The sequence below is a fragment of the Homalodisca vitripennis genome, chromosome 7 (genome assembly GCF_021130785.1).
Source record: "Homalodisca vitripennis isolate AUS2020 chromosome 7, UT_GWSS_2.1, whole genome shotgun sequence".
NCBI lineage: Eukaryota > Metazoa > Arthropoda > Insecta > Hemiptera > Cicadellidae > Homalodisca > Homalodisca vitripennis.
In genome coordinates, this window is record NC_060213.1 from 139,402,182 (window position 1) to 139,461,915 (window position 59,734).

General features: G+C 32.5%; 3 protein-coding genes across 4 annotated transcripts; 2 read left to right on the forward strand and 1 right to left on the reverse strand.

The window, feature by feature from the left end:
• Positions 1-5,241: 5,241 nt before the first annotated feature.
• On the reverse strand, positions 5,242-7,650 carry LOC124366418 (gamma-secretase subunit Aph-1-like). Its single transcript, XM_046822960.1, has one exon. It carries the CDS (start codon positions 7,349-7,351, stop codon positions 6,587-6,589), a length of 765 nt encoding a protein of 254 aa, XP_046678916.1. The 5' UTR covers positions 7,352-7,650; the 3' UTR covers positions 5,242-6,586.
• Positions 7,651-12,125: 4,475 nt separating this feature from the next.
• LOC124366419 (3-oxoacyl-[acyl-carrier-protein] reductase FabG-like) lies at positions 12,126-13,499 on the forward strand. The gene has a single exon (XM_046822962.1). It carries the CDS (start codon positions 12,387-12,389, stop codon positions 13,152-13,154), a length of 768 nt encoding a protein of 255 aa, XP_046678918.1. The 5' UTR covers positions 12,126-12,386; the 3' UTR covers positions 13,155-13,499.
• A 14,310-nt stretch (positions 13,500-27,809) lies between these two features.
• LOC124366420 (probable serine hydrolase) lies at positions 27,810-54,177 on the forward strand. 2 transcript variants are annotated; one of them, XM_046822964.1, is made up of 6 exons: positions 27,810-28,064; positions 32,995-33,077; positions 35,674-35,834; positions 40,309-40,541; positions 41,946-42,138; positions 47,175-54,177. In XM_046822964.1, exons 2-6 carry the CDS (start codon positions 33,008-33,010, stop codon positions 47,469-47,471), a joined length of 954 nt encoding a protein of 317 aa, XP_046678920.1. In that variant the 5' UTR covers positions 27,810-28,064; positions 32,995-33,007; the 3' UTR covers positions 47,472-54,177. The 2 variants fall into 2 exon arrangements, with proteins under 2 accessions (XP_046678920.1, XP_046678919.1); XM_046822963.1 differs by lacking the exon at positions 27,810-28,064 and adding an exon at positions 30,378-30,650.
• Positions 54,178-59,734: the final 5,557 nt, after the last annotated feature.

Below are 59,734 nucleotides of genomic sequence, written 5' to 3' on the forward strand. Positions count from 1 at the left end.
AGCGAAATAATGGAAACAAACTTATTAGTACATCATGTGTTGATTTATTGATACAAAATATTAGTTTCCTTTAATAAAAAATTACAATGTAGGCTGTATGAATACAATGAATTAATATTATTCTATTAACTATGTATACAACATAGCATTTCTCTATGTACAGAGAATATTATACTTTATCCTTCATTTAAAGGGTGAAATGAAAGACTTTCCCTTACATTATACAGTTAACTAAATTTGTTACAGTAGTAATTCCATAGCAATACTTAAAACAAAATCAACTACAGTACTTAGGAATTATAACAAATATTCTAATACAAATGCATCGTAGTTATCTTTGTCTCTAACAACTAATGAAGAACATTAAAATTGATAGTTTTATGGTTTATCATGGTTAGTATTATATTTTTACAAACCATTTATTTACTCAACACACATTAATATACTTCAACATAAGTAAAATTAAAAAAAAGCTAAGTATACAGATTAAAATCACTACATTTTTATTTTTAAATGATGTTAGTTCTAGTAAAATTGAATTTATTTGTTTAAAACCCTCATTAATTGTTACAATTAATTATTAATCAGTGTTTTTAAATAATTCTTCTTCTTGGTCATCGAATAACAAAGGATGACTACATGATAAGTTTACAATTTGTTTCCGCTTGAATATTTAAACATTTTATTTAGAACAAAAAAATGTTGCTTTTTAAAACAAAATTATTTGAACTACTGGTTTTTTTTCTGTTTAGAAATGCGGTGTGAGCAAACAAAATTGTTAAGGAACAAATATCTTTATTTGCCTTAATTAGTCTCTTTTTAGATTTAACCTAAAACTTAATACTTATAATCTCTCCAGAAATCGAACCTTTGACACCTCATGTAGCAGCTGCCTAAATTATTGAACTTTGAAGGCAGTCAGTCTTGAAGTTAAAGCAATCTGATAAATTAAATACAAGCTGAACGGGTACAATCACTCACAGAGTTCAATAAAACAGTCCAGTTCATCATGTCCTATGTCGTTATTAAAACAGTGCAAACTAAATGCTTAGAAAACCGCTTGAAGAAAGTTTTACAATAGATTCAACAATTCTTTTAATCCCTATGCATGCCTTGAACCTGTATTAACCTCTACAAAGCCTAATTGATAAAATCATTTTCATTTGTTTTTACTTCTTCTTATTGGTCTGTCACTGGTTTTATGACATGCTGTAAATTGCACGGTCATCAATATGTGATAAACAGGGTAAGAAGCTATAAAGGCCATTTTTTTAAACCTCCAATCTCATGTCATGATAGCCAGGCACGTGGCAGGTACGCAGTGTGTGCTGTATGTAGTCGATCATGCATATTCCCTGTTACAACATTTGTCCCTGCCGAGTTTAGGATAACATTCCTCAATTCACATTTGGCGGGACAATTAATAGAGGCGGCCAAATCTTTTCCAACTGCAGCTCAGGGCAAACTAGCTACTTGAACTCGGCAGTGACAAAAAATGTTGAAGCAGGGAATACGCACGATCAACTACATACAGCACACACCGCGTACCTGCCATGTGTCAGGTACCTTACAAAAACATGATCTATCTGAAATAATATAGTTGGCCAAAGGACTGAACAACATAATCTCACTTTAAAGTATAATGTGTTTAAAATAGCCTAATAATAAATTTTATTGCGTAGCATATACTATTCTGACCAAAAAATACCTGAAACCAATCAATGTAAAAATAACAATAAAACTGATCGGTTGCATTAGAAAGCTCTTGTAGAAGATATCCGTTTTAAAATTTTTTAAGGGGTTCTATATAAAACAGTACAATTTGAATAAAGCTGTTTTTACTATTTTAAAAGAGAAAAGGTCCAAACCTATTTTTAGATTTTGATTGTCTCCAAAATTGAACCTGTAAATACTCAGTTAGAGAACTGTAACTTTGCCTCTACGGTATGGTGAGAGTTCACAAAAAAAATCGCTACAGCTATGTATAAACTTCCAACCTGGTCACCTGTCTTGCTTATAGGAGAAAGAACAGTAAAATTGAGTGTTGTTAAAAGACAATTATCTTAATATAATCATTACTACCATATTTATTTAATTCTTTGTCAAACTAAAAACCATTTAAAATAATTAAACCTAGAGGCGATACATAAACATACTACTGGAAAAAGCCCATAATGACATGCCATCACATAGTTTGGTTTGAACTGTCATCAGCAAAGTAGATTGCATTCAATTTACTTAATAGCGTTGAGTTTCCTACGACTGAAGTCTTGGACAAAGAATTAGCAGAAACTTGCCACTATGCTTCAGAGATACACAAAGCTCTGACGTTAAATCTATGCGTGATACTCAGAAACAAGGTTAATTTAAAAATATTTATGTAAAATTTCACAAACTGCAGATTTTGATATGCCAAGATCTTCGGTTATCGTTGATTTCACACGAACACGTTTCATGTTCAAAAAATTTCTTGCTGTTCAAGATCTACCGCTCTTACTCAAACGCAACCATCTTTGAATACCCCAAACTACTCTTACTTGAGTATCATCCATAAACTCATCATCAGTCTTTTTGTATTATAGATTATCTCTGAAGTAGAACGGCCAAGTTTCATGTTAACTCAAGATGCCCAAATGTAGTGAAATACGGTGCAAGAACATATTAAAAAGGCGCTGTAATTCAATGACTGGGTGGGACGCTAAAAAAACCTGGGGACAGTATTGGAAGGCTCCTTCCTTTATCCCTATAACCGACTTAAGACAGTCAGTCGCATAATAACCTACCAGCAAAGGGAGTTCAGATACGGTTCATACAAACCTCATAAATTAGATCAGGCCAATAATTACCTATCCGTGTTACTTGTAATCTTATTATTTTAAGGAAATGACTGGATATTTTATTTATGACGTTTTGTCTACATACAATAGAATATTTGGTAAAAAATCAATGTTGTTATCACATAGTAAATATTAACTAAAATGGTAATGTTTCTTATCTTTTTATAGTGTAAACACAAATAATGACAAGCCTACAGTTAAGTAAATTGAATCATTTCAAAGTTTTAATAATACAAGTATATGTGTATAGAAAACATCTGATTCTAGTATGTAAAAAAAACAGAGTGCTGCCTGGACAATAATCATTTGCATGTTGTGTGTTTTCAATTATTCACAAAAATTAGCTACTTTCTCCACCATCGACTCAAACTTAGCCAATTACTAATAGTATAATAAATAATATGAGCGTGTTTAAACTTACTCTTCCATATTTCATAGTACATTACACAAATGACAAAACTCCAAATTAAATATTAAAGTTTGCAGTAATTTGAAGTGGTTTAGCAATATATTTAATTTAATTTACATTATTTCGACAATTAAATACAAAATAATGATCATACTGCACACTTCACAAGCTGCTATGCTTTCCTTCAAGCCTTCATCCATTATAGTCATCCTAGTTTTCCATTGTATTCATGATGGTTCCTTAAAAAATTAAAGATTCTGTACTTTTTATTTTGTCAGTATTTCAATTTAGTTCTGGTCCTTCATTAGACTCAAAGAGAACTTAACTATATGCTGTGGACAACATTAAATTTCTTTAAAGGTATTGCGTCCTTACCCTATGTGCAATTTTATCCACAAAATTGTCTAAATGTACACAGTTGACGTATAACCTGTATATAAATGTTATTCCGCAGATAAAACCAGTATGTCTTTGATATAATTTTAATGTAAATTTCAATGGCTTAAAGTTGTATTAAACACGGTGAAAAAAACTGTTACTAGTGGATAGGCCAAAGAAAATTTTCTAACAATTTTTATAAAATTACTGAACAAATTCGTAATCTAAACTATAAACTCCTATGTGTATTATTGAAAATGTCCTATCTTCTCAGAAGTCTTAAACTACCAAACTTTTACTAACAAAAATAAAACACTAACATACTTTCATCTAATGTCAAAAGTTATAAAACAAATCTTGTATTAGTGAGAAAATCTTGATTTAGGAATACCAGTAACCTATAACGCCTTAGTAATTAAATGACTTTATAGGTTTCTAAGAACTGACCGTGTACATAACTACAATACACACTTTTGAGTAGTAAAGCGTGTAAAAATACATATATGATTCCAGAAGATGTTTAAAGATCTGTTTCTTTCATCCTCCTCTGAGGTACTTTGATTGCTGGAGCAGATTGGATCTAGCTCCATTCTACAAGTGCAGTTTTGAAGCACAATAATAAGCAATTTGTTTGGCCTGCTTGTAGAATATCCGCAATAGGCCTATTTGAAATTGGATTTTGAAAACTGCCAGAAAATTAAAACCAAGCAAGGCTTCAACTAATATTTACAGTATGAATTTATACAAGTTAAAGATATTGAAAGTGTTATTATATGCTGTATGGATACTTTTGTATTACCTGGAGGTAACTATTTTTGTAACTTTTTTTCTTCTAGGGATCTAAAAAAACTAGATTATTAGAAAGAACAGAGTTTTAGGAAGTTATGTTGGCAATAAAGAGGCCACTCTGTCCCTTTCTACTATTTGTTATTAGGTTTAGATTAGGTTATCATAAATATGTTGCTAGTAGTACCAAAGTTAAAGGTAACCTTTACTAGTGATCTCGTGATCTAAGCTTGAATTTGGGTACTATCTTGAGAGGTGTTTTCTTTCTTCGCCAGAAGTACAGGGCCATCCAACTTTTCCAAATTATCACATTAGACAATCACGCACGTAATATACGGTCGGGAACGTACCAATCGGAAATGCAAATGCATCTGGACTGCACGTCTGGCGAAAAAAGAAAAACATCCCTCGAGATAGTACCTAAACTCAAGCTCAAATATCACAAGAACCCTTATTAACTTTTTTAATTTTCAATATGTGTATATGTATTAAAAATTAATAAAAATTATTGTACCTATTAATATATCCAAAAAACAAATAGTACATTATGACAGAGTGGCCTACCTCTCGCCGACATCGTCATGACTTGCAATTTTCACAGTAGATAAATTAAGGGTAGAGTACGATAAACAGATCCGGTTTTTTATCAATTGTATAATCATCGATACTTAATAGTGATATATCGAATACAAGTCTGTCAATCAAATCAACACATCTATAGTCATAATAACAATCATATTTGAAATTAAAATAATCAACATTTAACACACAGTGACAATCTCATAAATAATTAAAGGAGCTACAACGATAAAACAAACAATTAGAACTGGAAATAGGAAAACATCATAAATAATAACGGAATGATAAGAACATAACAAACATTTATAAAAGAAAATACAAAATTTGTGTAACTATTTTATAGTTTTTCCTGGATAGCAATGATTAACCAAGGCTGCTGTTAAAACGCACAACGCTTTCAAGGTGTTGTTGAAAGCATCCTCTATAGAAAAATCACACTTCTCTTCTGTACAAAATACTCATATAGATGATCTGCAAGCAGTTGAAATGCAACTTTTTAAACTTTGTTTAACGGTTATCGACTGTGTTATTGTCTATAAAAGACAATCCGTTTACTATATGAAAAAGTGTTTAAAGTTGTTACAAGTTAGTTATTGTTCAAAAATCAGTATCGGTTCATTATATCTATAGTTATAATTAAGTAATATCGTTATAAAAAACCGGGTCCGCTTATCGTACTCTACCCTCAAATAAAGCCTGTTCTTTCTAATAATGTAGTTTTTTTTAGGTCTCAGGCAAGAAAAATTTTTCCAAAATTAGTGGCTTCTGGATAATACTTAAGTAAGTTACTGCTGTATGTAAAAATACCTATTTATTTGTTAAAATAACTACACTAAGTTTTAGCAAAATTATAATTTTATACAGCAATGTGTGATTATCATGTTTACATCATTGTTGAGAAGTACTGGAGTATCGGTGTACTTTTTGAAAGAGCGAGAACAGGATAAATGAACAGACCGAATTACACAGTTAAAAACCCACCAGATGATATGGTGTACATTGTCTGTCAGTGGTCAATACAACTATATTAATAAATAATAAAAAGCAAGTTAACTTAGGAGTTCAAATGGACTGATCTTGATATAGCCTACTATTGTAGAACTAAGTCAATATTTTAGTCATTAGGGCCTAGGTTATATACATTAAGTTATTAATAAGAAACAAAAAACATAAATTGTATAAACCGCAATTTCAAAACATCTCTAAAAGTTACACATGCCTATGCCTAATTTATTTTACAATATATAGTTTCCAATTATTTCAATTTTTCATAGCCTATATTCAGGCAGCATGACGAATGAAGCTGGTGACTTGTACAATAACATTTAATTACTGAAATAATTAGCCAACCAGATTCATCCTGAGCTTCGAGAATAAGTTACACGTATTATATCAACCTAGCTTACAGATAAAGTCTTTAATAGTTAATAAAACTAGGCCTCTAGTTTTCAAAAACAATTTACAGAACTAGGCCTCTAAACAATTAATTATAAAACTACCAATGACTGAATGATAATTATTTTATTACATTAGCCAAAGTTCGGCAAGGAACATAATACAAAACAATTCAGTCCACATCTGTTTCACTTGGAAAAGATCAGGTACTTGATGTACTTGGTTCTAAATTTAATGTCCTCTGATTACCACAGCGGCACACTCTCTTACAATTGTTGCAGGATCCACCACTAACAACAAAAGCAATGTAACCACTAAATAACATAAGTACAAGTGCGGCTATTATTGGAAAGTAGAACATTGATTGGGTAAGCAAACTGAGGCAGGAGACCAAAACATGACTGACGATGACCCATGATATATGAAGATAGTTTTTCTTGTCAATTGCCGCAAAAAATATCACACCCCAAAATGTATGAAGCAGTATGAAGCACATTGACAGTATGGCTGATATTAGACAAAACGAGCTAGATCCACCTTTCAGACCCATTGTTGCTGGTCCCACTAAGTCCGCTAGAATGTTGATCAGGGAAAATGCTCCACTCATGATACCGAATCCCAAACCAGCAACATATGCCAGTATGTGTTTGTTGTTGGTGATTTCTGTATTTGTATTTGGGATGGTTACCTTCTTTAGGCCTGCCTCAGCTTTTCGCAGCAGAACATATATCAAATACCGGAAAAGTTCTTGAAAAAACACAGAACAAATTATGCCAAAAACCAGTAATGATTTGAAGGGAAATAAAAACCACACAACAGAAGATAACAGAAGAGCTACCAGCCAAAAGAATGCACTTGCTATCAGTATAATAATTCTAATTGGATCAGACATGATTGTGAAAACAAATAGTGCAAGCGGTGGTCCATAGGCGACCCCTGCACAGCCAACGAATTCCATCCAAGTCATGATTTTAGTCTAATCACTTATTTGTGGCACCAGGACGTATTTTCACCAAAAATGTGTAAGTTTTGTTGTGATGTAAGCAACGATCAGTCTACAAGAGGTTATCCATAACTGAAGTTCACTCACTGAAGTTGTAGAGTACAAGACACTTGGTCACAGATCACAAACTAGATATAAAAACAACTCATGGAATAAACATTGCACAAGGCTGGAAATTTTGAATAAATCACTATAAACAACTCAACGTGATTACAAATGATTCATCTTCCACCTAACCACCCATGACAGACGGTGACAGTAGTGGCAACGACGGACGAGAAGAAGCGAGAACCGAGAAGAGAAGAAATTAGTAACAGGCCAAAGGTACACTGGTGTGAGGGCAAATGTCGAAAAAATACTGTTATAATACCGACAGTTCATTTATCAAATCATTTTCATAGGGAACTAGTTTGAGAATTACATAATAAAGTTTATTCAACTGTATTTTCTTCTTGCATAAAAAATAGGAAAATAAAATAGTATTAACGATGAATTTATAAGAAATACTACAATCAGTATAACATAAGGAAACCGTAAGTAATAAAAAATAAAATATAGGAAATGTCTCACAGTACCGACAAACATGATAATCTCAAAGTGTCGAATTTTAGAACGTTTTACGGCAAAAACTCGTTCAGAGTAAGAATATTATTTTTTATGTTTTTTGTATAGTTTGAATTTTTGCGCTATCGAATTTTTAGTTTAGTGTGACAACAAGAACTAGAAAAATCTGTGTGTTCAACAGTGCCTATTAATGAATTGACTTTTTGAATTAATTTATTTTGTTTATACAGAGCCATTTCTTAATAATAATAAAACAGAAACAAAATAGCAGATGAGTTCTTTTTATTTATTCGCCAACGAACAATCCATTTATACAAAACAATTTAACATCAATTCAATGCGGTAGTCAGCATCCCCTACTAAAGCCTTATTCTATATCTAAAACTAAACAACAGAAATTATAGTAAGTATGAAGTTGACAAATTTGTCAACAATAACATGCAGTTAATTTTAAGTTTCAATGTGTTTTGTCTATTGAATAAGAATACGGGACATGCAAAATCGATTAAAAATTTTAATTTTAAAGGAATAATGACATTAATTCATCAGAAAAAGAACAATAAATACCAAAGGTCTGTAACTAATAATTAATAACTTTCAACACTTATAAAACTTCTCTCACTCCAACACTAGTTTACCCCCAAAAAAAAATCATGAAGATTCATGAACCTCCATCGGGAAAGGAGAAGACACCAATAAGATGCTTCTTGAAATCCGTTGGGGTAGAAGGAAAGAAATTCACATAAGGCGCCACTAGGTTTCCCAGACGTATGATTCGTTCCATTGTAGCGTTAACTTCATAATTTGTACACATGTGCCGCCGCTGAAAAATATATTTAGATATTGTTTTCAAAGAACAGTGGAATGAGATTTGGGATAGTAGTACAGGAGAATCAATATAATTGTTCAACAGTTTGAACAAGAAGAATACATCTTGAATGTCCCTCCGTGCGCTCAGAGGAAGAAGTGAAAGTTGTGCTGTAATTTTCTCTTTGGGAACTGCCGATTAGTCATAGCCAAACCTACAGCCAACAAGTCTCAGAAATTTATCCTGTATGGCATGAAGTGTTTCCCTCAGGTAAGACTCGTGAGGTGACCCGAGACTAGAGCAGTATTCCAGACTAGGGCAAACATAAGCACAATAAAGGATTTTCAGGCTACTAATACAAGCCATGTCTCTGGTAGCACCATATATATTAAGCCCAAGCTTTTAAATGCTTTGGCCCATATGTCTAGAATATGTTGTTCAGATCTAAGGTTATGGACCAGCAAATCTCCTAAATCACGTATAGCCGATGATCGACTTAAGTGCTGACCATGAAGAATGTAGTTATAAAATTTAAGTGGTGCAGATATCCTATGGAAAGTTACATTTGAGCACTTCCCTGAGTTGAGCTCCATATCATTTTCTTCACATCAACTTGCATCGGAATCATGAATGGCCTGCAGCGCAACACAATCTTCAATACTTAATATAGGATTATACAATTTCATGTCATCGGCGAAAAGTTAACACTGAACCGATATGTCTCTGACGACATCGTTAATAAATAAGTTAAAGAGGATTGGGCCAAGATGCGACCCCTGGGGTATACTAGATGGTGTCAAAAACAGAAGAAAGGTGTCCAGAGAACTTTACCCTGAGCCTACGGTCAAACAGATAGCTGTTGAACCATTCAATTAAAGAGCCAGTTTCCTATACCAAGAGATTCCAGTTTGGCATGGAGGCGATTATGACACACTCTGTCGAACGCCTAGGCTAAAGTCCAAGTACACCACATTAAATTAACCTGTTTACGGTCACTAAAAGATGATATGATCTGTTGAAGAGTTACAAGGTTGGTTTGTAGTCTATTAGAATCGAAACCATGCTGTAGGGGAGTAATAATATTCTTGCAAAAAGGGATAATTCCGCTCTCAACACCAGTCTCTTGAACTCGGCCAATACTGGTTGAATAACTATTGGTCGATAGTTTCTGACATCCTCTTGGGACCGTCTTTATAAATTGGTATGACAAAACCATGCTTCAAGATGTCAGGAAAGCTTCCATCTGTGATGGACTTATTAAAAAGAAAGGTCAGTTAACCAACATCTACAGTACAATGTTTAAGTACATTAGGGGGTATCATGTCAGGGCCAGCCCCTTTATAAATATTTAGTTTGCCCAGGATTTTTCCACCTCATCCTCAGAAAAAGTCATTCCAGAAAGAACGTCTGTAGGATGAAGCTGTGCAGAAAAAGCTCTGCTTGTGGAGATGCGAAGTACTCAGAAAACGAGATGCGAAGTACTCAGAAAACATACCACTAATACGAGAAGGGTCTGATGAAGAGGTTCCGTCCATGGAAAATAAGGAGGCATCGTACCATTCCTCTTTGTGACTCTGACATAGTTCCGAATTATTCTGGGATTAACATCCAGCACAAGGTGTAACATTATTTGAATAGTCTTCGGCAATCTTCTCTTGCTATAGAGAAAAGTAAATACTTAATAGGACACGTTGTATGTTTGTATTCTTTGTGAAGGATCTTCTTAAATATCACTATCTGTTTCAGTTCATTCGAAAACCAACTGGGGAACGTTGACGAGTTAATTTTCTTCGTAGGAGTGTGACGAATTACTATAAACTGTATAGTTAGATAAAAATGCTCAAATATATCATTAGTTGAGAGTGAGATGATTGATGGTAAGAGATAAGCCATTTGAAGGCCATGTAAGATCAGGTCCAAATTACATCTCGTGTCCAGGGTAGAGACTGTAGTTAGTGGCTTGGAGTAGGCAACGGACAGGGTGATGGCGATCAACTGGAATTAAAGGCAGAGAGTACTCTTGGACGCTAACATTAATTGAAGAAAATATTTAACCCAACAGTACTCCTCGGTTATTTGGTACATTGTTGTGTTGGCTGAGATTGTAGAAACAAATAGGCTTTCGGAGAAATTGCGCTGCTGATGTAAAGGCTGTACTTCTTCTAGAGGACCAGTCTTCTACTGGTACGTAAAATATCCAAGCAATAATATAACATATTTTTCAAGGACAATTCAATCCAACATAGTAACAATAAAACATACGGTAAGTGAGGTATCATAAAACAAAGTATTGTAAGGGATATATTATTGTAAGTCTGATAAATTGATTATAGTGGGGATAAATGTTACAAGTTATATACAGTTGCCATAATAATAATATATAGTTGAAATGTTTCCATTAGTATCAAAGAATTTTAGGTATTTAAATTCCTCCTCCTTCAAATTACAAATTTTGGAGTCGTCTGGTTGTTATAGGAGTTAAAAACTGTAAACATTTTCAATTGTCAATTCAATTTGCAAGTGCTTGAAGATTTTTGGATTGTTCGTCCCATAAGATTGAAATAAAAGGAAATACTCATAGTCGTAATCTCCGTAAAAAAGTCCTTAAATTATAAAATATTCATGTTTGACCATTTTTATGTTCCATACATATGTAGGCCTGTATGTGTATGTAGATAAGTTCACGATTTGTTAATTAAGAGTGACACTGAATTCTGCAATCTTCTATTTTGAAAACCACGTATAGCGTTATGGCAGTGTCAAAACGTCTCACTTACAACTAATTTCAATGTGGAAAATTAGCTACAATAATAGGGAAACGAGTTTTAGAGTAAATTGCTAGATAAGTAAAAGAGCTAAATATTACGCAATATTTGACAACTGAATACTGGATTAATCTTATACAGACAAACTTACATTCGTCATTGAGAATGGTATGCCTACTGAAAGAGTATTAAATGTCACAATAATTCAAGTACGTACATTTGAACCTCTCTTCAATTAAGTTTTAAAACCTCTTTCTGAACATGACACTCCAATTATTATAGATTGTCATGGGCAACACTAAGAGTTTTAAAATCAAGGTAAATAACATACATAATCTTGCCGACTATATCCTATGTTCTCCACAATCACTCAACCTGATGGAAGTTTCCTTTGTTAAATGCAATAATGAAAGAAGTAATAGTTTCATCCACTCACTATTTATACTACAAATCTACAATACATAATTAGTATCATTTACATTTGATTTGTGTTGATACTAATAAATTTACATCTCAGTATAGGGCGTTTTAATTTTGGTACATTACGGGAAATTTAAAATTCATTTGTGGGTAATTTTCAGTTGACTCGGGCAACACTGTAAGGTGTCAAAGTCAGCTACTTATCAGCAGACGAATAGACGATACAATTATGCAATGTCAAAATAGGGAGATTATTTTAAGAGGTTAGTCTTATCTTGTCAGTGGTTTTAAAATCTTAAGATGTGTCATTGAGTTCTTAGGGGGATATTGAAAACTCAACTCAGTTAAACAACAACTAAATAACATTGTTTCTGAATTTTGAACTGATATACAGACATTTTCAATCAACTTTAGAAGTCAGTCAGGAATTTATTTTCCAACAATGTTCACTGGTAAAGTGGTTCTGATAACTGGTGCAAGTTCTGGTATTGGTGCAGCAACAGCAGTTCATTTTGCCAAGAATGGTGCATTTTTATCTCTTACTGGGCGAAATCAAGAAAACTTACAGAAGGTAGCATCTGAATGTGAGAAGGTTTGTAAAACAAAGCCTTTCTTGGTTATTGGTGATCTCTCAAATGAATCTGACACTAAAAATATATTGGAATCAACAGTCAAACACTATGATAAACTAGATATACTGATCAATAACGCTGGAATCTTGGAATTAGGCTCAATTGAGAATACATCTTTAGACCAGTATGATCGCGTATTCAACACAAATGTAAAATCTATTTACCATTTAACTATGTTGGCCGTCCCTCATCTTATTAAAACTAAAGGAAACATCGTTAATGTATCTAGTGTAAATGGGGTTCGGTCTTTCCCTGGCCTTCTAGCCTATAATATGTCAAAATCTGCTGTTGATCAGTTTACTAAATGTGTGGCTTTAGAGTTAGCAAGCAAGCAAGTAAGAGTTAATAGTGTTAATCCAGGTGTCATCCTTACTGAACTACAAAAAAGAGGTGGAATTGATGAGGAATCGTATAAGAAATTTCTGGAGAGATCCAAAGAAACACATGCATTAGGTCGACCCGGCAATCCTGCAGAAGTTGCAGATGCGATTGCATTTTTGGCAAGTGAACACTCTAGCTTCATCACGGGAGTAAATCTGTGTGTTGATGGAGGACGACATGCTATGTGCCCAAGATAAATTCTTTGACGAATGGGAACTAAAACTTTATTTAAGTTATAAGTTTTTATCTTATCGCCCTACTTTAACTTAAAGCTTTATCATCGTTAACAATTATAATTTAATCTAAACCAACTGTAATCCTTTGTTAGTCGTAAAATGTTGAAGACAAAGGTAAATTTTACTTTAGGGGTTTTCAAGGATTTTCTACTTTTGAATTATTATTGTTATAGATTATAGATAGATGGTGATATAATGTGTGTTGTAAACCCACAAGACTTTATGCATTGGTGTACAATATACTGTTTTATATGAATATTGTTAAGATTAACTAATACTAAAATAAAATATATTTTTGTAAGCTAAGCTTGTGTTTTTTTTAAATAGATTTCCTCAATGTTTTATATGAATTATGTGTACAAAATAATTAATTTTAAATGAGAAATATGTTTATTTAGTAGGCCTATATTTTATTGTCCTTGAGGTTATTGAAATGTTATTTACAAGTTGTAAAACTGTGAGTGCTATGTATGTAGTTAAGTGGTTCGTATCTTATATTATCGCCGCCTTAGGAACCCAGGTTCATATCCAAATTTGGATATGGTGTTTTCAGACATGAAACTATTCTAAAGTTATGTATAAAACAGTTTAGTGCTAAAGCAGCTTCAGATTTTCGTATATAATTACATTATTACTATTAGGTATTGTTTAATACTTGCTATTATACATGCAATTAACACTTTAATTATATTGAACGCTGTGTGGTAATTATTAAGCTAGGCTATTTTAACTGCTTTCATAAATTATATTCTTCTTCTTCTTCATTTGAATTTTGTTTTGAAGATGGAATGATTCTGAAGAAAACAGGATTTTTCCGGACATTTTACATCATTTAGTGATACAAAAAATCAGTAACACTACGTTTTGAGAGCTACAATCTGATCTCTTCCTCAGGAAAATAACTAACCTAACGTATAAACTAGATTGTAGTTATGTGTTATGTTATTGATATTTTGTATCACTGAACAATGGCAAACGTCTGGAAAAATTCTGTTTCCTCAGTATTCTTCTAAAATTATTATTCTTATTAGTAATCTTTAATTTATATATCAATTTAGTTTAGACATAAAAAGTAACTTAACTCTCATATAATATTTTACTTATATTAACATTCATACATGCTAGCCGTATAACAATTAATACAATCTGTTAAGAGTATTGGAGAATCCTTTAAGAAATTGGAAAATTTGAAATCCAATGTAACTAATAATAATAGGACAGTTTCCAATATAAATTTCTATTTGTGCCTTTCAAAATGAAAGAATATATATTCAGGCAATAAACTGCAGGAAACAATAAAAAACCATACAGACAAATCTGTCATTTACAAAATAAACAATACATTATCATATACTCAAAAAAACCCAACAAAAGTTGATATGAATACAAGTCAGAAATTTACAAAATTATTGCAAAAAACTGTAATCAATTTTAAATTGGCCAAACTAATGGAAATGCCAAAACACAATTTAAAAAACATTTTGTACACATAAAATATGGAATAACAGATAAATCTCCTATTGCTAAGCATTGTATGTAATCTGGACATACAATATAATACAAAAATTTACAATGATGGAGAAGTTAGGAATACAATGTACTTAAAATGCTTGGAAATCACTTTAATTGTGAAACAAACATCAATAGAAACATATCAATAATTCTTTGTTTGAAGTTTGTTTTTGATGATGGAAAGACTGTGAAGGAAACAGGATTTTTTGCACATTTGCCATCGTTCAGTGATACAATAAAATCAGTTGCACTATGTTTCGAGATCTGCAATCTGATCTTCTTCAGGTAAATGACTAAACTAACGCACAATTAAAATCTAGGTTAAAGTAAACAAAACATACCAGAGCGTTGTGACATGCATAAGTCAGAAACAACAACAGCTTTGTTGTGTGTCTATTCCATACACACTAACTCTAAAACATGCACTTTCTAAAAATTAAACACTACTTATTTTAGGTTGCTGCGGATAAGAGGAAGGTAAACTGGAGCTAAAACTCAACTTTCGCATGTCATAAAAGGTGATGTATTTTCTCCTCTTGTTGTTGGAATAATATAAAATTGTAAATTGATAACAAATATAAACACTTAATTTTAATTTTGTATACAACTAAATGAAAATATTACAGAAAGATAGTTAGTACATCTTTTACATAAAAGATATAGAATGGTAGTATAGAGTTAATATAAATATATTGATATAATTACTTCAATTTTGGACCTAGAGACATTTTTCTATCAAAACAAAGGTCTTTTCAGGCTCCTTTTTTAATATATCATTTGATTAAAAACAGCTCTCGTATTGTTTTTGGAGTGCTTAGGTTAAAATAGAGAATGTCTCTGAGTCACACACACCCAATCTCTGTGTCTGTCCGTGAAGGACAGTTTGACAACGTATAAAATCTCTGGTTGGATGAGCCAAAATGACTGGAGTAGGAGCTACATGCTTAACAGTCTTCTTTGCAGCGCTATAATATAGTCTGGGCTTTCCTGTAGTTAAATGAACCAGAAACTGAAATCACATCGGATTAGTATAGAATCACAACCTGCAGTGGTGTAACTAAAGGGGGATTAGGGAAGGTAAAACACCTAAAAGCCCTAAAAATTTTGTAAAAATATATTTATGCCACCAAACCAACTTGTTTTAAATATGGTAGTAAAATGTTTTATTTTAAATAACACCTACCTTCCATTTTCAAAATTTAGATTTATTCCGTGCCTTCAGTATGGTGTACTCTTCAATCAGATCCATTCCCCAAAAGCCAAGTCCTAGTTACGCCACTGCTTACTAGTACTGAGGGTTACACTTTCACCAGATTACAATCCTCAAGTTTGGAAATTATCAAGCTAGTCTAGATGATTTCATTTATAAGCATATCGATTTGAAAATTCCATCCCTAAACCAAGATTTGAACCTCGGTCCACACGCTTCGAGTGATGGCTAAAACAGTAACCATTCAGATACCAGACATGACAGAGAGAGCTACTTGGTGGAGTGCGTAAACAGTGCAAACATCTATTGCTTAATGCATTTCAAACAGATCTCTGGTGATTAGACTTTCTCCCCTCGCATCTATAAAGAGTTAAATCAGAAAATAATAGTCTTCAGCTACTCAAAGTTCAGCATAATGTTATAAGTTCAACAAGTGGATCAGGTGGACTTTGTTACAGACTCAAAATACTCAGCTGATAGATTCACACCAAATAATTTTTTAGTTTCATTAAAAACTAAGTCATTTTAATGTTAGTACTTCTAAGCCATGTGAACAGATATTAAATGTTTAAATTCTAGTTATTCTAGAGTATTATCTTATACCAGTAAAAATCTTTAATTTGTAACTAAAGGCAAGGACATATATATTGGATGGTCAAATGGTAAAGAGCATAAACAAAACTGGTCCTAGGACAGAACTTTTTGGAGCACAACTTCTCATAGGCTGTCTCTGTTATGTTACTGTTCATGTTTGCCCATTTGTAGTTTTTAAATCCCACGAGTAGGCTTCAATTAGACAAATAGTTTGTAGTAAGACTACTCCCACAACATGAATGTACAAAACAAATGGAAGAGGTGGTGCACAGCTACATTAATAGAGGCATAGATTTCTATAGCCATTTGTATAAAGAACATGTTAAATAAAGGCTTTTATTTCATTATAATGACTTAAATTCTTATGAAATAGATCAAGTTCTTGATACAATCTTTGTATAGTTTTTACTTGAGTATTTCCGAGAAAACCAGGAATATTTTGCTTAGTAATCTCTCAATTTATACAGCATAAAAAGATTTTTCACAAATTGCATACTAGTTAGGAATTAACTAACATATTCTCATATTTACAATGAAATTACCTGATGATCTCTGTCATTAATTAATTTCTCAAACCACTTTCAAAAATTTAGAACTAAATATAATATTAACTGTTCATAAGTATATAGGACCTATTTTATAGATACAAGCATATATTTATTCCACTGAACTTTTGGAAAGTGGAAAAATATTTAATTCTACGGATTTGCCAGTTACAAATAACTTAATATACAAATACTTATGTAAAGTTTCATTATATCAGTCCAAAACAGATGATAATATCAATATTGTTTATAGATATATAATTATCATATATATAATTATTGGTTTATTATGAGTCTATTATAAGGTGTGTTCAAAAAGTATCTGAGCTCATTTTCTATTACTCAAGAAGGTGACTGAATAATACCGAATTAAACCTCAATCCCCCACCCCCCCCCCCCCCCACCCCCCCCCCCCCCCACCCCCCCCCCCCCCCACCCCCCCCCCCCCCCACCCCCCCCCCCCCCCACCCCCCCCCCCCCACTTACACATCAGACAAGAAGCATAACATACTAACGAGGAATATTTTTAGTGTATCATATAACATCCTCAAATAACAAACAATACATAATTATTCAATACATTGCGTTTACTTTTAACTACTAAATAAACGATGCAATACGCGTTCACTGTCATAACAATATGTATATACATTCCTATTATTTAATAAACTTCATAGTCTTTGAATCTACACGGTTTTCTTCTATCTCTTATGGATCTAAAAGGGCCTGGTCGCTCTTCTGCGGTTCCTGGGCTTGGTTCTCTCCTGTCTTGTTCTTCATTTTGTCCGGCTACTCTATTGAATGCCTCTTCATGGTCTTCGGTCTCTTCAATGATTTCTTCCTGTTCTTCTTCTTCTGCTACCTGAGCAGCTTTTGGATCATTTTGGCTACTTCCTTGTTCTTGCAACTTAAACTCGGTGACAGGTTTTACTCGATTCACATGTACAGTTACATTCTTCCTTTTAATTCGGAGTACGACATTCAAATCTGATATAACCTTGACAATTGTGTATGGACCTTTCCATGGTCTAGACAACTTCTTCACTCTTCCTTTTTTCACTTGGGGCACGTGAAGGTATACTCGTTGGCCCTCTTCAAATTTATTTAGCTTAGAATTCTTGTCGTATTGTCTCTTTTGCTGGGTTCTTGCATGGTCTTGGCATTGTTGAGACAAATTCCTTACGGCATTCAACTTCATCTTAAGATCTTCGACATAATCAGGGTAACCATCATCTTCTTCTGTGATCAATAGATCATCTTCTAAGGGAGTCTTCATCTCTCTTCCAAAGACTAGCTCAAAAGGAGAAAATCCTGTTGAATCATGCACTTGAGAGTTATAAGCCATATTTACCATTGGTAGGAGCTCGTCCCAGTCTGTTTGATTTCGGTTGACATAATGACTTAGCATCTTGGGTATGGATCTATGAACTCTTTCTGTTCTACCATTGCTCATGGGATGATATGCGGTGGTTTGAAGTTTCTTTATTCTTAGTAGAGCACACATGCTTTTCATTATTTCGGATGTGAAATTTGAGCCTTGATCAGTAATTAATTCACAGGGTACTCCCATCTTCGTAATGACTCTCTGCACAAGTGCTCGAGCTATTGTTTCTGCAGTTTGGTCTGGCAATGCAATAAACTCTCCGTACCTTGTAAAATGATCTATAACTGTCAGTATGTATTTGTTTTTGGAGCTTGTTAGGGGTAATGGGCCAACAATGTCACACGAAATCCGGTATCCAAATTCTGTACTTTCTTGAAATTTACCTAAAGGTGCTTTAGTTTTTCCGTAATCCATTCTTTTATTGCATGGATCACATGCTCTGATAAAGGAGACAACATCTAATTTCATTTTCGGCCAATAAAACTTTTCTTGGATTCTTAACATCGTCTTCTTGATACCTCCATGACCTGCTGTCGGGATATCATGGTGTAAAACGAATAACCTTCTCTCTTAACCGTCTTGGAAACGACTATCAGTTGTCTGTCCTGCCTCTTTATATAGATGACTCCTTGTGGACTTGTTTTGAACTGAGGGTTATTTTTTCAATCTCTGGCACTCTTCATCCTTACATTGATTTTCTTTAATGCTGTCCACATCCAATATAGGTAGACTTTCCACAGTATTCTTGCACACAATTCTGCTCAGACAATCAGCGTTTTGATTTTTTATCCCTGGTTTATGGAATACCTTGTAGTCATATTCAGCCAATTTCAGTGCCCATCTAGTGAGTCTACTCGAAGGATCTTTTAGCGACAGCAGCCATCTGATTGCGCTGTGATCAGTATACAAGGAGAATGATCGTCCGTACAGGTAGCATCGGAAATACTTTACTGCCCATACAACTGCTAAAAGTTCTTTTTCTGTTACTGTATAATTCTGCTCAGCAGAGTTTAACTGTCTTGACGCATAGGCGATAGGGTGTTCTATTCCATTAATCACTTGTCCTAATACTGCGCCAAGTGCAACATTACTTGCATCAGTGCTTAAGACGAATTCCTTGGAGAAATTTGGATACACTAATAAAGGTTCAGTTACAAGGATGGTCTTCAATTTTTCAAATGATGTTTCCGCTTCTTCGTTCCACTCAAACTTTTGGTCTTTTTTGGTTAATTTTGTCAGAGGTTTAGCGATGTCGGCAAATTTCGGTACATGCCTCCTATAGTAACTACATAGTCCTATAAATCCACGAAGTTCCTTTTCATTCTTGGGTCTTGGAAAATTTTTGACAGCTTCAATCTTATTCTGACATGGTTTGATTCCATCTCTCGATACAACATGGCCTAGGAAGTTAATTTCAGACTTTGCTATTTGGCATTTCTTCAACTGGATACTCAAATTTACCTCTTGAAATCTCTCTAGAACTTCACTAAGATCTTTAGCGTGCTGATCAATACTCGAACTGAAGATTAGGATATCATCCATGTAGGGCAAACATGCTTTTCCTTTCAGACCTGTGAGAGTAGTATCAACCAATCGTTGAAATACAGAAGGAGAATTGATCAATCCCATTGGCATGCGTGTATATTCATAATGACCATCAGGAGTACTGAAGGCCGTCTTCTCTTGACTTTCAGGGTGCATTTTTACCTGATAGAAACCTGAATTCAGATCCAGTGCCGAGAAGTACTGACTGCCTCCTAACATGTCTAAAGTTTCATGTATATCTGGAAGGGGATATATTTCCGGAACTGTAATTTTATTGAGTTCCCGATAGTCTACACATAGACGATAACTGATGGTACCATCAGAGCCTGCTTTCTTGGGGACAATGATTACCGGTGCTGACCATGGGGAAGTACTGGGTACAATTACACCTTTATCTAATTGTTCTTGTATCAAATTTTGTAGAGTACCTCTCTGTGATTGTGGCACTCTGTAAGGTTTCTTATTGATCGGAGGATGTTGGCTCGTGTTGATTTTGTGAGTAACTAAAGAAGTACACCCCAAATTCTCTATTCCTCCTAAGCTAAATAGACGCTTGTAGCGTTGGAGAACATTTTTTAATTTATTTTGGTCTTCAGTTGGGAGGTGCTTTAATTTTTCTTCAAGTTTTCCATTGAATTCCTCTGTCCTATTTTGTGTTAGATTTACTCGTTTCCATGCTCCTTTATTTGCTTCACTGTGTGGCTCTTCTATTTTGCAGAGCAGCGTATTCTTGTATATCACTAAATTTTCAGAGGTGATATTTATGATTTTGGTCCAACACATTCCTTTATTCACTTTTGAAAGGCTTCTAGCGACATTGATGCCATGAACTTTTACTAACGCTGGTTCTGTAATTACTGTTTTTCCTTCCATTTGTTCCATTTGATCCTTTTTGTTTTTGCTTAATTTTACTTGAATAAGCATTTCTGAACGGGCAGGCACGTTGATGTTTGTGCGACTATACGCTAAAATGTCAGGTATTTCTTCCTTCAGGATTTGTTTTGGTGGATTAAGGTTTGTTGAACTTGTTTCGTGGGAACATTGAACAATGCCAATGCCACTTCTCCTGCTTCGAGTTACAGGGGATTCTCTTTCATGGAAACTGCATGCTATCTTGTTTCCAATACTCAGAGACTTATTCTCAAGGTCAATCACAGCCTTTTTTCGTTTCAAAAACATCGTATCCTAGGATAGCAATATAATCTTCAGGGAGATCTGTTGCTACGAAGTCACATTTTTAAATCAAGTAACTCTAGTTGCAAGGTCTCTGTTACAGTGCCGTAAACGTTCATAACAGCACCAGTGATACCTCGTATTTGGATTTCAGTTGGAGTTAGCTTGTTCTGAGCCATTGTCCTATCGATCAGTGATACTTGTGCTCCTGTATCGATTACAATGAGACCGTTCACTCCTCCTATGCAACCCTTGTACAATTAATTCACTCACATTTTCTTGTGTCAAAGTGGCAACAGCTTTGAAATTCAACTTCGCCTGTCTGAGTCCCGTGTGGTTCAGATTTAATGATTTCTGAGGTTCCCAGCGGCGTGCCTGGGTCCCTCGTTGTGGTTTAACGTGTTCGAAGCTGATCCACGTCCTCCATGCTGATACCCTCTGCTCCTGAAGGTTCCTCCTCTAGCTGCGCCTCTTCCTAATGCTGTATTTCTCATACCCCAACAATTGTTTGCTGTGTGTCCAGGTTTTCGGCAATTTTCACAATAATAGGTAGTTGTTTCACTTTTACTTCTACAATCCCTCTCTTTGTGACCTTTCTTCTTACATGTATAACATACAATATCTACTCGCCTGGATTGGCATTCTCTGGCTTTATGGCCTGGTTTCCCACAAGTGTAACACGTAGTATCGGTGATCGTTCCAAAAACTCGCCTTGTCTTCTCCTCAAATTCGGATGGTCTTTTCTCTAAGTTGTTTAGAGCTATCGCCGTGGTTACAGCTTCTCTGAATGTTTTAGGGAACTTGATCCTGGTCTGCCGTCCTATTTCACCATTTTAATCCTCTTACAAAGGCATCCATGGCTCTTCTATCGGCCTCTTCTCTCAGAATTTGGTTTGCTTCAGCGTTGTTTGTAACTCTTAGAGTTTTATCACTGACCCTTTTTACTCGGTCAGAGAACTGCTCAATAGTTTCTCCTCTGTTTTGTCGTATGCTAGCCAATTGCTCGAAGTAGTAATGATCTGGTAGGCTATCGCCGAATCTTTCCATAAAAGCAGCTTTTATTTCTTCTAAAGTTGTTGAGTTTTTTACATTTTTCGTCTGACTTTGCAAAACTGTAGAGCACTGCCTGTTAGTTTAAGTTTTAAAACTTGAAGTTTTTGAGCTTCACTCCAATTGCTGAGCTCTCCAATTCCTTCGATGTCGTCAAAGAAGGGGGCGACTAGATCTGCTTTCTCTCCATCGTAATGGGCTATACTTGAGACAAGCTCAAATGACGGCTTGCTGTCTGCAAGGGTCATGTCCATCGGGTACGGAGATGTTTCAGTTTTGTTCACCGCGGAGGTAGAAGCGTTGGCTAACGTTTCATCTAGTGTTACTTGAAGCGACCTCACTTTATTCGATATGGCATCAAAGGCGTCTTGGACCTCAACGGTCTTCCCTTCTAGGTGTACAGTGCCCATCGTTAATAATTTAAAAAAAATTTGGTTTTCCTCTTTGGAATACAGTAGCTATACAATTCTCTAGGTTATCAGTGATATTCAATAGTTAAACTTAAACGCTCTAAATGAAATCCCTAAAAGACGTTGACAGCAACAATGTGAATAACTAGTTTCCCTATTTTTCAGTAAAATAACTTTCCCTTTTTTTTTTTTTCAATTTTCGATAATGGATCAATCAAACAATAAAGTTTTTCGATTTCCAAATGATACCAATCACTAATCGGTAGTATTGAGTTATCAATGGATCAATAGTCTAACAATGCCTCGATATACAAGTATATCAATACTGTAATGTGACTCAATACAGCTGCAATAATATTAAATAATCGTATTTGTTATATGATATACTATGTGCTATTACTTATATACTCTAATAGTTAATCACATTAACTGATATCACTTTGTTTTCAGTATAATTCGAAATTTACCCTTTTTATAAGTCAGCAACAAGTTACTTCCAACAATTATTGCTATTATACTCTTTTACACTTATATTAAAATTTCTACGGGTTTCTTTTTGTATACAGATATTAATGAATTATCAATCAAATTGAACAGTAAGCTAATATAGAATCATTGGCATATCCCTATTTCCAAGCAAATGATTTTAATCAACACGTTATTCTGCTTATATTTACGCTGAAAACATGATGGACTGAATGCCCTGGAGGTGACGACCTGACATGGAGGCTTTGGCAAAATAAAATACTAGGATGTTGTCCTTTTAATTTCTCTTATTTAAATAATTCTGAATCTGTTTGTCAATAAAGAAGTTTTAATGCTTAAAGCCTGGCCTCAATGCTGCATTCACCATTTATTTCCAAAGCATTTTGAACCATATTATTTAACCAACTATTTACTAATAATACGTAGTCTAATCTTAGGTTTCGCCAATGATTTAATTTAATTTAATTTAACAAAGTTCCCACTGCTCACCAAATAGTGACAGGGCTGCCATCTCGAAGGCTGTGGATGATCGTGACTGCGTTGACGGAGATGACAACATCTGCGTAGACAGTGGTCGGCAGTTGGTAGTTCCGGTCTGGATCACTGGATGTCCGGTGACGTATGCCCTCCTTGTTCCTTTCTATGTTCTATGATGACGTATGATGATGGCGTCCAACTTCCGCTTCATAGTGTAATGGCGTTGCACATGGTGTAATAAGCACACAGAACTAATCCAAGTCCATCTTCGTTCATATAAGTTGAATTTACTCGAAATTTAGAAATATAACATTGCAATTAATTTGTAAATGAATTTAGAATAGTAGTTATTTGGATAATGGAGTGTAAACTGAAATGTTCTAATAATTTTCTCAACCACGTGGTACACTTCTTTATTTCTTTTAGAGTTCTTTTAAAGTTTTGAAATCATTTTGAAATAATTTGCTGGTTTAATTATCGTATCCCACCGCTGGTCACCACTGTAAGCCCTCCGATATTAGCCAGAGAGGCTCATGGTTAATAAAAGGGATAGCGTTTTGCTGCCACCCACCCTAGCTCGTAGGGAAATTTAGAATAGTGGTTGAGAAGGGTCTTGAAATAATTACTCACGTTTCTCCTTTGTTTGAGTCCAATCTATATTCAAAATGCACTAAAACACTCGTAGGCGCACCCAAACTACTATATGTGTACCGGTGTGTTCGCATCTCACTCCACCAAAATAGACTTACTTCACGCACTCTACATTGCCAATCCCTCCGCCTACCTCCGAGCCCTCAACTCGACTGCCGACCCGTGCTGACGAGTGCTGACCCTTGCATTTCCTCAGCACGGCCAGTCACCTCACATCACGCGGTTAAAGGGACTTGGGTTAGTCCAGTTAATTTACACACTGTGTAATTACTAAAATACCATCTAAAAATTACTATATTAAAATAGTAGTGTGCGTGCGCGCTACAGTTATAGAGTTAGTGAAGTTGACAAACAACACGGTGGTTGTGATTCCTGACCTAGGCGTGCCACAACGCTTTGGTAAGATTTGTTTATTTTAACCTAGTTTGTAATTATGCATTAGGTTAGTTCTTTACCTGAAGAAGAGATCAGATTGCAGATCTCGAAACGTAGTGTTACTGATTTCTTGTTTCACTGAACAATGTCCGGAAAAATTCTGTTTCCTTCACATGACTACACTAAACACAAATTTTAAAAAATTTGTTTGAATTGGTGGGACTGCATCTGGTAAAGTGTCATATTATAATAAATATTAGAATCTGAGATAGCCAATTTATTCTTTATTTTATTTAGTTTCAGAAAATATATATTGGTATCCAGGTTCTATTGAAGAAAAATTAAATATATTGTAAAAACCACAAATAGTACACGAAAGGCTAAATTTGTTTGGTAACCAAACTGAACTGTCATTTTACAACTCAAGATAAAATATTTTCATAGCTATGAGCTATGGAAATATTCAACAAAATACCACTCAAACAAAAAATACAATATCAACATATATTCATTGTTGTGCCTACAATCTTCCCTTTTAGTTACTTAGGTTGAAATAGTTCCAGAATTGACCATAGCAAAAAACCACAAAACGGACTGTCGCCGTATTAATAATGTTAAACTCAGCTCCAGTTCACCTTCCTCTTAGTGCATCATTTGGAATGTGACAATGTCACAACCTTCACTCCTAGAATCTGGAGTCATGTTTGTCTGAAGAGATCCAAAAAGGTCTGTGACAAAGAAGCTCAAGATGATTTCTTTACATTGTTTTGACATCAGAGACACCTTTTTTTCAATCTCCGATATCATGCCATGATGGCCAGGCAAGTGTGCGCAACAGTCGATAGTTACATTTCTCCGCTAGATTTGTCACCATTGAGTTCAAGTTGTCAGTTTGCACTGATCAGCAGTGGCATAAACATGGCCGCCTCTATTTATTCTCCCACCAAATGTGAATTAAGGGGATTTATTTCGTTTCCTGCAAGCAGAAATAAGTAGTGCAAATAAGTAGTAGAAATACATCAGAGAATATGCTGTGTTTATGGAGAAAACATTGTGAATTATGGTGTTGTATGCGAGTGGTATAGAAACCAAAGATGTTGACTGACACCCACAAAAATTGATGAATTGCTTCAGCTTTGACATTTCTCAAATTGATCCTTGAATTTAACAATCGGCCAGCTTTCACACCCAATACCATCACTCAAACTTAGTGTTTTGTTTATTATACTTAGTAGTTTGAGCCTTTCTTGATCCATATGATAAAATTAGTACCGTAATTCAACTCTCTTGCTTCACAATAAAACTCCATCTTCTCTCAAAACACTAAACATATTTGAAATGGTACAGTGAATTGAGGAAGATTTTTGTGTGGTAAATCTGATTTACTTTCTTTACAATCCAGTCTGGGTTAATTTCAGAACTGTCACTTTTCACTTTGTGGTCATAGGTAACATAATTGTTATGAGATTAATTCCTCTAGTAAGGTTTTGTTTTCATTTTGCAGGATTTTGTTACTTCCTTGTTGTGTTTGAAATTCATCTTATAAGTTTCCATAAGACATAAGTTGATTTAGGGTGTTTTTGCTTATCTGCAAATACTAGTTGTGAATAATAAAAGTGAGCTGAGCTCTTTTAGTTAAGATGTCCAGCATAGTAAATTTTGGCAAACTTCCTTCAAGATAACCCAGGGTATGGGTTGAAACTTAATAGTTAATTGTTGTTTTAACAATGTTAGCATTCAGGAGCATGTGAATCTCGCACTCAACATTGTTTGTCTGTGTGGGAGTTTTAAGATTGGTTAGGGAGGAAATACTGTTGGGAACCAAGAAATTATTTAGCTTTCTGATGATTAACTCGGCATGCTGGTAGTTATAGGCATCCAAAGACTCAAATATATTTGGCATCCTGATCCAAAGTAAATCCATACAAATTCACAGCCATGACACCTTAAAACCCTTAATACTAACCCTTTTTTTTCGGTGCCAGTGAGAACCGAAGCCACCAACTCCCTGTACACCTGAAGAGTAATTCACTGGTATGAAAACAAATTTGGCATTTTCAAGGTGAAGAGGCTGAAGGATATTTTTTAAATCATTTTGCGTTTTTATTGTCAACATCAAAACTTTGTTGAGAAAATAAATGTTATGTTCATAATTTTTATAAAAATCAAATACGATTCAAATCACATCATTCGTAATACATTTTAATTCCAGTAAGACAATAAAATGTTTTCTTCTTTCAATGGTAATTATTCTTTATAAATGCATATCGGACAAGAGTGAAATATCCAATTCTTTTTTCTGTGAACTGCTAGAAGCATTGGGAAATTCCACAGTTCCCAAGGAGACATCCGTTGAATTGATAAATAACATGTCATTTGTGTTATTTATTTGAGATGAGGTCATGGTACTTTTCTCAGAAGAAGGTGGTGTTTTAGATAAACTTCTTTTAGAACTGTCTTCAACTTCTTTCAAAGCATTAACAAAATCTTTATTTTCAACTTAAGTTTTTCCAAATCTTGATTTGTTCTCCAAAAATAAACAAATCTATTTCTTTTACACAGGCTCTTTCCTTTGTTCCATAAAAGGTAACATCTTACTTGGTGTCTTATTCTTTGTATAAATATTGTCAATTATTGCTGACCAATGTGGATGCTCCTTTACTTAAGCAAAGACTATGTCTTCAACTCTGAATTTAGTTGTATTTATAGTTTATATTTTTAGAGATTCCACCATATTTTATTTTAAGCAACTCATATTATATTGACCAACAGGGAAAAGAATTTTTACACTAAAATTAGTTAAACTGTATGTATTCGAGTCTGAATCAATGAATTAATCAAAGAATTTCATTCAGCAATAGAATATTTTAAGTTCGACTTGTATGAGTTTTCAGTTGTTTTCTATTTGATTTTATACGGAGATTGAAGTATAAAAAATCATACAAACAAATTGCTCTAACACATTTTAAAGTTTCTTACAATCTGGACACAATAAAGTTTTTCATAGAACACACAGACAGATGGCCAATAAATAATATGTAGGTCAGGGCAAATTTCTATAAGTGATTTTATCTCTACAGCACCAATGCAGAGGCACTAGTAAATAAGAAAACCTTACTGATATTTACATAACAGTTTGTCTGTCCACTGATATCAGCAAAGTCTTGCACTGGTACTGCCAGATAAAATGTCAACAGCTGATTTTCAGTTGTACTTGATGTTCTTGCAAGCTGTTCGTGATGGGATATCCTGTTTGAAAACTCCTGCCTCAGGAAGACTACAGTAGTCAAATCTCTGGATATTTGTGTTCAATTTTATTAATTTTTTTATAGAATTTTAAATAGTTTATAATGACTTATTAAGAGCACTTTCTGTGTTTAAAAATTATATTTCACAAGAATTTAATAATTTTAGTGGCACTTATAACTTCACAGTTAAAACACTTGCTTCCAAGGAATGGTAAGTAAATTTAAGTTCCTTATTAATTTAATAATATTTTTCTGTATAAAATCTTAAGATTAAGACTTAATAAACTCAATACTTATCTAAAACTTTTGGTAAGACTGAAACATAACAATCAGCTACAGTACGTGATAGCCCACTGTAAAATAAGTGTTCAATATACGAAGTACTTAAGAGATTTTACATATTTAAAAACCATTTGCTCTCAAGATCCATTACTCATCCTATTTTTTTTATCTGAACAATATTGTTTCTTGTAAATCCATTGTTGATTTCCTTTTTTGTTTTCTGAACAATATTGTTTCTTGTACATCAATTGTTGATTTCCTTTTTTTTATTAGCTTCTCAGTATGGCCGAACACCCAGGCTACCAGAAGAAAAGAGTGAGCTCTAACGGGAACTTTTAGTGAATATTTTACAAGCTTCCTTAATGGGTAGCTAAATGATCCATTATGGCATGAAGAACATAATCATTATTACTTTGTCCAATGTGCCCATCAAGAGGAGCCCTTCAAGATTGTTTGAAGAACAATATACGTCATCCAAACATAACTAGCGGCGGTTTGACAGATGGTTTGTTGAGAGTCAGGGTATAGCAAAATCGCAAGTGACCTATTTGCATATCCAAAACATCAAGTCAGGATGGCTGCAGAGTTAGCCATAGAATCGTGGGTTTGATCACCATAACTGATAGTAGGAATGTATGGCAGCCTGGTTTACACTTACAAGATAGAAGTACACCACATTATGGGTCTTAAAGGCTAAGCTGAGGTTGCATGCAAAATTTTAAATATTTCATTTTATAGATGTCTCGCAGGCTACACATACAATCATACAAAAAAGAATGAAGATTCGTGCAAAATTTTAAGTCTACATATAAAACTTATCTTGCCACGTGATAGATTTGGATTTAGATTCAAGTTGTAATTGTCAATAAAAAACATTAAATCCCAAATCATACAAGTGTAATATTAATAAAACACTTGTTTTCCCAAATTGAAAAATAAAGATACATAATAAGAAATGCCCTACATGTAACAGTTATCATATGAATTTTTCAATAACTCAGAATAGGGTAGAATCTAATAAATTTCTCGTCCGCAATATCGTTAATTTCACTAAAATAATGCCCGCAACACAATTTTTAGTTCAATTCCATCATCCCGAATCCTAGTTACAAAACCACTGATACTAGATAAACCACTTTAGATAGAAGTTTAAGAATTATTTATATAATTATAGTATTAATTTTAAATAAACTGATCACACTACTAGTAATCAGCTATCCCAAGAATATCTAATTAATTTGGTCCCTTATTGATTCAAATAACCAATAAATTGGTAATACATTTATTTATAGTGTAAAATACCTGTAACACCAAAAAGAGTGTCAGTTGGGCGATTTTGAACATTTCTATTAACTTTTGCAGTTTGCAAATGTAATCTACTAAACACTGTCAATTCTTGTAATCCTGTAATGACACCTACTAACATCTAATGCTAGAACATCAATGTCTTGTTATCTATATAAGTTTGTTAAACGAAAAACAAAATTCTTTCATATATGCAAAGTGAACACTTCCAATTGTTTCAAAGTGCTCTTTCATGAATTGTTGTAACCTTATTTTCCAGTAATTCTTAAGCTTACTTTTTGTAAGAATATTCTTAATTACCTACTTGTAGTATGTTAAATTTTTATAGAAAAATATAACAAAACAGTATTCTCTTATATTTTCTTATTTTTTTAGATTAACAAAAAATAAGGAAATATATTAACATGAAAAGGACATGAGATTTCAAAATTGTTACTGAGGTTTTATACTTCTGTTCTTTTTGAGGAATAGATAGGTTAACTTTGAAAGAAATTCTAATAAAATACATACTTTTTAAACTTCCATAGATAATTCTTTTTGTATATTTTAAAAATGAATATATTTAGGGAACAAATTGAGACCAAGAATCAGGAATATTATTAATATGTAGTCACAGCAACAATAATATTATGGATACCATAACTTCCATGGATAATTCATTTAGTATATTTTACAAATAAATATATTTAAGGAATAAATGGAGACCAAGAATCAGGAATATTTATTATTTATTAATGTGTTGTCACAGCAACAATAATTATTACGAATACCTATAAATTGTGCAATGGTAGTTTGAATTCGAATCGCTTTCCATTCTCTCGCCTTTCACCAACGCCTTTCTAAAATCAGCCTTCGCGGAGTGATGTATTAAATCAGCTGTTAAGTTTTCCGACGCGTCAACTCACAGCTGTTATTACAGAGAGAGCGAGAGAGAGAGCATGACTCAATGTCAGTGTCTCGTGTGGCGTGCGTGAAGTTGTTAGATGGACAAGGATAACTCTGTGAAATTCAATAATTGGAGTCGTATCGAACGATAGTCTTCTGTGAAATCGCGAAGTGTGAGCATGGACTACTGTGGTTGTGCTAGTCGAATAAGCCTATGAAAATAAAGTGCTTTGTAATAACTTTTTGGTTTAGTACGTACATTTAAAACTAGTATTTTGTTTGTTATTGAGGATTTAACCTCTACACTTATGTTCTAAATTTGAAGGTAAGCAATTTGTTACATTTTGTCGCTCTCATTTGGGCTATTGTATATATATAAAAGTCTACCCAAAATTCTAACTTATTCAAATAGTGCACAATTTTTGCTTGTGGTAAACCAAATGTATAACAAATATATAAAAAATGAAACATTGGCAATGTTATGGTAATCTTGTTTTTATTATCTTAGTGTTAGTTTGCAAGAAATGATAAGTTCTAGTTCTTTATCTAGACTAAACCAGAAACTAAAAGAGTCATTAGGACAAATATTCCTTTACAATGCAAATCTGTACACTTGTTTGATAATTTTTACAAAGTATGTAATCACAAACAAATAAATTATCAATGGTTTAAAACACTAAGTCTATTTTAATTTATAATTCATCCCTGATTATAGTTTATTTTCTTTGTCTTCTTCCTTAAATACTTTCCTTTTCATGCATTTAAATTATAATAAGCCTTTCGATGTTAGACATATCGGAAGGCTCTTTGTACGATTACGTGAAACATTATTTATAATAAAGTTTTAAAAACGTCTAAAGTGGTCTGTTTTAAATTTTTATTAGACGAGTTAATGAAACAATTACACATCGGTTTTTTTATTAAAATTACACATCGGTTTTTTTATTAAAATTTGCTTTTGACGATGGAAGGATTGTAAAGGTAATAGAATTTTTTTTAGTATTTGCCATGAAGATGTATTATGATTTGTGCAAGCCGTAACTCTTTGGTATGACTTTTTTGTCTTAACCTATATTGTAAATTTTAATTAGATTTGAATATATTAGATTAGTTAGATTATTATTTGTTTGAAGTATGTTATTTAAGATGTATGATTTAAAAGATAATAGGATTTCAGACATTTGCAATCATTATATATTACAAGTATAACTAGTTGTAAGGATTGAAATCAAACCTCTTTTTCAGGTTTCAAAAATCCCTATATATGCATATAAACATGCAAAAAATCTTAAATACTAAAAAGTGCAACAATTTTGTACCAGTCAGGTATTACATACAGTTTTGAGTAGCAATCCATTGCCCTACTTTTTAGATTTTTGGTTTATGTTATGATATAGATCATTTTAGTATGTTCTCCATTTAATAATACTGTTAGAAAACAACAAGGCAAATTCTATATTTATGTGATCATTAATAACGATTACACTAATTGTTAACATTAAAACGCTGCAAAATGTTCAAAACTGGTCTGGGACTAATGCTAATTATAATGCAAACAATATGGTTGCAGCTACAGTTTTCATTATCAGAACTGAGGTTCTACTTTGACTTTCAATTATAATTTTCAAGTATTTTCTTCTTATTGTATCTATATAATGTCCCAGAACTCTCTACCAATATTTTAGGCATTATTTCTGGATCAAAGACAAAGCAAAATTTCATATTAAAACTTTTAAAAGTTAATTAACTATCCAAATAGCCTTTTTTTTCTTCACTTCAATATTTTTAATTCTGATAAAAGATGTTTTTGATGAGTTGAAATTTGGTATATAGCCTCATAATCTAAGGATCTAATTTCAGAAAAAATTTCAATTTTTACAAGCTTTATTTTAAAAATGTCAGATTCTTAAAAACTTTTAAGTGTAAATATCTTAAGAACAACATAATGGTCAAAAACCCATAGTTATTACATTTTAGTTAGACAATTTAATTACCTATCAACGTTACCAAGTTTAAGAAAATCAGTTGATAAATAAGGGAGAAAATGTGCTTTTAAAAACCAAGTACTTATCATTATCCACTGTGATTATGTGACAGCACTGCTTGTGAGCCACAATAATCAGCTGTTTAAATTTTAGGTGCTCTAATCAGCTGATTATACATACATTACTGTGGTCATAATATTGTTATCTATTGCTGAATTTACATTTACTGTGATTAAAACAAGTAAATAAAAAAGGTTATAATCTACAAAATAATAACTTTATAAAGCCGCTAATAAAACCTTGTTTTTTTTTTTTTTTTTTATTTAAAAAATACAAAATTAAATTTTGACATGTGGGACTATTTCTACTGACATAATTCAAGACAATCAAATTGGCTGTAGGAATATTGAACACAGATTGTTAAATATTGGACTGAAACTATCTAAATTAAAATCTAAATTACTCTATTATTGTATTTTGTAGTCTGGGTGTCTCTGATGTCGAAACAATGTAAAGGTTCATTTTGAGCTTCTTTTTTGCCGACTTTTTTGATCTCTCCAAACAAAAACTACTCCAGATTCCAGAAGTCAAGTCTGAGTCAGCGTCAGATACCAGGTGCTGCAATAAGAGGAAGATGAACTGGAACTAAACTCAAAATTTAAAATATATTGTTTACTTTTTCAGAAGCGAATCTAACATGAGCGAAACGTTGGGAACGAGAGAGCCTGTAGAAATTAAAATTCCAGTTCCTTGGGGTCACATTAGTGGTGAGTGGAAAATGTTAACTTTTCTATTTGTTATTAAACCTTTTGGGTTGGCTAGAACATTTCCAGTTTCAAGATTGTTGAAGTATTGTGGTTAAAAATAATGTGGGAGAAAATCTATTATCTATTCCCACTTCTATTATTTACGAAAATATTCAAGACTGGGCTAAAAATGCTTACTCACTGGACTACTCGCAAATAATGTAAAAAGATGAAATCTGAGAACTAGCTAATCATGCTGTACAGTATTTCTAATACAAAAAGTTTCAAAATGACTGTGCAGAATCGGTTATCACAAGTTGAAGGATAAGACTTGTGTTAATAATGACTGGCCATTTCTCTCACAGTACAACAGGTTTGCCAAATCATCATGATTTGTGAGAATGACCATTGCACAAGGTTATACCAAGATGTGAAAGTGGTGTTTAGAATCTTACTATTTAGAAATCCCCATGGGCTATTCTGAACACAAGCTATTGTGGGTAGCCCTACCTGGAAATTTATGCACTTGAAAACAAATTTCTAAATAGCTGTGAATTGATAGATTAAAAAAGTTGATTTTATTTGGATTTCAAGTATATTTGCCTATTCATCTAATATAACTTTGTTCTATTTTTTTATTTTTTTAGAAACAATGTACACTAAATTTTTTTTTAAAGAAACAGTACGGTAGTGAATGTGAACTTTAAAATGTTTTATTACAAAATTAAATATTTTAGGTTTATATGACAATATTACATCTAAACAATAAATAATCTTTTGTAAAATATTAAATATAAATTATGATAACGTCGGGTATTGTACTATGTGTAAATAATATGTAATGTGTACCGTGTGCAATTTGTATTAATTAATGAACCTCTAACAATAAAAATAAATAATGGTAATTTTCTTTGAACACTATTAATTGGTCGATTACAGTCCATGTCTGTTTGAATATTGAGAAAAACTTAGGAGATTGTTTTATTTAAATATGTATTTGTGTATACTACTACATGTATGTGCATAAATTATCTACAATATTGGAATGCACCACATCATGGCTGTATAACAGGCTTTGCTGAGGTTGTATGTAAAATTTCAAATCTGTAACTGCATGTGTACTACGTCACGTTATATTAGTTATATTAGTGTACTCTGTTTGTGTACAAATTTATTCATCCTATTTTCTTGTTGACATCATTGTTACCCATAAGACCAATGTAATAATGTTCACTAACGCTTAGCCAAATCGTATGGAGTGACATACACTATCATCAAACTTAATGTTGCCCATATAGAAATGAAGCTTAATGCAAAATTTCAAGTCTGTAGGTCAGTTCGTTTTCAAGTGTTATGCTGACAGACAGACAGACAGGAATGAAATTTCTCTTGTCTCGAATAATAAGTTTCACTAATGCTCAGCCAATGAATTTTTGTCTGATTTTTAAAAGATACTGTGTTATTATAGTAAAACAAAAGTTATGATCTAAAATACAACACAATTATAGGTAGGCCTATAAAATATAAATTACTAAACATTTATATATATATATATATATATTTTATATGCCTACCTATAATTGTGTTGTATTTTAGATCTATAAATTACTAAACATTTATGTTATTAACTCCACTTATAGGGTTATATATATATATATATATATATATCTTTTATTTACATACACGTGTTTTGGTTTTTAACCATCATCAGTGTACATTAACCTCTAAATAAATAAATAATAAACAATTAAATATACACATGTGGACCATCTAAACATATGTTAAATTTAAATGATACAGTTGTAATTTTTAATTAGTAATCTGTATCTAATACTTCAATTTTTTCAAGAATTGGATTTGTCTTATTTTTCAGATTACTATTTAAAATGTTATGAGGATCTTTATTATAATTTAGATAGATGTAATTCTTCTTTTGTGTTTAATTTCTCTCCTTTCCTTTTGATATTTAAAATGTTCATGTTCTTTTCAATATTTGTGTAGTTATGGTCAGTTTCCAATAAGTGTTCAGCAAAATTGTTGTTTCAGGGGCCAAAAGGAAGAAAGTTTTTATATGTAGGTTTGTCCTAAAATGCTCTTTTTGACCACCTATCAACTATTTTGTTTTATAACTAAATATTTTTTTCATCACTACAAAGGCCAAACTGATAAGTTAAAAGTTTTGTATGTTAATCATCCATACAAAGATCTAGTTTGTTAAATATAATCAACTCGTTTTCGTTTTCCGTTAACAATTATCCCATTTTACACATTTAAACTGTAATAACTGTACATTTTAATAAAATTTGTTAGGAGTAAATGATTTTATTTTGTTTTACTTTTTATACATTGGTATTGTTTTCAAAACCATCAAACAAAGGATACCAGTAAAAGCAGTCACCTGCAAAGGGAGCACAACATTTTTCCCATTATTGTTTAAGTCAAGACTTGATTTTATAACCATGATGGAAATATGGTATTTTAGAAATAACTGTGTTTTGTAGAACAGTGTGATAGACAATAGACAATATTCTTTATTAACATATTCTTCAAGAACAGTTTTGCGTCAAACTGTTTAACTCACAATTCATTTGTTTAACTCACAAAATGGATTGTACAGGTAAATGGTGGGGGCCACAAGACAAAAATCCTGTCATTGCGATCCACGGCTGGCAAGACAACGCAGGAACATTCGACAACTTGGCGCCGTTGCTCCCAGCAGATGTTCCCTTCCTATGCATCGACCTCCCTGGCCACGGATTCTCTTCTCATCTGCCTCCGGTAAATATGGTACTCACAATCACCACCGGGGGCATTACTAACCACCGTGTCAGAGAAAGTTGTGCATGTCCAGTACAAACATTGATTTGAACATAAATTGGCATATATGTTGTATAGATTAAGGGTACTTTGGGATTATACCGACCACACCAGTATGAAGAACACAAAAATGTAAATTTATAGAAACAAAACGTGATAGAACGAAAAAGCAACTGTTTAATTACAAAATTACAAGCATTTCCAGGTATTGTGATCGGTATTGTCGTCGCTGTTATCTTATCTTTCTCGAGAATCCCGATTACGGCAGGCCGCGCGGCCATCACATGATTTGCACGGTACATAATTGCCTTTCCATTACAATTCAATTTATATTTCTGATCAGCCCCTCTAGAATTTGATATTTTACTGATAGGTACTATCTCGAGGGGTGTTTTTCTTTCGTCGACATCATCAGCGCGGGGTGCCGAAGCCCGCGCTGATGGCCAGAGGCACTCGCATTTTGGATGGCGGAGTGTGATCAAGAATAAAAACAAGTTTTGTGTTTTTTCAATAAAGAGTTTAGTTTTAGTTTGGTAATGTTTGTTTTTGTTGAATTTTTGTGTTTGGAGAAGTGTAGAGGTAAAACACGGAAGTACAACAAAGCGACGCACCAGCTGAACGGGCGGCGAGACTCTGCAATCACGTTATCTACTAGACCGCTCGACTTTGACCTCTATCTGAGGATGGGGAGGGGTTTGCAATAAGACAATTCCTGTTTTATATTGACGAAATATTGTTCTACGCTAATCTAGTAATCAGTAGAAGCAAAATGTCAAATAACGATTCATGTCTGGGTGTGGTCGGTATAATCCCAAAGTACCAGATTAGGATTTAACAAAGTGAAGTTCCATAGTTATCTTTTATACAAAGATGTGCAGCCCAAGAGCTGAAACTTCATGGACCATTACCCATACTATGACATGAATACTCTTGTGAATTTGATGAAATTTGACATGAATAGATATGAATATCCAACCACAGTCATTGAGCTCCTTTCGGACAAAATTGGCTGTCTCTAGACTTGAAATGTTACCAATGTTAAAATGACCCTATACTTTTATGAATTCTTTGATTTTAAAGAACAATTGGCTTTATATATTTTAATAAAGAAAATTTAACCGAAGGATATTTATTCGTGAGTGCTTTATGAACCATGATGTTTGAGTTCCAATGATTGGGAACATCTTTCTAATTTCCATGCACCCCAAATGGAGTATGATTTATACTCTATATAAATTGAAAATTGTAAATATCGTTCCATTGAGAATCACTATCTATCAAAGGATGTTGTCCGCTGTGGTATGACGCAAAGTCTCTGGTGCTGACCCAAAATCTAGCATGCGTTTATCATTTATAACAAAATAGCGTTAGTAAACTGCTTCAAAGTAGAAAAGTGAAATAAAAATAAATTGCTAAAACTAGTTATTAGATGTATTTTTAATATATTAAGGATATAAGATAGGTAGTACCCTTTATCATGTTTATTGTTAACATATTTCAGTGAATTATAACGTTACAGAAAAAAGTATTATATAATTTCAAATTTTTATGTCCATTCTCCTTAGCTAAAGTTGTTTTTAAACGTTTTTATAGAGAACCAATAAAAGTGTTAAATTTAACAAAATTGGTTTTGTAAATTTTTAACCTGATTGAAATTACTACTTTTAATAATCTATTTGCAAAGATTCTGAATAAATAAGTTTTCAATCATAAAATATACATATAGGACTGTGAGTGTATATTTTGAGATGAAATAATACTGTAATGTTTAAAAATCGTACAGAAATGTAAATAATAAATAAATTTAAGTTTATTTTATTTTTTGTTCAATTTGATATAGAATGATGGTATTGACAGTTTGCAAATTAAATAAGTGGATAAATTTCTTTATATTGAACTGGTACAGTGCTACTGCTGATATTGGTAATGCTAAACTACTGGGTGATTCATTCATGATAAATCTACATAATTACAATCGGACGTGGTGCAATAACCACACGATTTTCTTTCAGTTTGCATTCTTCGCTAATTAGTGTTGCAAAATGGTAAAGATAACGCCACCACACACTCATAACTTTGTCCACGTACAGTACTAAAATGTTGATTAGTAAGCAGACGTCGTTAAATGAATGTGAGAGTCATGCTTGCTGTAAAAGAGCAATGCACGAGAAGCATGAGACCTTGGTGGGCAACTCAAGGCCACCGACAGAGCAGCCCGTGACTGTGACTGACTGGTAATTATCTGACGACAGAGGTCACAGAGATGACACGTGTTCACAAAACTACATCACCCACACTGAAATGATCTGAATCAGTGGAAATTTCTTTAAAACTTCCAATTGCTGTTTGGACTTGCAAATGGATAATGGAAAAACCACACTGAATCAATTTAATTTGTGGAGCTCTCCAATCATGTACCCTGTGGCAAAGACCACTCCGTATTATCTGAAGATACGTGTAAACATGTTATGAAAGTTCTGTTTGGTAAGAAAGTGTTTGTTGAAAACAAATACATTATAGAATAAACACCAAACAATTGAGAAGTAGTGAAAATGAGTGTTGAAACATGTTTTGTCACATTTAGGAACATTTTGAGAAATAAAACTCTGTTTTAAATATTATTAAAATATTTACATTGTGTTATTGACATAGTTTATGTTGAAATGCTGTAGATGGAGCTTATATTGGTCACTGTTAAATTACATTAAAATACAAAACCAATATTTAATACATATTATTGTGAGGCCTTTCGATATCATTTTTTATTTTGTGATGTGTCTGATGAAGATATCGAAAGGCCTCACAATAATATGTATTAAATATTGGTTTTGTATTTTAATGTAATTTAATAGTTTATGTCATTTAAAACACAATTATGTGGTTTATAAAAATTGCTTTTACGAGTTGGACAAATCATGTACTGTTTTAATAGGCTGTATGTTTGTGAAAAATCTGTTAGTTTTAGACTCTTTAAACATAATATGTATATCATCTTATCCAAAACCCATTTTATACAAATGAATTTTAAATTCATTAAATAGGGAAGAAAACAAACTTTCAACAATATTTCAGAAATATCATAAGAGATGAAAGGTACAAAAGTTAAGGATTACATAATATTACTGATGAACATATTTATGTAATTTTATGATACATTTGATAAATGAGAAAAATATAAGTAAACTATTTAAATTTCTGTTCTACGAATTAAAAATGTTTATATAATGACAGTTATCTCCCATTTATTTGTTACCATGAAGTGATTAGTGTTTCTTTTGTAAGAATTGAAATGTTGGTAAAAGACAATGGTATTCCACCATACATTTCGCTAATTTAAAAATCTCCAATCATTAATACTTTATATTATTTTAAAAATAAAAGAAGGTTTTAGTAATAGTAATAATTTTGTCATGTACGCAGTATAGTATTCAGGTTACATCACTGATCAACCTGTTGATTGTTGAACAAAACATTATTTAACAAATTTGAACAAACAAAACATATTTAAAATAAATTCATGAACATTTTTTGATATATCTAGTATAATAAAGGGTTATCAAGAAACATTAATAAATTAGATCTGCTTTCCAATTAAAATCAGATCACCTGTAAGGGCTCTCTGTCTTAGTTTTAATTACATTTCATCCAAAATAAAAATTGAGTTTTTTCACTTTCAAAAAATTTTGTAGTAATGTAGTTTTATATTCTTTCAATAAACATAAATTTGACCCACAATAATGGCAATTATAGGATAATTTATTAGAATTATTGTTCTTTTAAGTAAAAATACGTGTTTTTACTGTGAAAAAAATAATAAAAAATTCAAACCCTTTTTTTAATTTATTTGGGCATTTATAAACTACTTTTGCATAATCAAAATATGGCTGTTTTTAGTGATTTCCCAAATAGTAAAAACAGATTATAAGTTCATAGTTCATAATAATCTTTTAATATTTCAAAAATGTTGTTAAGAAAATATCTAAAGTTAGAAAAACAAGTTTTTTTCTTATTTTAAATCCATTTTTAAAATGATTTTTTCTCAAAATATTAAAGTATTACTAAGAAATCTACATCATTTTTTACTATAAGCCATGTTTGTACATCTATTTTCTCATATAAAACACACACACATCACACCACAAGTAAGGTCATTTTTATAAATTCCTCATTTTGGGTTCCTAAAACATATTTTACTGAAAGTTGATAATGTATGATTTACTTTTTGTTATTACTATACTTTTTTGTATTAATTATGTGGGTGTAAATATAATACTCATTTATAATTTTATGAAAAAGAGCAGTACAGCACAAAACATGTATGAAATACACTGTCAGACATGTATATAAAACATATTTATGTGTTAGGTGTAGTAAATGTTTGATAGATATATTTAAATAAAAAAGTAGGTTTTTCTCACTGCCACCTTCATTTCAGGGTCAGTTCTACTATATATGGTGGGACAGCCTGGTGGTTGTGCGGAGGGTGGTGCAGTATCTGAGGCTGGAGAAAGTAACGCTGGTCGGACACTCTCTCGGGGGCGCTGTAGGGTTCTTGTACGCCGCCACGTATCCTGACGAGGTGGACAAACTGATCTCCATCGACATCGTCTGTCCTCGGGTCGAGAGTCCGCAAACTATCGTAGATCGCACAAAGATATGCGTTGATAGGTGGGTCCATCATTTTGTCTTTATTGAAGTGAACTTGTTTTAAAGAACAACTTGTCATATCAGAATGAAAATTCAATTCGAAATTCCTTTATTCTGGAAGATATACAAATGTACATGTAATAGCAGTTTGGCAACAATATTTTGAAATAGAGTTTACATTAAATGTGTATATAAAAAGCTATTACAGACAACTCATAATGTACTGTATTACGTACATTTTATAAAATCAGTTACGATCGCGGTATTTGTATTTGTCAGTCTCAGATCATTATTTCAGTATTCTGTATCAGTGAGGATATGAGTACTTCAGGATTAAAGTAATCAGTACGAGAAAATATATTTATCTTATGACCATATGGAGTACTAGATAAAAAGTATCTGTCATCAGTATTTTTAGTTCCAGTAACTATTACAGATACTGGAGAAAAGTAACCGTTACAAGGTACTGATTACTGAAATACCATCTCACCTCTAAAGATACATAAAATGAGACCCAAGAAGGATCCCTGTGGCAAACATTGTCTAATCCTCCTTCACCTTTGTGTAGTGTATGTATGATTAGTAAAGATAGTTCTGCAAATTATTGTTTTCTGTTCAATAATACAAAACAATTTTGTAATTTTGTATTCTGTTAGTGAAACAAAATTTTAACTAAGAGATATTAATTTTGAACCAAAATATAATAATATAGCCAATTAGTATACAGTTCCATATAAGAATCTTTTAACAGTGCAACTGTTAATTTATGGATATAACCTATTTAGTTGTATGACTCAATTTTGAACTGTTAATTCTGTATTTGTATTTATCCAAACTATATTTTTGAATGAATCAAATTAAAAAGAATTAATGAACTTTTTAAATTTAATTCTGCTGTTGTAGTTTCTGAAGCTTTGTTTTCATATTGTTATTTATTTATTATACGTGCTATTTGATTATTTGTTAAAGTCCTGTTATTTATTTATTTAAAATAATATTGACTTTGTGGCATAACTGTTTTGGTAACTTCATGTTTAGGCTACTAAATTTGTCTATTTAGACTTCTGCTTTGGTTTATGTTTATATTTTTGTCTTATACATGACTTGTTTCATTGCTTTTTTTAGCTTTATGACAATAAACATATTCTTATAGGCAACAGTGTGTCAAAAGCATTGCTTGTTGGGTTAAAATTGAAAACTCCACTAAACACAATTTTTTCTAACCAACAATGGAAAAGTTTGATTGAGTTGCCACACATGTTTGGAAGAAGTAGGTTGTCCATTTGAGTCATATACATGGTGACGTTGTGATTAATATGAGTTTAGCAGGGTTTGTTAATACTTTCCTGTGCAAAGTAACTAAGCCATCCAAGATTTTTGGTCAATCCTATAATCCATGGTATTATCCATAATGATGCCTATCAGGTTTCTGAAGTACGAGAGCATGTCTGCGACAAGTGTGCCTTGCTACGAGCGCCAAACGATGCTGGACATCGTGGAGGACGCGTACCAGGGCTCGGTGTCACGGCAGAACTGTGAGGTGATGATGAGGAGAGGGATGAAGCCTTCTCCGGATAACAATAACACGTACTTCTTCTCCCGGGATTCCAGGCTGAAGGTGAAATACTACATTTTAATTGTCCTTGGCACTGTTTAACCCTAACTAAATCTGTGCAATGTTAACCGTTCAAAATAATCGTGTTGTTTTCAGACTTTGAAAGCTTAGTTTAAAAAAATTTACAGACTACAACACTTACTCTAAATTTACCTTGTTTTATATAGCTTTTTCAGGACATGTATGGCAGTATGTTACTGTTCTGTTTAGTAAATATTTATTGTAAGCTAATTTTTACATGAAATTCAAAAACATGTTTACGATTCTGCATGAAAATTTAATATTAAGCACTCACTATATTTGTGTAGTAAGGAATATCTTGAAAGAAATTCAAGATATACAAATGTTTCTCCAATGTTTGAAGAATAACAAGATGTAATTAATTTCTTGCAAAACTATTAAAAATGTGTTCACATTCTTTTCTAAATGTAAGTTTCAGATAGCAAAGTAAATGCTTTCCAAAAATAGCTTTTTTGTGGTAACACACAATTTATTTATATTTTTTCGAAGTAATAAAAATAAGATTTTCCACTGAACAAATTATTTTAAATCAAATATTTGGAAAAAATTAAAAGTAGTGTGATTTTATTATTAATTTTTTTATGGTTATAGCTCATTAATGTGGCATACAAGATAACAGAATACGGAAAATATGAATGTATAGTAGAAGAAATGTATGCAGAAAAATATAACAAGTAAACTGGAAACAACCCACCAGTTCTCGGAATGTACATGGTTCCTGTTTAAAGATTTGTTGTAATTACTTCTGACAAAAACTACATATTGATATATAAACAGGGAGGGAAGGGGGTAACATTTTGAGATTTTTAAACATTTCCTTGCATGGGCCTCCGATGCCAGCGCCAGTTAGAACTCTGATGACCTTTTTTTGTAGAAGGAACACTCTAGAAGACTCAATGGAGGTCCCCCTAAAAAACAAACCATAGGATATTAAGGAATTGAAATAAGCAAGTACACTTGGCAGAAAGTTAGATGATCAGCAACCCAAGAAAGAGTTAGAATTGAATATAAAGCTTTACTGAGTTTAGGAAATAAGTAAGAACCATTATGCTGGTGCCAAGTGAGAGAATCATCAATCAATTAGCCAAGAAATGTAATACAAGAAACAGTATTGAAGTCATATTGGAGATTTGAAGAGTCTGTCTGAGGATTTTTGCAGTTATTTAAATGAAAATTTATAAACTGTGTTTCACTAGGATTTAGGTCTAAGCTATTTATTTGCATTGAACCAGGAATTGAGTTGTTGGATACTTTGAATTTAGGATTGATGAAGGACATTTTTTTACTTGCTGAGGTAACTATGGATACATTAGAATTTGCCCTTTGGACATGTTCTGGGGTTATCATTTGAATAGATCAGGAAGAGAAGTGGATCAAGAATTGATCCTTGTGTGACACCCGAGATGACTTTTTCATAGCTGCTCTGAACATTATCATCCACAGCCACCCTTTGTTGACAGTTCATCAAAAATTATTGTAGGGAGTTCAGGGCAACTTCAGAAGCCAGAATCTACTGAACAATTAAGAGAGCGAATAGAGACTAAATGCAAATAAATAACAAATGAAACATTTCTAAATGTCAGGAACATGTTTGAACAAAGACTGTATTACTGCATGGAGGTCCACAGAGAGCAATTTGAACTCTTTATTTGAGGTATGGAAGTGATCATCTGTTAATTATATTAATATCTACTTAAAATATTCAGTGTCCAGTACTCATAACTGATTGGACTACAAATTTAACTTTTTAATAGTTTTATTTTCATTTAAATACATTTTTTAATGTAAAAGGTATAACAAAATAAAAGAGTTCAAAAAGTGCCTTATTCAGGAATTTTACCTCTGTGGTAAAAAAATTATTGTTGTTGACTTGTAGCCTTTCACTTCATATTCTGAAAGATTGTAGCAAGATATACAGTTGATGCAAATTTCTTTTCAACATTATACGTTTGGTGCTGCCATTTCTTTTAGAGTAGTCCGATTTCAATTCTTTAAGTGTATTTCTTATTAACTAATCAAGACCTTCAAAATGAAATGTTACAAGACTATAAGTGCTATTTAAAACTTTTTAGTTACCCCCCACTCCCCCGAGGGTCAAAAATTTGAAAAATATTATTAGTGTAGCCCTTTGTAGCTAGTAAGATTACTGCAAACAAATTTTATAAATTCAAAATAACAAAAAAGTTAAAAGGGGATGCAACTTACTTATAGAAAATAATGAGTACAATTAATTTTTTGCATATAAAAATTATATTGGAATTTTACTGCAAATATAGCATAGATAAATAATACATTTCATAATTGCAATTACCTGCAAGAAAAAGAATTGTGACCTTCCAAACGTAAAAGTAAGCCTAAATTCCTACCCAATCTGTTGTTAAAAATGTTTAAAATTTTTGTTTTTGCTTAGGCGCTATTGTAAAGTTTAACGACCATAGAAGGAATATTTCTCAATTCAGTTCATTGACTCAGAAAGATAATACCTCACAGCAAGAGCACTTCAACCATGACCCTCTCTCTGTTACTGCCATGCCCATTACCATGAGTTACATATTCACTAGGTTACCACATGTGTGCATTACTACTATCTGACATTTCAAATTCAATGTAAAGTTTAATTGTTACTAAAATGCTGTTTATTTACTATTGGTACTGTATGGTTAACTTGACATGGGTACTCACTTTCTCACTGACTTAATCCATAAACTGGTGTTTGAAATTTCGTTAAATCAATTTTTAAATAAAATATTATGTACTATATTTTTATATTTATTTGTAATTTTGTGTATTTTTAAATATATTTTTAGTAACCAATATAAGCACAGATCTTCTAGGTCATAATAAGATTTCAAAATAGCTGTTTTCTTTAAAATAGTACTGAATAAAAAAAATACTCAATTTGTCATGTTTGTTTTGTGAAATAACACTTTTTTGCTAAAAATGTAAAAGTTAACAAAACTATGAATTTGCGAAGAGCTGTAGAAAAGAAATAAACATGTACCTCAAATTTAGCGCCATACACTATACAAATATGTAGTATAGAAAGTTTTATTTCTTGGCCTTTTAAAAAACTGTTATGAAAATTGGAAAATGTTTACACTAAACATAAGATTTTTGTTCTTTATTGGGACAGAAAGGGTTTCTATGAATATCTCGTGGATAATTAAAATAAACTTCACCAAACTCAATATACTTGTTGATTTCAAAAAAGAATTACATACTTGAGTTTGGATTTTGTAAAATGCGTGTTCTATAAAGCAAGAGAAAAAAATTGGAAAATATGACAGTTTATTTTAAATTGTGGCTCATAATATTTATTTGGAAAATCTAATCAAATATACAGTATTCTACTGTTGAATCTGATTATACCCTTAGTTTTGGCAAATTCATAAAATGGATGGCTTCCTCACAGTACAAAATCAAAGTAAAAAGTAAAGAATTTTGAAAATTTGCATTATTCAAAAAAATAATATAATTATAAAATATATTAAATAATTTTAAAAATTTTACTTTAAAACATACTTGAATAGGGCATCAGATTAAACTGGTCTTCTTAAATCCAGAAATATCTTCTGAACTTTCCCAAGCCAAAACATTCCAACTAAAAAAAAAAAATAACTCTCCTAGTATTTAAATAAAAATATAATAGTATGCCAAAATGTTAATGATTATTAAACTGAAAAGTTTTTGAAAACACATTTATTGCAATATTTGATAAAGTTGCTTATGAATCAGAATTTACCTGTGGTATTTTAAAACCTACGATATGAAGCTCTCAAACAAAAAGATGTATAATGCAATAATTACAAAAAAATAGTAATGTTTCAACTGCTCTCTTCTATTAAAAGGACCAGAAAAATACATTTATTAGTCAGGATCAAGTTGCATAAAACTCAATTTGTAGGTTTTACTCCATTATTCAGGATTTATTTTAAGTTTTGATGTAAAAGAGCAATTTGAAATCCTTTGGCTCCACCCCCTTGAAAAAATCCTTCACCACCTTATCCACCACGTAAAATGCCATTGCAAGATTTAAGAAAAAAATGTTGCTGAATTAAAAAAAGGAAAGTCCTGACAAGAATACCTCTTTATAGTGCTATTCAGTGGCCACTTTTAATACTACCATTATATGAACTAAATGCACCATTAAAAATACAAAGTAATTGCTTGATACTAACCTTAGAGAGACACAATGCACTTGTTACTAACCTTAGAGAGGCACAAGGCACTTGTTACTAACCTTGTGTTTGATTGTGTGTTCTGTACAGACAAACAGTCTAGTTAAAACAGTCTTCCACTTCCAGGTATAGGAATTGTTCAAATCCAAATCCAAACCCCCAACTCTTCCTGTAATAATTTCATGTAGATTCATTATTTAAAATGTTGTTTATATACATTAGGCTATCATAAATATGTTACTTGTAGTACCAAAGTTAAAGTTAATCATGATGACCACAAACATGATCTAAGCGTGAATTTTGGTACTACCTCGAAGGATGTTATTATTTTTTCACTAGAAGTGTGGGATGGTGCCAAAGGTACCACCAAAACCCGCTCTGATGACCAGAGGCATTTTCAATGAGTAGTTTCCTGACCTTGTTCCGTGCCAGATCGTCCAACGTGAAATCGGAAAAGTACTGATAGAAAATGGCCGTGGCCATCAGTGCTGGCTTCAGTGGTGCCAACCCGTACTTCTAGCGAAAAAGGGAAAACATCCCTCGAGATACTACCTAAATTTAAGATCAGATCTCGTGTCCACTCATAAATGATAACTTTAACTTTTTCTATTTATAATGCGTACATCGTTAAGTATTCACTTTTAACAAATAGTAGATAGGGTCAGAGTGGTCTCCAGATAATACCAAAGTACCATACATTTTCTTACCCACACTAAAATTATTCGGCTTATATTTTTAATATAACTTAATGGAATTAATTGAAAGCTGCATGGTTTACTGACTTTGATGGTAACGAAGAACGGCTAAATAAAATTTATAAATTTACAACTTTATTTTCAGATTGCTGGCTTGGCGAGTTTTTCCAAAGACCACGTACTAGCGTACGCAGCAAAAATCAAGTGCGATTATCTCAACATACGAGCAGACCCTGGTATCAGTTTTGCCTATCCAGAACTCTACCATCAGCTGTTGGACGTGATCAGAGAGAATTCATCCAGGTTCGAGTTCCACAAGGTGAAGGGAACTCACCACATCCACCTGGAGGATGCTCCAGCCATCGCCGGTATTGTAGGGAATTTCCTCACGAAGGAGGGACCAGTCTCGATGGCTCAGAACCACAACGACCTTGTAATCTAGAGAAATCCTAGGCTGCAATATTTTTACACATTGTTAGTATATTATCGTGCTAAGGAATCGTGATCACACTGAACGTTATTTATTTAGCGTAGGATAGTCTTTTTAATTTCTCTGAGAGTTTAGCAATAATGTGATATTTTTCTGTATAAGCTGTACATAATTATTAGTAATGATTTCTTGTATTGAAAGTAAAATCACTGTGTATTGAGCATTTAATGGCTTAGGGATCATTTTAATAGGTATTTATGATATTTTTACTATAATTTCTTTATGTAGATACAAAGGCATTTTAAATTTCTGACCATCATATAATCTATAAAAGCAAACAAGAAAATCTTTCAACGGAAGGCACAGACTGTCTTCTCTATTTCTTAGCATTGCATTTCAGTTTCATTGCCTTATGGTTTCCGTTACCTTGCAATTTACGCATTTACAACATTTTCAAATGGCACTAAGCTATTAGATGCATTAACAATGTTGTAATATGATCTCTCTCAGAAAGTCTAGTCTCACTTTTTTTGAACTAAAACTTACATAAATCTAAAGATAAAGATCCGAGGTTCAGTATTATACTGTAAAACATTCTATAGTTACGTTGTATTGTTCATTTCAAAAATTTAAAATTGTACGTTCACATTTCTGATTGCAATTTGTTCATGTAATTATGAACGCGTAAAAATTACTGTATGTTTTCCAAAATTTCTTGTCGAGAGTTTACGTTCTACATGATCATGAGTAATATTATTGAATAGTGTATTCTTGGCTTTCAGAAACGTTTTAAGAGCCAGTTAGAAAATAAAATGTTTATACAATAGCTCTTTGAAAAGGTTATGTTTTGTAAAATCGCAAAATGCTTAATGCGTCAAAAATAGCTTCATTAATTTTTTTACTTTCATGTTGTCTGGAAGTAGTGAAATTCATATTAACTATCATCAACAAAAAGAATAACTTCTATAAGGAACAGTATAGTCACTGAAAACGATGATCTAGTATTTTATTTTCGCTCTGTAGCACAATTGCCGACTGCTAGTATATAACGTTGCCGTGATGATTTCTCTGTTGTCATTACACCATTATCAATACTAGTGTATTGTTTGCTACTTATTTGGATCTTTTAGGCTTTCCTTGTTTAGTGTGTACAAATACATGTTTTTGTGCAAGATTTTAGTGAACTGACTGGATTTTTATGATTTTTTTTATTGTTGGGTAAATGATTTTCTGTACATTTCACAATGAGTATTAATTTGAACAGTAGTGGTATTAGGAATGTACTGGGTAGTGAATCGGAAAATGTTATTTGGTAGATACGGATGATGTCTTACCTGACTTGGATGGCCTTATGAATTATTCGTGCCTGATTCTATTGACTTGGAAAAATAAAAATACCTACATTGTTGTACATTTTTGTAAACTTCTATAAATGTACTTTCTATAAATCATTACTAGAAAAAGGGAACAACAATTACAGGAGAATATTATGCATTATTATTGGAACGGCTGAGGAAAGAAATCAAGGAAAAATGTCCACATCTGAAAAAGAAAGTTTCTGTTTAATCAAGACAATGTACGGGTGCACTTATGCTCAGTTATAATGGCCAAAATTATGGAATTAAAGTTCCAATTATTACAACATCCAATGTATTCACCAGATTTGGTCCCTAGTGACTATTTCCAGTCGTGTGTAAATGGTTTGGCAAATAAAGGTTTACGTCTAACAAGTAAGTAATCACCGAAACAAATGCCTATTTTGAGGAGCTTCCAAAATCCTACTTTTTAGATGGCTTTAAAAAATTGGAAAACACTTACACAAATGTATAGAGTTGAAAAGAAATTATGTTAAAAAATTTGTTTTAAATTCAGGCCAAAATTGGTTTTTTCTATTTTTTTCTAAGGACTTCTTGAATGACCCTCGTACTTGTTATTCATTGTAACAATAACACTGTATTATTCTGCTAATATACCCTCAATATCCTTTTTATCAGTTTGCAGTGGTGAAATTTCTTCACTAAGTGCATCAATTAACATTTTGTTTCGTTGCCTTTCTTGAGTAGCTTTTTCGTGGAAACACATCGAAACAGTTTTTAAGTTCCTATAACTCTTTTCTCCTGAATTTTATCAGATTACTCTTCTCCAATTTAGGCATAACTTCACACTTATTTTTTTACATTCTAAATTTCGTACTTAACGTTTTTGTCCGCATTCAGACTATTCATTTTCCAGTCTCTTGTTCAGGTTATTTGTCTTTGGGTTTCAGTTGCTAAGTTGGTTAATATCATTGCTAAACTTCTTTGTAAAGGTTAAGCTTTTCTGTTTATATCAGTTTAATACATTTTTTTTCTCATCAGTTGAAGAATTCTGAATGTTGCATGTGAAGGGTTAACAGGTCCGTCATTGCTATCCAGAGAGGATGAAGAACACCTCTGGCGTGGAAACCTCTCTGACTGATAGAACAGCACCCTTGATCTATGTATCCAGTCCATATCCAGGATCATATCTTCCAAGAGGAGGAGCATAGGTTGTCTCTTAGCTTTTGCAAATGATGGATGTCAGGTCTTATTGAATAGATATAAGAAACACAAATTAAAATTGCCTGCAAGATTTTCACTAATGGTAATAAGACATAAAATTTATTATTTTATATTTAATTTTGTTGCGAGAAATTGTTCAATAAACATTATACCCACGTAGTCTTATCTCTCTTCTCTCTCTCTCTCTTCGAAATGTTGAGTTCAATAACAAGGTTTTTATAATAATGCAATAGAAAACGTATCTGTGAATACAATTTTTCATTTGATTTTGATCACTTCTCATCAGTGTTAAAACTGTTGACCATTTTGAAATTCTTTCAGGTAATAAAATGCTTAGCACAGAGCGCAACCTAACTTATCGTCCAAAACTACTGATGAAATTAAGTTATAAATTTGTACGAAGAAACAGACAACTTGTTGTGAACTTTGTAAGCATGGATAGAGAAACCAAAATACCATAGTTAATCAGAATTGGGATAGAAATAGTTCTCCTACCAAATAAAAAAACGTACTTGTATGTGATGTATATTTTTGTTAGTAACTTTTATATAATTTACGTTGTTATTTCAACAAAGTAAAAATTGTGTTTATTTTAACCATTGAATTCTGAATTATTGTTAACCAAAATGTTAAGCAAAATTTTGTATTCATTACTTTTACTGTTATAGGAAGTACACAATGCTACTGAAAAGGTAATTTATTGCATGGGAGATGCTTAAAATAAATGAAACCAGGCCAATCTGCTCCTTAGTAATACATTTTCCCATTAAACCTAATGTCAGTACGTATATAAATGTATATTATTTTGGGTGCTAATTCTGTAGACTCTTTTGATCTTTTTTTGTCAGTGAGAAAAGCTGTAAGTGGCTGAAGAAATGCTATTAGAGTTTGATGTTAAATTAAAGATACTCCAAGCAGCAGATTTACTATTTAATTAAGACTTGCACTATTTGTTGGATAACTAGCACTTCAAAGTTAAAAATTACTGTTACCAACCAAGTGAATAGTAAATTTACATGCAATCTCGCAGGTACTCATTAAAAAAAGGTTTCTGATATGATGTGTCTGTTGGATGAAATTATGTATCTGTTTGAATTCACAAGTTTCTGAGTATGGTGCTATGGAATAGGATAGATGAAATGTGAATTTCTTCTGATGAGATGCTTAGTCATCGTCTACATACTCACGAGTTCGTCCTTCACGTAAAGTTGCCCAACAACGTCTCTGTAGAAGTGAGTCGATGTGGATCAGTGGAATTGCAAAGCTCCACAACTTGAATTGCAACAACAAAAAAGTAAAAGGTTTCCACCAGAACTTGAATTTTGAGTTTAGTTCCAGTTCACCTTCCTTTTATTGGAGCGTCTGGTATCTGATGCTGTCTCAGACTTGACTCCTGGAATTTGGAGTCATGTTCGTCTGAAGAGATCCAAAGAAAGTCGATGACGAAGAAGCTCAAAACGAAACATTTACATTATTTCGACATCAGAGATACCTATTAATAGTCTCATCAGGTACACAATTGAACTGCCACGACAACACAACTGTTGCTCGGAGTTTTGTAAAATTCTGTGAGGTGAGCTATTGTGATATGCGTTTTATGAAACTTTGTTGTCATTTGTTTTGACCAATTTTTTACACAGTTGGTCACTGCAGAATGCCACAAGAGCTACCGTTGCCTTTCCCCTTACATGGGTTCCCAGTTCCTTCATTTAACTAACTCATGGCCTGTACTATAAGTTTTTAAGGCATAAAAAGTGCACTTAGGTAGTTACATGCTGTAGTAGGAAACACAATTGTAATAGCTATAGTAAGCACCTAGTTAGGTATGTATAATCACATCATATTACAACTACAACCAGTGGCGTAATTAAGACCCTTGCTTTGGGGGGACGAATCTAGCTCACCACATTGGAGGGTATGGAATAAATCTAATTTTAAATAAATTAGATAGGCCTAATTCACAGTAAAACACTTAACTGCTGTATTTCAAATAAGTTGAGTACGTTGCTGTCAAACATATATTTTAAAATTGTTTAGTGTTTTTGGAGGGGGCTGTATCCTCTCATCACCCCTTAGTTACGCCGCTGATTACAACCACTATATAAATGACATAAAATGAGCACATTGATTTTAATCAAATACTCAGTTTTTTTATAAGAAAACGGTTTTTGATCAAAAATACAGTGCAAATCTGGTGTAACAATTATGATTATATTTTAAGATTGGATCATATGAAACATGTATTTTTTTATTTTAGGTGAGTGTTTAGTTTATAAATTTTATCAATTAATTACAGTTTTTGTCTTAAAATTTTTTTTTATAAAGAATGTTGTTATTTTCACATTTATAACCTATAAATCGGCCTTTAAGTGGTTTAACCTCATCTAGATGAAAAATAATTTAATATTGATTTTTTGTAAAAATTATATGGAAACTATGGACATCAAACATTCCAAACAAGACGACAAAACTCACCATTTCATTAGTATGGAAACAGTGAAATATAATATAAAAGTAGAATGTTTGGGCAATATTTTGGCACTATATATTTAGAGGAGATTAACACATTCACTGCTGAGAAAAATATTGAAACTCATAATGTTCAATACAGTTGCTGAAGGTCTACGATCAGAGACGGCAGCTTCCGTGGTAAGTTCACCACCTCTCTGATTGGAGACATTAGCAGTGAATTTACGCTTTGACAGCAGTGCCTCCTAGCTCATATACTGCAAGCTATTGCTACAGATGCTGCAGCAGTTGTTGTTACTGTATATTGTCAGCACTGAAGTGAATGTATTTGGTTCAATTTGTTGTGACTGAATTGTGAAAATGTTTAACCCATCGTAGATCATTGATGAGATATCTCATTCAGTAGTAGAGATGACAAGTTCAGCTCATCATTTTTAATATTGCCTCTTAATAGTTATAATATTGCTTGGTAGAGTGCAGTTTTGTGTTTTTTGGACAACTTAGCATTTTTAACATTGATCTTACTTGACTCTGTTTTACTTTCTCAATTTTTAGTTTTACTTTCTCAAACTTCTAATAATCCGTTCAATAGTGGTTTTAACTTTTTATTTTCCTTAGATATAGTTATAATTTTTTCAGTACAAAAGCACAAGTAATGTATTTAAGCACTAAAATTAATTTCGTTTTAAAGACAGACTTGAGTTAAGGCCGCAAGTAGTGTGGTGATATAGGCTGGTTTACATTAGTCGAGGAATCTTAGCGTACTTACTCGGCCCATTCTACTCACTGTGTAGTTTTAGAAGACTGTATCCACACTCAGTTTTGAAGAAAGTATTGATTGTTTGATACGGAACTGTTTAAATCAGTCAGCAAATGCCCCATTACAAGTGAAAATAGTGGAAAATAAAGTAAACAGAGAAACACGTTAGGTAAGAGATTGGATTAGGAGAAGGGCACTGCATCTGCTGTACAAGATGAGTACATGTCATTCCTCAGAGTAACTCGAGATAATTTTGATAATTTTTGTGATTTCAATAAAGCTGAAAATCACACAAAATTGAGTGAGTCATCTGGACAATTAAGATAACAGACTACAGCTAGTAATTTAACTGTAGGTAGTGACCTGTTTATCGCATTTAGTTATTTTTGTATGTAGAGCTAAAGAGATACCATAAAAATTCTTCATTATGTTATACCTAAAATGTTTAGTGTTTTCTCTTTACTTCATGTTTGGTAAAAGTATTACAATAAAATGATATAATGCCAGCACTTACCAAGCCAGCTTACTTACTTATTTATTTTGTTGAATTGGGTGACTTTACAGCAGAATGTTTGATAGATTAAAATCTGGGTGGTGGAGGGCTGAAATTACTTGACTTGCCCGCCAGCTGGGTCTGCAACTCGACTTGTCCAGTTATTTCGAGTTGAGTTGACGGGCGTGCACTAACTTGTCATCCCATTCGACCAATATAAAAAGGGCTTATGCACTTTACAGTACAGCCGCTGTACAACGTCCAATAATTCGTTCCCAACGCGAACAAACGCTGCGTTCGCGTTGATTCGTTCGCTCATACAACGATCCAAGATGGGTTAATCCAAAGTATTGTTAACAAAACATGTTTTCTATTCCACCATTTCTTACATCGTTTATACAATGTTCCTCTATCAATGTAATGCTTCTGATAATACATTGTTGATTTATAAGGTTTTATGGTTTATTCATTTCTCACATTCCCTTATTGAGTTTAGCTCAAGTTCACCTTCCTCTTAATGCAGCAACTGGAATCTGACGCTGTCACAGACTTGACTCCTGGAATCTGGAGTCATGTTCGTCTGAAGAGATATGAACGAATTCTGTGACAAACTCTACATTGTTTTGACATCAGAGTAACCTAAGCTACAAAATATAATCCAATCTAGGTAAAGAGATATTCTCATTGTCTCATCAGGTGCACAGATGAGTACACTACGATATTTTAGACACAATCTTAAAACACAGTGGAGCAACCGAGTTAACGTAGTTATAGTAGGAAGGGTTGATTAAACTTGACTGTTGAGTTCATCTCCAGTTCCCCTTCCTCTTAGTTCAGTGTCTGGAACATGATTCCAGGAGTAAAGTCTGTGACAGTGTCAGATCAAGACTGTGATGCTGCTTATTGAATTGTTTTGAAGTAATAAAAGAATAATCTGTTTAAAACAATAATATAAATAGCCACTAAAAGGTATTTTGCACCTTCCATTGGCAATGTTGTGGATTACACACAAAATCCGCTTATTTTAATTATCTGTGCCAGTAAATTCCGTGGATATTAGAGAGTTTACTAGAATTTTAAGTGAGACTCCCTTTAAATATGTGTTTCATTATTCTAAGTGTACTTTCTTTTGTTACCAAAATAAGTCAATTTCGCAACTACTGTAACATTATTCTGTATGTTATGTGTGAGTGAAAGAAGCTGTAGTATGTCAATATCTGTATATCCTTTGTTGCACTGTGTCAATTTAGATAATAAATAAGTAACCCTGGCTAACATAGTACATAAATGGTTAGTATAATTTATTCTGACAATCTAGAATCCAAACTAAAGCCAAATAATTTAACATTATTATTACTTAATATAAGATTCTTTTGATAAAATATCAATGATTTTCTTATCTTTATTCTCGAACTCTATATACATCAATATACCGGTCACCTTTAAGCCGTTGGTCCCCAGATTAAGTGTTAGAGAGGACTTCTTAGCCATAACTTCGCCTGGTAAAATAAGACATCTTTATTTTACTTTACTTTTATGCAGTTGTATCAGCTCAGAATTTCAATTTGCGAGTGTTGTATCATCACTATATAGTTATTTAAATGGCATTTTAGCAGCAGTAATTTATAGCTATTATAAACAAAACTAGACCCAAAATTGACCCTCGTGGAACTCCTATTTAATATATTTTAATCTTTAGCAAGATAATTTTCACCTTTCTGTCACTTAATTAAGATGCAAAAACTAAATTATTTTACTTATTTAAGGAACCATGTATGGTATTAATATAATTTCTGAAGCGAAGAACTGTAAAATGCAATGAAATGCCTAATGTAAATCAATTAGAAACATATATGTTGTAATTTTATTTGCAAATAATGAAAGTATTTCTAACCTTCACAGTCCTTATTGTGCTCTAATTTTGGATACAGCTATATTGTTCCTTGCAAAAAATGTGTTATTTTTTCATTTAAAAATTTGTTCTGAGTATTTTTTTTAATAGTAACAAGTACTTAATAAGATCAATAATTTTGTAGATTAATCTTAAAAGCAATAGACAAAGTCAGAAGAGTCCATTTTTAAAGTTTATATTAGAAGAATAATATTTACTTTATTAAGAGAATAATAAAACATTGTTAACAGTTAAAAAACCCCATGAAAATAGTACAATGGTGGCTGGTGTGTTTGAATACCTACTCTACACCCTGCAGCCAATACTGTTGCCAGTTCTACATGTGTGGAAAATTACTGATTTAATTTGTCTTAAATCTGTTGCAATAAGGAAACATCAGCTGTTGTCATAAATAAGTATATGTACACTTCATTTCATTCCTCTCTTTTGGCAGACAACATGTAAATCAAGCATACATTATGCGACTACATATATCCATATATGGCAACACTGTATCAGATGTCATCGGCTATTTTGGTCTGGGCTGCTTTAGTACAATCACATGTATGATATAGAGCAATCGAATACAACATTGTACAACAAATTAACACATACTAATTAAATATAAATAAAAACTCAAATCCTAAAGTACTAATACAAGAAGCCAGAAAATTATTTATAAATTATAATATTTTATATAAATTATTTATAGGGTAAAAGTAATTCATATTTTTGGTGGGAGCTTTTTTTAAATTTTACCTACCTTCATAAAAAGATGGCTGTTTTTACTTTTTTCTAACTTTACAGGCTTAAGATGAAGCATACAATTTCTTTTCACGTTTTGTTGTTCTTACCAGTGTATCAGAGTCATGTGTGTAGATGACAAACACTAGCTTTGAACATATCGTGTGATTTTCTGACTCTGTACAAATCTGAATTTTCAGAAAAAAATTCTTTCTTTCATTGAACCCGATTAGCTCCTAGCTATTGCTGTTTTGTTGTTAAATTAGCTATAATTATTGCTGATAAATTGCCATGTAAATCATTTTACAATGATACAGCATTCATAAATTAAAATTCTGAGTTGCTGCAACTATATAGTAATGAATATAAATAGCTTGAGAATAAAGAAAACAAAAATTTTTTTCCTTAAACAATCTTATATTAAGTAATAATAATGGCTCTGTTACACTACTTGAGTTTAGCTTGGATTCTAAATTGCCAGAATAATTGTACTAAGTTAGCCAGGATTACTAATTTGTTGTCTAAACTGATACTTTAAGTTCTGTAAGAAATTGGTCCAACAACAGGCTTCTGCAGGTTAATTTGCCCTTGAGAAAGGGTCAAGACGAGGATGGGTTTCATGCCCTATTGTTACAAAACTTTTCACTCAATAAAAAGTTTTAGGTAATAAAAGCTATTAGCTCCCATTTAAATTATTTTACACAATTCAAGTTTTTTTAATTTACATAGAGAATTTAAACATTTTTATTAGCAGCAGGTTGGTTTTTTTAAGTGAGTCTATGGTAAATTGAAAAATTGTTTTTATGCTTGGTGTTATTATGTGGGTATTAGGTTTATATAATATATTCAAGGTTTTGAGTTTTTATATACATTGCTTACTCATATATAAATAGATGGCACGTTAAAATATTTAAGTCTAAAAACACATCGCTACAGTGTTCACAGGATAGCAGACCTATCATTATGTGGATTGCCTTCTTTTGCTAACTAAGAATTTTGTTGGGTCATGCCCACAAGGATAACTGGATAAGATATGTTGGACTACACTTTTTACTTGGTCTTTGTTGGGTCTAGAAAGACATTGGGGGACAAAAGTGCCCTTTGCTAATTTTCCCAATATTTTGTCCAACTGTTCACTCCAGTTCAAACCATTGTGCAATACCACTCCCACTAGTTCAGCCGATTAGGAAAAATACACTTGAATGTCACCAACGATGGAGGATGGAGTTCAAATTTGTTTTGAAGTTCCTTTTTTTGTCTGAATGCAACTGTATTTTATTTTTACTGCATACGGGTTAAATTTAATTTGTTTTTTAACAAACTTAGGCTAACTCATTTGCTTGTAAAAACAATTCCAGATTTCCTACTTCTTTTGGTGAGTGATGTTATCAGCAACCAAAAAATGTTTTGTTTTGAATTTGAGTGATAATGTCGTTTACATATATTAAAAAGAGAAGGGGGTCTAGAATTGATCTCTGTGGAACCTCATTAAGAATAAATCTGCGTTTAGAACAGATGGGCATGACTTTTAAATTAGTTGTATGCTCTATTTTAACCACGTGATATGTTTTGGTTAGGTACGAGGTGAGCCATGTGATGCTAAATTTTACTCATAATTTGCCTAGGAGATATCTGCACATGCTGTTGAAGGCTTTAGAAAGGCCGAAAAAGCATGTTATGAACGTCTCATCCGCCTTCACCGCGTCAATACAGAAATGCATAAAGTCGGTAAGAGCTAATCTGATTGATTTTCTGAAACCATGCCGCCTCTACACTAGAAGTTTATTCGCCTCCAAGTAATCAACCGTCTGATCACAGATTGTTTTTTCAATGGATTTTGAGACCACCGGTAGGAATGATATTGGATGAGTCACACACGTCTTCAATATCTCATTAACAGAGGCCTAACCTTGGCAATATGCAGGTATTAAGGAATGCGCTGCTGGATATTAACACATTCACAATGTATACCAGCAGACGTGTTAATTCTTCTTGGAAAAAATTCAGTGCCTTTCATGGTGCAATTTTAGTGCATATGCCGACAGTCTCAGATGAGGTTTTTAAACTGAAACTTGTAAAAAAGTTATTTTATATCTTTTTACTCAACTAACTGCTACTCTAAGAACATTATTTTTTTTTTCATTTTGGACAAACATAACTACATAACTATAACAATAATACAATTAATATGTAATATAATTAAATTAATATAGTTAATGTGTAAACTATTTAGTGCTGCTATTAACTAAACAAATTTTTAACATGTCGTTTCGTTCATAAACAATATATCTCATCTCGTAATTTATAGATAGGTATTATGATACAAATATGATAGTGCAGCAATAGTAACAACGAATATAATAACATTGTAACAAGTAAATACAGCAAATTTTAAAATTATATGTTGCAATGACGAAGAGAGTAAGAAACTAGAAGTTTTTGTGTCGTTTGTGTTTTCTAGTGGAAGGAAATAAGCGAGTCTCTTAACAAAACAGGAAGTCAGTCTGAGAGTTCTTTGTTTGAACTTTGTTTTTGATAATGGAAGGATTGTGAAGGAAACAGTATTTTTTTCAGACATTTGCCATCGTTCAGTGATATTATTTTGTACAGTGATCAAGACAGTATATTTTGTATCGCTAAACGATGGCAAATGTCCGGAAATTCCAGTGTATACGGCGTACAGATGGACTGAGGTAACGTTAGTTTGAGGAATTGTATAGTATGGTGGCGGCCTTGTCTTCAGAATGATATAGTCTAGAGCAATGCTATTATCGTATACGAAGCCTTGTTTACTATACTAGAGCGTTGTGAAAAGCATATTGCAGTACCATTCTGGCCTTGTGTACGTCTTGTATTTCATTAAGGTCGTGCTACTTGTTATTAATTAACACATATCAAATAATTTCAGGACAAGTAATCTTAGTCGTGCATATCAGTTTTATTTTTGGACCAGTCTATAAAAAGGTATATGTGGATTTTTTTTAATTATTGATGATTTATTTTTAGCTTGAACTTATCTGTATGTAGTTGACATTTATTTTGCTATTCTTCCAGTGATACAAACCGAATTATGTGATGTTCAAATGTTGAATGTTGGATATCAAAATCAGAGGCATGAGTATTTTTATATTTAAACACTTCTAAATTAGCTTCGTCATCTGACTGATAACTTTTTTACGAAGTTGAAATAAATTACAAGACGTTTGTTACTATTTAAACTATTTCAATTTTTTGTCGGTTGTATATTTCGTTATTTGGGCATTGAATTGTGTCAATAATCTGAGCATATAAGAATACAAATCTTATTTATTCCCTTTATATAATAAGTCAACAATGATGATGTAGAGTAGATCTATATGAAACTCAACAACTTTGATA

What these genes read in the sequence shown, in the direction of transcription:
- LOC124366419 (XM_046822962.1), top strand. Translation starts at nt 12,387, where the DNA reads ATGTTCACTGGTAAAGTGGTTCTGATAACTGGTGCAAGTTCTGGTATT.
- LOC124366420 (XM_046822964.1), top strand. Translation starts at nt 33,008, where the DNA reads ATGAGCGAAACGTTGGGAACGAGAGAGCCTGTAGAAATTAAAATTCCA. An exon ending in ACAAAGATATGCGTTGATAG is followed by an intron (nt 40,542 to 41,945) that starts GTGGGTCCATCA and finishes GATGCCTATCAG; the next exon opens with GTTTCTGAAGTACGAGAGCA. An exon ending in CCCGGGATTCCAGGCTGAAG is followed by an intron (nt 42,139 to 47,174) that starts GTGAAATACTAC and finishes CTTTATTTTCAG; the next exon opens with ATTGCTGGCTTGGCGAGTTT.
- LOC124366418 (XM_046822960.1), bottom strand. Translation starts at nt 7,351, where the DNA reads ATGACTTGGATGGAATTCGTTGGCTGTGCAGGGGTCGCCTATGGACCA.